Source organism: Monodelphis domestica, chromosome 2 (assembly GCF_027887165.1).
Source record: "Monodelphis domestica isolate mMonDom1 chromosome 2, mMonDom1.pri, whole genome shotgun sequence".
Lineage (NCBI taxonomy): Eukaryota > Metazoa > Chordata > Mammalia > Didelphimorphia > Didelphidae > Monodelphis > Monodelphis domestica.
In genome coordinates this window covers 112,230,508-112,291,455 of record NC_077228.1, presented here as the reverse complement: position 1 = coordinate 112,291,455, position 60,948 = coordinate 112,230,508, and the positions used below count along the sequence as shown (strand labels likewise).

At 38.4% G+C, this 60,948-nt stretch overlaps 1 long non-coding RNA gene across 1 annotated transcript; it reads left to right on the top strand.

Moving 5' to 3' along the window:
* Window positions 1-1,885: 1,885 nt before the first annotated feature.
* Window positions 1,886-36,076, top strand: LOC130457129 (uncharacterized). Its single transcript, XR_008916186.1, has 2 exons — window positions 1,886-2,112; window positions 35,786-36,076. It is a non-coding gene; the product is annotated as an uncharacterized LOC130457129 (long non-coding RNA).
* Window positions 36,077-60,948: the final 24,872 nt, after the last annotated feature.

Below are 60,948 nucleotides of genomic sequence, written 5' to 3'. Positions count from 1 at the left end.
GAAGGAGAGATGGGGCAATATGGGCCAAGCAAGTCAAACCATCACCACCACCTTGACCATCATCTCTAAACTATTTCATAGGAAATAGCCTATTGCCCTCAACCCTGAGGAAAGCGACATTTTAAATAATAACATTAAAGAAAATGCATTAACATCTGATTTAGGGGCAATTGGGTGGCTAAATAGATAGGGAGCCAGACCTAGAAACCAGAGGTCTTGGGTTCAAAGCTGGCTTCAGACACGTCTTGGCTGTGTGACCCTAGGCAAGTCACTTAACCCCCATTGACTAATACTTAGGTAGAGTTGATTCTAAGATAAAATGCAAGGGTTTAAAAAAATCTGTCTTTTTATTGCACTTTAAGAATTATGTGACTTTTCTAAAATCTTCCTTATGTGTTGTGAGTCCCATTAAAATGTAAACTCATTGAAAGCAGGGGCTCTCTTATTTTTCTATCTCTAGTCCCAGTGCTTTTCACAAAGTAAGTATTTAATAAATGCTTTATTCATTCATTATTTTTGAAACGTCTTTCACCTTAGAATCAATACTAAGAATTGGTTCCAAGGCAGAAGAATGGTAAGGTCTAGGTAATTGGAGCTAAGTGACTTGTCACACAGCTAGGAAGTGTCTTATTTCTTATTAGAATCCATGGCTTCCCTTCTCCAGGCCTGGCTCTCTTTCTACCAAGCCATCTAGTTGTCCCTATTCATTCATTCTTACAATAGTCCAGGCAAGTGAAGATTAGAGCTTGAACATGAGTAGAGAAAGGGGCCCAAATGTAAAAGCCATAGTAGAAGAATTGATGGGCTTTGTTAATTAAGATATGGAGAATGAAGGAGAGAAGAATCAAAGAAGATTCCAATGTTTTAAAACTGAGTTTGTGGATAGACGATGATCCCTTAAGTAGACATAGAAAAGATTGGAGAAGAGGCAGATTATAGGGAAAGATGATGAGTTGAATTTTGGATATTTTTGAAGTTCAAAATGGAAACACCTAGGTGGGGATATGAAATTAAATGGAGATCAGGGAAAAATTAAGGCTAGATATATAGGAGTAACCAGGTGACACCTTCTAGCTGTGGGACCCTGGGCAAGTCACTTCACTCCCAATTGTTTAGCCTTTACCACTCTTTTGCCTTGGAACCAATACTTAGAATTGATTTTAAGGCAAAAGGTAAAGATTAAAAAAAAGACTAGGCGAAAGGGGCAGAACCAGGAAAACATTATACACAGAGACTGATACATTGTGGTACAATCGAAGGTGATGGACTTCTCCATTAGTATCAATGCAATTTCCCTGAACAATCTGCAGGGATCTAAAAAAAAAATACTACCCACAAGCAGAGGATAAACTGTGGGAGTAAAAACACCAATGAAAAGCAACTGCTAGACTACAGGGTTGGAGGAGATAAGACTGAGGAGAGACTCTAAATAAACACTATAATGCAAATATCAACAACAGGGAAATGGGTTTGAGTCAAGAACACATGTGATAACCAGTGGAATCATGCGTTGGCTATGGGAGAGGGAAAGGGGGGGGGGAGGGGAGGAAAAGAAAATGATCTTTGTTTCCAGTGAATAATGTATGAAAATGACCAAATAAAATAATGTTGTTTAAATAAAAAAAATTCTTGACATTCAAAAAAAAAATAAAATATGGTGGTCCAGGCCACTGACTGATAAAAAAAAAAAAAAGACTAGGCATATAGATTTGATAGTCCATTGTACAGAAAAGGATCCAAGGGGTGTAGTTAAGCAAAAGAGACAATAGAGAATAGTAAACACAATACAAATCCTTGTGGGAACACCCACATTAGGAAGAGGAAGATCCCAACCAACAAAGGAAGTCTCTTTTCCTTTCAAGCAATCTTATGAGAAGGAGAACAAGCAGCTGAAACCAATTTCATCATACACACTTACTGCTGCTCTTCTACCTTGGAAATGATGCTCAGTATTGAATCTAAGAAGCTAAGAGGGAAGGAAGGAAAGGAGGAAGAAGAGGAGAAAGCAAAAGAGAAGCTGGTGTCATGATAATCAAGAGAATAATTGATAGGGGGAAGACAGCATTATCAAAAGTTGCAGAGATGTCAAGCAGGTCAAGGACTGAGAAAAAGGTATGAGATTTTTATTTAAGAGATCAATAGCAATCTTTTTTTAAAATTTCATTTTTATTGTCATGCAAAACATTTCCATGTTGGTCACTGTTGTAAGAGCACACTCATACATACCAAACCCCCCAAATTAAACCATAAGTACACTGATGTGAAAGACTGCTCCAACAGTTCTTTCTCTGGAGGTAGAGAGCATTCCCTGTCATAAGTCTTCCAGGTTTGTTCCAGATCACTGCTTTGCTGAGAGCAGACAAGTTTTCGCAGATAATCATCATCCAATATTGCTGTTATTGTGTATAATGTTCTCCCTGTTCTGCTTATTTCAAATCACCAGTTCCTGCAGATCTTTCCAGCTTTTTCTGAAATCATCCTGCTTATCATTTCTTATAGCACAATAGTATTCCATCACCAACATATAGCACAATTTGTCTAGCCATTCCCCACTTGTTGGACATCCCCTCAATTTCCAGTTCTTTGCCACCACAAAAAGAGCTGCTATAAATATTTTTGTACAAGTAGGCCCTTTCCCCCTTTTTGTGATCTCTTTGGGATACAGATCTGGCAGTGGTGTTACAAGATCAAAGGGTTTGTACAGTTTTATTGCCCTTTGGGTATATTACTAATAATTTTTGACAGAACTATTTCAGTGGAATAGTGGCATGAGAAGCCAAATTGCAAGGGATTGAGGAGTGAATGAGGAAGTTAATGAAAGGAGACATCTTCTAATAGTTTATTAGTGAAATGGAGGAGAAATATAGAATGATAAATTAAGGTTCAAAGGAAAGTGGTTTTTTTCATTCATTTTTTGTTTTAGTTTTTTTTTTAAGGGTAGGAGAGACTTGTCTATAGGCAGTAGGAAAAGGAACCTAAACAAGAGACTTAGAAGGAGAGTGAGTGAATAAAAGAAAAGATACTTATCAAGTGTTTATTCTGAGCCTAGTACTGTGCTAAATGCTGGGGTTACAAATACAAATGAGAGAGAAGGAATATTCAATGGGACAACTTTCTGAAGGTTACAGGAAAGCATAGGATCAAAGGCACAAGTAGAGGGGTTAGCCTCAGAAAGAAGTGCCATTTTATCCTCTGAGACTGGACAAAAAGAGAGAGAGAGAATGAGTAGATATGTAGAAGGTTTCAAGATATGGAATAAGAAGTTAGTTTATGAAGGGTGATACCTATTTTCTCATTAAATAGATGTCTTCATCTAACTAAGAGAAAGTATGTTGGAGGTGTCTTTGTGGACTGAGAAGAGAGGAGATTGTTTTGAAGACCTACCTTTTGGAGTAACAGCCAATCATGGAAAAATAAATGGATTGTTATCAATTAATGAAGATAAAATTAAGAATAGGCAATATGGATTTGTAGGATGTCTAATTGCCCTGATTTTATGATTTTTTTTCTAGTGGCATTTAGCAACTTGGAACTAGAAATGGAGAAGACTGATGTTGGGAGTGAAGGTATCACCCTGGGTGGAACACTGGCAGACATGGTTGACAGAAGGTCAAAGAAACTAGTGATTCAAGGGTAGAGAACAATACCTTGTTGAACTGGTTAACTATAGGACCCAGACTATGGAAGAAGGAAAGTGAGGATGAAACAAGGGTGATGGACTTGGAGTGATGAAGGAACTAGTGATGACTAAGTCTTAGTCAGGATGAAGAACAAATTTAGAAGTGGGACAGTGGAAGTGGTGGAAGGACAAAGAAGACTGATCAGAGAGTTCAAGGCCATGAAGATGGAGCAAACTGGGGTGATGGTGCATTGTCACTTGTGACCCCCCCCCCCACCCCCTGAAAGTGGCTGAGGTCGAGTGGAGATAGAGGTCATTGTCATTGAGGAAGCTGTTGAGCATGGAGGCTGGAGTGTTCAAAGGAATAACTTCAAGGAAAGTCCTCAAATGTGAGGCTAGAGACTTTGGGCATAGAAAGAATTAAGCTGGGTATCACATTCTCTGAGAAAGGAAGGGCATTGGTCAAGGAGACTAATAGATGACAATCCCAAAGATCTTGACAAAATGATATAAATGAAATGAACTTTAAGGGAGGAGAGACTGTTGAATGATGGTAGTAAGGGACAGTTCAATGAATGGCACTGAGAAACAAGGAGTGTGTTCATCTTTTCTTCTAGCCTTAAGAGAAAGGATAGCCAGTCCTGCAAGGAGTGAGGAGAACTCTAGGGATAGTCAGGTTTTTTTACTGACTAGGAGACAGAAAGAATGTTGGAAGAAGAGACTGGAGATGAAAAGGAATTTGTTACTAATAAGCAGGGATACAGAGGCAGAGTGGAAAGGGAAGGTAGAGAAGGATAGGACTAGGTAGAGTTAAAGTTCATCTGGAGGGGAATGAAAGTTCAGGAGGAGTTAGCACAGTTAAAGGACTTGATCTTGGCATATGGAGACTGAATTGGGGGATTAGGGAAACAGGAGGCAGGAATTTGCTAGGAATGGGCAAATTCCCCAAAAAAGAAGAGGCTTAGAGATGAAATTGGTCCCAGAATTAGAATTCTGTAGATGACCAAAACTAAGGGTTGAAAGTTCAATTGTAAAAGAGAACTTTTAAAAAAATTCTTACCATCCATCTTAGAATCAATACTATGTATTGGTTCTTAGACAGAGGAGTGGTTAGGGTTAGGCAGTAGGGTTTAAATGATTTGTCCAGAATTACATAGTTGGAGGGGTCAAAGCTCAGATTTGAACCCAGAATCTCCTTTTTCAGGTTTTCCTGACTACAAGTCCAGCACTTCTAACCATTTTTTCTGCCAAAAATCTAATTAAAAAAAAAAAACAATAACAAAAAAACAAAGATTCTTGTAAATATTTAACCCTTGATTTCCTTTTTGTCCTTTTGATGATTAATCTTTGTTTTTTCAATCCTAATAACTTTTAAAAACAATAATCCATAAATATGAGAGAATTTCATTAATTACTCAGATTTTTATTTTTTAAATTAATTATTTATTTAAAATATTTTTCCATGGTTACATGATTCATGATTTCTACCCCCCTCTTCCCTCCCCCACAGCTGGCAAGCAATTCCACTGGGTTATACATGTATCATGTTCAAAACCGATTTACATATTATTCATATTTGCAATAGAGTGATCTGTTAACACCAAAACCCCAATCATATCCCCATTGAACCATGTGATTGATCATATATTTTTCTTCTGAATTTCTGTTCCCACAGTTGTTTCTCTGGATGTGGGTAGGTTCTTCCTCATAAGTCTCTCAGAATTGTTCAGGATCACTGCATTGCCACTAATGGAGAAGTCCATTACATTCGATTATACCACAGCGTATCAGTCTCTGTGTACAATGTTCTCCTGCTTCTGCTCCTTTCATTCTTTATCAATTCCTGGAGTTTGTTCGACTCTACCAGCAGCCATGCAATGATCCAGGACAATTCTGAGGATTTATGAGAAAGAACCTATCCATATCCAGAGAAAGAACTGTGGGAGTTAAAACAGAGAAGAAAAACAACTGCTTGATCACATGTGTTGATAAGGATATGATTGGGGATGTAGACTCTGATCACCTTAGTGCAAATATTAATGGTTGGAATTGGATCTTGATCAATGACACAAGTAAAACCCAGTGGAATTGCTCATTGGTCATGGAAGGGGGTGGGAGGAGAGGAGGAAAGAAGGAACATGAATCATGTAACCATGGAAAAATATTCTAAATTAACTAATTAAATAAAAATTTCTCAAGATAAAGAAAGAAATCCTCCATTTCATTGTTCCTTTGAGCACAATAGTATTCCATCACCATCAGATACCACAACTTGTTCAGCCATTCCCCAATTGAAGGGCATCCCCTCATTTTCCTATTTTTTGCCATCACAAAGAATCCAGCTATGAATATTTTTATGCAAGTCTTTTTCCTTATTAGCTCTTTGGGGGTATAAACCCAGCAGTGGTATGACTGGATCGAAGAACAGGTGATCTTTTAAAGTCCTTTGGTCATAGTTCCAAATTGCCCTCCAGAATGGTTGGATTAATTCACGACTTCACCAGCAGTGTCCCAATTCACATTTTTCTTAATAATAGTGCTTATTTTCTTTTTTTTTAATCTTTCTTTTCTTTGTAATGTTTGCTAATTAACTGTTCTCCTCATTTCTATTGTTTTTGAGGAGGGAGTGAGTTTTTCAGTAATTTTTCAGTCATGTCTGATTCTTCAGTACCACATCTGAAGTCTTCGTAACAAAAATACTGGAGTGGTTTGACATTTTTTTAGCTCATTTTGTAGATGAAGAAACTAAGGCAAATAGGGTTAAGTGACTTTCTCAGAGTCACATAGTAAGTTTCCAATATCATATTTGAACTCAGGAAGATGAGAGTTTAGTCCCTCTATCTCCTGTGTGACCTAGATAAGGACAGGAAAGCCCATTTTTTTTTCCATTGGCAATTGATTGAATTTTGCAGTATATGCTATTTTGGGTTGCAATTTAAATTCCTTTGCTTTTTGGAATAGTCTATTCCATTCTTTTTTTTAAACATCATGTTGTGAAATAATCTTGAGTCATCCAAATTGACATTCCTTCATAGTCTATGTCCTTTAATATAACTGCTTGCAAAGTACTTTTTATTTGGAATTGAAATTCTGAAATTGAACTACTATATACCTTTGAATTTCAAGCAAATTTTTTTCTAGCCAAAATTTTTTCTCTCCAAAGAAAGGGGAGAAAGCAGAGACCAGAGCCTCAGCAGCAGCCTCCTTACTCTAGGCAGGCCAAAAAAACAAAACAAAACAAAACAAAACAACCACATCCCAGCATGGGATCCACCCATTTATGTATAAACCTATGCCAGGATGAAAGAAAAGGGAACCCTGGGAGGAATAGGGAATGCTGGGAGATGTCTCCATGGGTCAACTTTTTAAAAACTCACATATGACCTGTGAATTTATTCAGACACCCCTTTGTTTTCTGTATTTCAAAGTCCCGGTTTTCTTGAATTTTTCCCTACAGTGTGATATTCAAGTTTTTAATTTTTGTGTGTGTTCCTCTGGGACATTTATGATCTTATTTCTCAACATCTCCAATACCAATGGTTTTGATTTATCTAGAATTTTTCAGCCTTTTTGTCTTGTATTGTGCTGTATGTGTATATTTGTGTATTTGTATGTGTGTGAGTATGTGTGCATGTGTTTGTGTATGTAGAGACCCTGCTGGCTCCCAGTTGAGAGTCAATTTTGTGATAACAAACCTGACCCCAGCTAGAATTATTGTAATGGAATACTATTGTGCTATAAGAGATGACAGGCAAGCTGATTTCAGGAAAAAAAAAATGGAAAGACTTACATGAACTGATACAAAGTGAAGAAAGCAGAAACAGAAGAACATTGTATACACTAATGAGAATATTGTATGACGAACAATTGTGAATGACCTAGCTATTCTCAGCATTTCGGGGATCCAAGACAATCCCAAAGACTCATGATGAAGAATGTAGTCCACCTCCAGAGAAAGAACTGAAGGTGTCTGAATGCAGACTAAAACCTACTATATTTCACTTTCTTTCTCCTTTTTTTTTTTTGAAATCTCTTCCAAAAATCATTGCTATGGGAGAAAATGTGGTATGTGATTCTACATGCAAAATCTGAATCAGGTTGCTTATTGTGTCAAAGAGAGGGAAGGGTAGGAGGGAGAGAGAGAGAATCCTCATGGCTGGACAACACTGATGCTTTTTTTCCCCTCCTGTAAAGTGTGTGTGTGTTCCCATGGATAATTGGGAAATTGGGGGAGGGGGTTGGGCAGGACCCTCCACAATCAAATCCTGAGACACAAGCCTTAAAGTTGCTTACACAGTCTATCTCCTGTTTAGATGGGCTGAGGTAAGGACCACAAGGTGAGCTTTAAATATTTAAACTCCCTAATGCTTTTTCCTGAGGCTTTTTACCATGGGTAGTCTTTCTTCTTATCTTACAGATTCAGCTCTGATTACTCTAGTCAGCACATATTTCCTTCTTTTGAGGTTTTTAAGAGGGAGAGATTTGTCAAAAACAAATACCTGGCCATCATACCAGTCATTTCATTGCCAATATGTACATAATGCTTTTAAGTTTGGGAAAGCACTTTATAAACATATCTCCTTTGATTCTCAAGACAACCCTGGGGAGCATGTGTTATGATTATTTGGCAGATAAGGACAAGATTAAGTGACTTGCCCAGAGTCACACAGTTAGTTAGTGAGAGAGACAGGATCTGATTTCCATTCTTCCTGATACTAAGTCCAATTCTCATCATTATCATCCCATTGCCCCTGTAAAGAAGAGTGTGTCAAGAAGGAAGAGGTATTATTAAATGTAATGAAGTGGTCAAGGAGGATGAGTGCTGAGAGAAGGCCAACTAGGCTTGGTAATTTGGAGTAACTTTCTCTCTGGGAAACCTTATCCCTACTATGCTTAAGGAGAACTATTTCTCTAGCACAATGGGGACAGAAGCTACATTGTAAAACACTTATTTAAGAGTTTAGACCCAACAACACTTCTTTTAGATCTAATTCCCAAAATCAGGGAAAAGGGAAAAGAACATATATGTTCCAAAATATTTACAACACCCTTCTTTGTTGTGACAAAGAACTGGAAATTAAGGGGATGCCCATCAATTGAAGAATGGTTAGACAAGTTGTGACATAGGATGGTGATGGAATACTGCTACATCAGAGGTGATAAACAGATTAATTTTTTTAAAAACATAGAAAGACCTATATGAAATTATGAAAATCAAAACAAATGGAGCATAAATACAGATAAAGAATAACTTAATATTTGAAGAATAACTCATTAATGCTAACCTTCAGGGAAAGAACTGATAAATAGAAATGCAAAATATATTTTATATATATAGTCAACTGATACCTTCCCTAGTTCAGAGAGGAGAGGGAGGGAAGGAGGAAGGGAAATACTGAGAAATTTTTTATGTAACCAACAAATAATTTAATTTTTAAGAAAGAGTTTAGTGGTTATGAGCAGTTAGCTCACTAATGTTTATTTAGCACCTTGCTCTGTGGCAGGCACCTTAAGGATTCAAGGAAAGGCAAAATGAAACAAAAGCAAAATCATTCCTGCACTTTAGAAACTACAAGGCCATGAGGAGATGCCTATCAATGGGAATGTCTGAACAAATTGTGGTATCTGATTGTGATGAAATATTACTACATGCAGTTATTAGGCTTAAATCATGATTGATTGAGTAAAAATCAATTATCTTAATTAACTCACAGTAGAAAGACCTTCATTACCTGATGCAAAGTGAAATAAGCAGAACCAGAAGAACTTTGTACACAGTACCAATGGACCAATGGTCCAAATGGTCCTGGATTTCGTTTTTATTTCCTTAAAGGAAATACAGGGGACAATAGGTAGCACAACAGATAGAGTGCCAGGTGTGGAATCTGGAGGACCTAGATTAAAATCTGGCCTCAGACAATTCCTAGTTGGGTGACCCTGGGCAAGTCAGTTAACCCCAATTGCCTAGCCCTTATTGCTCTTCTGCCTTGGAACCCATACTTAGTATTAATTTTAAGATAGAAGATAATGGTTTTTTTTTTAAAGGAAATGCAGGTCCTTCTCTCTGTGCCCCAGAAATTGCTTTTCTTCATATATGTGTTCTTCTCTGTATCTCTAAAATTGTCTTTGTCTTATGTGTCTCTGTGTCTATCTTCTATTTCTGTATTCTTCCCTATTTGCTATTGTTTGCATATCCAACTAGCCCTCTTGAGCTAAGTTTTACTACTTACATTTTTCTCTTTTCCTCAACCCATTTTCTTGGCTTCTATGGATACCAAGTAGCATCCTTTAACATTTTTCTGGAAGACTATCGTTGCTTTAATATCAAGCTCCTGCCTTAAAGTTCTTCCTCCCTCCCTCCCTCCCTCCCTCTCTCTTTCTCTTTCTCTCTTTCTCTCTTTCTCTCTTTCTTTCTTTTTCCTTCCTTCTTTCTTTCTTTCTTTCTTTCTTTTTTCTTTCTTTCTTTCTTTCTTTCTTTTTCCTTCTTTCTTTCTTTTTCCTTCTTTCTTTCTCTCTTCCTTCCTCCCTCTCTCCCTCTCTCTTCCTTCCTCCCTCTCTCCCTCTCTTTCCTTCTTCCTTCCTTCCTTCCTTCCTTCCTTCCTTCCTTCCTTCCTTCCTTCCTTCCTTCCTTCCTTCCTTCCTTCCTTCCTTCCTTCCTTCCTTCCTTCCTTCCTTCCTTCCTTCCCTTACCTCTTAGGATCAATGCTACATATTGATTCCAAAGCAGAAGAAGAATAAGGATTAGGCATTTGGGTTAAATGACTTGCCCAGGGCCACACAACTAGGATGTTGTCTTGAGGCCAAATTTGAACCCAGGACCTTCCCTCTCCAGGCCTGGCTCTCCATCTACTGAGCTACTTAGCTGTTTGATACTAAATTAACTCTGCCTCATTTCCTCTGATACTTTTGTTTGCTTTCTATGAATACAGGAACTAATCCCTAAAGTTCTTCCACTTGTAGATAGAGATAAACTGGACCTCCTGTCTAGAGTGGGAAATGAATGACTCATTAGTAGACATTGGTAGACTGAAGAGTTAGGTGAGATAACTTCCTTGGCTCTTTGGTTTTGGGTTTTCCCTCCTCTAAACTAGCTTTCTTGGCTCATATAGGAACTAGAGTCAGAGGGGAACCTAAGAGATTTTCTATCTCACTTCCTCCTTTTATAGGGGAAGATGTTTGATCTCTTGCTCAATCTATCTTCTTGATTGTCCTCATCCTGCTTCTGAGATGCTGTCAAATCTTTTGGCTGAGTCCTTTGCCTTGTGTCTAGATTTCACTCCTTACTTCACCCAGGAATAATCTGTTAGTGAACCCAAGACTTCACTGGTTGCAACTACTTGTCTTGTATTTTTGGTCTTCCTAAACCTATACTGGAATTGAGGCACTATGATTTTTTCTTTTGCAATGTCCTTTCCGCTCCACTTCCACTTCTAGCAAGATGGTTAGGCAGTACAGTGGATTGGCGTGCTGGTTCTGGAGTCAGGAAGATCTAAATTTAAATCCTGTCTCAGACACTAGCAACAAACCCAAAGATCCCAGCTTTTGGGATAAGATCTCACTATTTGACAAAAACTGCTGGGAAAATTAGAAAATAGTATGACAAGAATTAGGTTTAGATCAGTATCTCATATCCTATACCAAGAGAAGTTCAAAATGGGTCTATGATTTAAACATAAAGAGCAATATTATAAGTAAATTGGGTGAATGTGGAATAGTACACCTGTCAGATCTACGGGGAAGGAAAGAATTTAGGACCAAGCAAAAAACAGAGAACATTAGAAATTGTAAAATGAATAATTTTTATTATTGATATTCATATTGATTAAAAGGGTTTTTGTACATTTCTGTACACACAAAACCAATGCAACCAAATTTAGAAGGGAAGCAACAAACTGGGAAAAAATTTTGTAACAAAATTCTCTGACAAAGATGTAATTTCTCAAATATACAAAGAAATTTATAAGAAATCAAATCATTCCCCAATTCATAAATGGTCAAGTGATATGAATAGGCAGTTTTCAGATGAAGAAATCAAAACTATGAGATGCTTTGTAGCTGTGTGACCCTGAGAAGTCCCTTAACCTCAGGCTGTCTATTTCCTCATCTGTAAAATGAGACAATAATATTAGTATCTGCCTCTATGTGATTGTTGTGAGGATCAAATTAGATAACATTAGCAAAGTCCTTTAAGAATTAGATAAATAATGTAAAATAGAAAAATAAATACTGGGAAGCAATTATCTGAGCCAAACTGGCATTTTATTAAAGGAGTTATAAATTACAAAATGTCAAGGATCAGGCTTGTCCCAGCTCAGACAAAGAACCAGAGCTCATTTATCAGCTGGTTTATGTAGACTCAGATTACACCAAGCTCTTCACCCCCACAAAAATGGGATGATTTTCTGACGATTTCTTCTCAGAATGGGCAACCAAAGTTTACATCTTTTAGAAGGTCTCCTTCAAGAAGGTCAGATCTTTTTCTAATTTCTATTCTATTCATTCATTCCACATATGGTAAAAATAAACATGGCCAAGGTCACTGTAGCTTCAAAGCCAACTGAAATATCATATCTGGGTATATTCTAGGATGCTGGAGACATGCGCAAAACTCCTCTCAGCGAGGATGTTTTTGCAAGGCACTTGAGATTTTCTTTGTTATTTTATTCACAATATGATTATCACTTACTGATTCTCATGCATAATTATTCAATCAATTAATAATTGGGGTTATTCTTTACAATCACTAAAATTACCTAATGGGATTATAGGCAGAGAATAGAGAATTATAAAGAGGCATGAAACAGTGAATGGAAACTGAAGTTGCTTAAATAGATCATCTTTTACTATACTAGCTATTATTTTTGTCACACTAATCCAGGCACTTATCACTTTATGCCCAGACTAATACAATAATCTCTTGACTGGCATTCTAGCCTCTAGTTTCTTTCTTTTCTATCATCCTCTTTATTGCTTCCATGGTAACCTTGCTTATACATCACTTTCACTGTTATTCCCTTTTAAAGAACTTCCAAAAGTCATCTATCATTTTATATATTAAAATCAAGTTTAAACTCCTTGCCCTTGCTTTCAAGATCCCCCCCACAATTTGCCCCCCCCCACCTTAGTCATAACAGCTAGCATTTATATCGTGCTTTGAGATGTGCAGAGCACTTTATATATGTTATATATATATAGGCCATCTCCTTCTATTATTATCATTCCCACTTTATGGATGAGGAAACTGAGGTAGGAAGAGAGCAAGTGACTTAACCAGTCATATAACTTGACCGAGGCTGAACTTTAACTCAAGTTTTATGGACCCCAAGTCCAATAATCTAACCTCTATGCCACAAAACCTTCAAATTTTATCACTACAATCTAATACACTTCCCTTTTCCCCTGTTGGGCTGTTCAAACTTTTCAATATCCACCCCATTGCTCATTCTTGCCTCTAATATTTACTTGTATTGCTATTCTACTGGGAGATGTCTTCTGTTTTCCTCTCCTAATTTCCTCTTCTAATCCTTCAAGGCTCAAATCAAGTCCCCAAATGCTACACTTAGCTCTTTGAATTCTTTGAATTCCTATGTCAATTTATTGTCTTATTCACGCCAACACTTGATTTATACAGAGAGATTTTTCTTGTCATAAAATTATTTTATATGTTTGCATCTTTAACTAGACTATAAGGTTTAGAGGGCAGTAACTATGTCTTAATTTTCTTTATATCTTCTATAGTACCCAACATGCAGCACAGTGCTGGGAACACAGTGAGTACTCACTCAGTAAACACATGCAGAGCTGGAATGGTCTTCAGAGGCCATCTAATTCAATCTCTTCTGTAGATAAGAGAACAGAAAGCATAGAGAGGGGCAGTAATTTGGCAACAGTTACATGGACAATAAAGGGCAGTTCTGAAATTCTAGTCCAGGTCTTCTGACTTCAAATTCCCTACTTTCCATTATGTTCCTGAACAAAGTCAGCCTTGAATTGAAATTGAGCTGGAGAGACCATGATGTATAAAACAATTCAAAGTTATCATCAGATTATTAGAGAAATCTACTAGCAATGCAAAGATCCAGAACAATACTGAGGGACTTACGATAAAGAACAGTATCCACATCCAGAGAAAGAACTGTGGGAGTAGAAACACAGAAGAAAAACAACTGCTCGATCACATGGTTCGATGGGGATATGATTGGGGATGTAGACTCTAAATGATCACCCTAGTGCAAATATCAATAATATGGAAAAACCCCAGTGGAATTGCGTGTCAGTTATGAGAGAGGATTGAGGGGAGGGGAGAGAAAGAACATGAATCTTGTAACCATGGAAAAATATTCTAAATTAACTAATTAAATAAAATTTAAAAAAAGATTATTAGAAGGAAATTTATATATCATCTATTACAACTCCCTCATTTTACAGATAAGGGAAACAGAGGCTGAGAATAGGTAAGGGATTTGTCCAAGTACACATGGATGGTAAGTAAGGGATTTTATTCTAGGTCTTTTGATTCTTTCTAAATTCCATGCTTTTACTTCTTTGTCATGGCCTGAACATCTGACAAATTAGGGCCAAAGCATGACTTCTAGGAAGGTTATCCTGAGAGACTGGGGATGAGATTCTTACTTTCTGGGGTCACATTAGGGCCTCACACAATCCATTCTCATACAGTTGTTAAATCTGGATTTGGGTGGAGTTGGGAAAAGAAAAAAAAAAAACCTCAACCACCACCCTTCTTGTGTGACTGTCTAAGCCCCAAACTGGTCTAAACTTGTCAGGTCAGAGCATAGCAATAATTCCAACCTGGCCTAGCTCTGAGAGCAGTCAGCCCAGCCCACATTCCTGGGGTGGCAGTCACTCTGAGCATTGTTCTTGGGAGGGAAGGGGAAAAAAAAGAGAAAGAAAAAATGAGAGAGCAGTCTTTCTCTGCCTCATCACTCTATATTGCCAGCCACTTAGTGTCCTTTCTTGTATGACCATTTGTCATTATGCCCTTCTTTTTTCTGACTCTCAATAGGATTTGCCAGTGTATTAGAGGCATGAGCTAAGGACTAGAATGAGCAGTTCTGGGAATGGAGGTGAGGAAAGGTGACAGGCAACATGGAATCATCAGCATTGGAATTCCAAGTCTATCCATTTTAGACTCAGATGGCCAAGCTTGGTGATGTACCCAGATTTCCATCAACCAAGCAGAGGCCAAAGGATGTTTATTCTGGAGAAACAAACACTTTGGAAAGCCATGACAACAGCCTCCAAATATCTGAAGGGCTATCATGTGGAAAAGGGAAGAGATTTGCTTTTCTTGGCATCACAGGGCAGAACTAGGACCAGTGGATGGAAAATGCAAAGAGGCAGATTTAAGTTCTGTTCAAAGACAAATTTCCTAACAATCACAGCTGAAATGGGCTACCTCTAATGGTAGTTGGGTCCTCCATCACCAAAGGCTGGTTGACCTCTGTAATAGATAATATTGGAGTGGGTATATTTTGCCTACCCTCCTCCCTCTATACCTCCCTTCCTCCCTCTTTCCAGCCTCCCTTCCTCCCCTCTTCTTCCCTTCAGCTTTCCCTTCCCCTGTTCTTTTTTTGGTTTCTAAATCAGTCAGGGTGAGTTAATGATGTTTCAAATGATATAGCCTTTATCTTCTTTTATCTCAAGTAAGGGGTTTATTTGGGGAGGACAGGAAAGGGTAGAGAATGGAGGTAAGAGGGTTGGAGGTTTACCTATTATCTACAGTGAGCCTTAGGTTGGAGGATATTGAGAGAAATGGCAATTCAGTCACTACCATGAAATAGAGCAAGTCAGAGAGATATATGGACTATTGTCCTTCTTCTTCTGCCTTCAAATCAGCCAGGCCACCTCCAGCTTGATTATCCCAAGTCCCAGAGATAAACCCAGCTTCTTCCTTCAAAATCACCACCATCAGCCAAGAAGCCCAGAAATCCAGTCAGCAATTGGCTCTTGCCTTCAGCTGTTTCCTGGTTACATTCCAAATGGAATCTTCCTTTGATTGACAGCTGATTAACCTCCAGCCATTGCTTCTTGTCTTGCTGCATGTTTTCCCTCTGGTTTTTGCATGCTTTCCCAATTTCTCTTTCATACCTCAAGTAAGGGGCTGCATGGCATAGTGGTTAGAATTCTGAACTTTGAGTTAGGAAGACCTGCATTTGACTCCTGCTTTAAGAACCTCCTAGTTGTGTGAACCTAAACAGGTCACTTCTGTAGCCTCAGTTTCCTCATCTGTAAAATGAGGTTAGATTTGATCATCCCTAAGATATCTTCCAGCTTGAAGTCTAGAATCCTGTGGCTTTATGTTTAGGGGAAATCCTGTTCAGAAGTGAGGGTGGCCTACTTGGCCCCTAACATCTCTTCCAGTTCTAAGACACTATAACTTTGTGATGCCTTAATTCTGATCTTTATAAGTAAAGCATTGCCCAAAGTATAGCTGATGTAGCAAGTGTGTGGCAGAGATAAAGGAACATGGGAAAAGACTAATCATTCTAAGAATCTTGAAAAATCAGTAGTTTGATATGGGAAGCTATCAGTCAGAGTATGGTAGAACATTGAGTTTTAATTAGCTTTTAACATAGACCTAGACTTTCAGACATATCAAGTCTATTGAGAAGAAATCAGTCCCCAAGACAGGAGGAAACATATAGGGGCCACCAAGAACCCTCAGAGATTCTTTTTTTTTAAAGCCCTTACCTTTCAGGGAAGCTGGGTGGCTCAGTGGATTGAGAACCAGCTGAGAGACAATAGGTCCTGGGTTCAAATCTGACCTCAGATACTTCCCAGCTGTATGACCCTGGGCAAGTCACTTGACCTCCATTGCCTAGCCCTTAATACTCTTCTGCCTTAGAACCAATACACAGTATTGATTCTAAGATGGAAAATGTATACTTAGGTTTTTGAACCCTTGGAATTCATCCCCCAGAAATTCTTCAGTATTTCCCAGAATTCCTCTCCTCTCTCTACCAAGTTGGGTGGTCATGTTTGTATATAGTTCAGGGGGCTCCTCCCTCTCTCTCTTTTCCACATGGGAGGCTGGTGAGCTCTATCTGTTTCTCTAGCCTTTTATTTTCCTTTTGCTTCAAGTTAAATATTAATACATCTTATTAAATGTAATACTTGGAGTATCGGATATTAATTTTTAAAATTTACAAAGCTAAGGGTTTGAAAAAAAAAAGCCCTTCCATCTTAGAAATAATACTCTGTATTGGTTCCAAGGCAGAAGAGCAATAAGGGCTTGGTAATGAGGGTTAAGTGACTTGCCCAGGATCATACAGCTGATAAGTGACTGAGGTCAAATTTGAACCCAGGACCTCCTGACTCTCAGCTTGGTTCTCACTCCACTGAGCCATTTAACTATCTTTACTTTTCCCTCATCACACAACTCATCTTGGCCTAGATGCTGAGGATAAAACCTAATTTTGGAAAAGTCAGGACCATTTGGAGGGAAGCTATGTGGCACAGTGGATGCTGGTCCTGAAGGCAAGGGCATGATGTAGGTTAAGGCTGAGCAGTAAAAAAAAAAATCTAATTTCTTGATTTCATATTGTAAAAGTTATACACACTCACACACACACAATCTTTTAATTGCCAAATCTGGCAGATTTTTCTGGATCAAAAACAAATTCTGCTACTGGATATTTAATGCCCTTTGAAATCTGACTCCAACCCACCTTCAAGCCTTACTTCAGATTACTTTCTTTTGTATGCTCTATTGCTTCTCCAAATTGATCTCATTGTTGTTCTTCATGCTAAACACCATTCTGTTGTTTATTTGATTAGGTATGGGGTGTGCCCAATCTATTTCTCTGTTTTTGTAATCAGTTCCAAATGATTTTAATAATTACTACTCTGTAACGTAGATTGAGACTGTAACTGATCAGCCCCCTTCTTTGCCAGTTTTTTCATTATCATCCTTGAGATTCTTGACCTTTTGTTTCTTCCAGAAGAAATTATATTTAAAGACACTCTATAAGCATCATTAAAACAAAATGACATAAAATTGTAGAAATAAAAGATAGTTAATTTGACTTGTCAATTCTAATTCACTAAATTTTCTACACAGAATTAAATTTTGAATGCAAGTAGAACAGAATTATATGGCAATCAATTTGTCTGGATTCTATTATTGTCAATTTTGTAAAGGGATTAGGAATATATCAAGTTCTATATTTTCCAACTAACAACTACTTTAAAAACTCACTTGGTTTTTTATTTCAAGGTGTTTTCATTTTTAAAAATTATTGACTTTTTTCTAATTCTGGATGCTTTGTCTCAAAATACTTAAAAAGCTTTGCTGGCTCCATACTTTTATTATACAAAACATTTTGTGGTCCAGGCAAATAGTCTCTGATCTTGACTAAATAATGAGCCAATTGGTATTTTACTGCTGATAATACCTAATCTTTTCTTCTTTTCTGGCAGATGATCAAGAAGTCGATTCATTATCCTTTTTGTGAACACATCAAGCAAGGACCCTGCCATTTTCCCTTATACATTTAAATATAACATATACACATGCACATGTATATATAAATACGCATACACATATACATATACATTTTTCATCCTGACTGTATAATGCATCACTTGGTGGATTGTTGCTCATAGCACTTGCAAGAGCCCCTTGTGGGTTGGGGTACTCTCTTGGTAATTTTCCTGGGAAAATCTCTTAAACAAAGTTTAGGAAAAGATACTCAGTGTACAAAGTAGATACTAAGTAAAGAATAGTTCATTTCTCTGTGACAAAAAAAATGCTTATAACAAAAAAGACTCAGAAGTGTGCAGTAACAAATAATTAAAATAGAAAACAATGCTGCATTGTAATTATTACAAGAAATGAAAACAGCTTTGGGATCAAGGAGGATATTTCACTTTCTTTGACCTGCTTGCCAGAGAAACTCAGAAGGTTCAGATCTCCTAGTTAGCCAGGAAATGACAGTGGCTTTCTTAATCTTTTCATCGGTAGCCACCTCCTGGCAAGACTTTTTCTTCTCTGAGAAGTGGTGGAGTCTCAGGTAAGCCCTCTGTCTTGGCAGCAGGCCCTGGCTCAAGAACTCCTGACCTCTGAAACTTCTGAGTTATTGCCATTGTTGGAAATTTCCATTTCTTGGGTTCACTGTTTGGTGACCTGGGTTCAGTGAAAGAAATATTCCAGAAGATTCAGCAGGAGACTTGAGGTCTAGTCTCAATACCACCTGGGCAAACACCTGTTTGTGTTGCTGATATTACTTGTTCCCCATCTCTCTTTCTTCTTCCCTTAATTTTTTTACATTTTTATTGTCCTGCAAAACACGCTTCCCTGTTGGTCATTGTTGTAAGAGCACACTCATATAAAATCAAAACCCCTAAATAAAACCCTAAATACACTGATGTGAAAGATAGTCTTCTTTGATCCGTAGCCATCCTATTGCAACAGTTCTTTCTCTGGGGATGGATACCATTTCCCTCCATAAGTCTTTCAGGGTTGTCCCAGATCACTGCATTGCTGAGAGTAGCCAAGTTTTCACAGTTGATCATCATCCAACATTGCCGTTACTGTGTACCATGTTCTCCTGGTTCTGTGCATTCTGCTATGCATCAGTTCATGCAGATCTTTCGAGATTTTTCGGAAGTCATCTTGCTCATCATGTGTTATAGCCATAGAGCTGTTCTTGCTGCTATGTACATGTAATTGCCATCATTGTTGGTGAGGGGAAGAAGAGAGAGAAATACTCTTTCCCCACCTTGTTGAAATCCTAGGGAGAGGCTTTCTGAATCCTAAATGATGTATTCAAAACAGAGGGCCACCAGAGTTTTTCTACAGCTCTTAAAGTCTACTGAAGAATGGGTTCTTCCTGGATCAATTGTCAGTCATCTTTGACTCCAACCCTTCTAGTCATGGAAGTACAGGACCAATCAGGAGCCAATGGTTGTATATATTCCTTAAAAAGGAACCAGAACACATCTCAGTGGAAGGGGCCAGAGGATGTGCCCAACTCCTTGGGAAGTGCTTCCTTCTAATCACTGATATACTTAACTATATTCCTTACTGAAGAATTCTGTGTTTTATATCTTGCTAAAGGACAGCTAGGTGGCACAGTGGATAGAGTGCCTAGTTAGGAAGACTTGTCTTCATGAGTTCAAATCTGGCCTCAGATACTCACTAGCTGTGTGACCCTGTGCAAGGTCTTTAATACTGTTTGCTTCTGTTTCCTCGTCTGTAAAATGAGTTGGAGAAGGAAATGGCAAACCACTCCAGTACCTATGCTAAGAAAACTCCAAAATGGGGTACATGATAGACATAATTAGGCTGTGACACATTGGCAATAGTATGTCATATGTCTTTCTTTTACCTTGCCAAATTGTTTTATATCATACTTATTATTAAAATTTTTTTAATTAAATGTTTATTTTTAAACTATTTTTTCCAGGGGGCAGCTGGGTAGATCAGTGGATTAAGAGCCAGGCCTAGAGACTGGAGGTCTTAGGTTCAAATCTGACCTTAGACACTTCCTAGCTGTGTGACCCTGGGCAAGTCACTTAGCCCTTATTGCCTACTCTTTGCCACATAATATTGATTCTAAGGCAGAAGGTAAGGGTTTTAAATATATATATGATATATATATATGTATATATAATATTTTCCCATGTTTACATATTTCATTTTCTTTCCCTCCCCTTTTCTCTCCCCCCTCCCAGATCTAAAAAGCACTTCCACTGGGTTATTATCGTAATTTTTAAGGGTCCTATTCCCCCTGATATACCACAGAGTTCTTGAAGGGAGAACTGGATTCTTTCCCACTTTTGTAAAACGAGCACTTAGTACATGCCTGGCATATTTCATAATTTTAAATAATTAAATGGAATAGAATTTCTTCTATGAATTTCCAAAGCATTTAAAGTCTATCCCTTCATCCTGGCACTTCCCTTATCCTGTCTTGCTTTATTACTTAACTTTTCCATGCAAATATATAATGGTTTGCCCAATTAGAGGGAGACCCCATGAAAGTGGGAAACATTTCTTCCATTCCTATAGTGGTCCACTCTAAATCAAATACGTTGAGCAATGAAATAAATAAATAGAGGTATAGATAAGAAAAGATTCTATCTGGGGCAAAGAAAGACTCTTTTAAATATCTGGGGAATTAGAAGGGAAGTTCATACCAGAAAAAGAGAGCTTTTTGAAGAGTCAGTCGAGGGGCTTGGACCAAGCAAAAGATTGAATTTGATCTATTTAAATATTCAGTGAATAAACCAGTAGGAAATTGTCCTAGTTTTCTGAAACCAAAAAGCTTTATATATAGTAAGGAATTAGGAAAATGTTCTCCAAATTGGATTTGTTGAATCTTTTCAAAGGTTTTAAATGGTGTAAACTTCTGACAATGTGGCACCATGGGAAGGGTACTATACTTGACGTCTCAAATGGACTCATTTGGACTCAAATGTCAACTGTGACACTTCTTAGCCAGGAAATCACTTCACCTAAGCATATGTTTCTTCCCAGCAAAATGAGAATAACAACATTTGTGTAATAGAGGGAATTTCTCTCAATGAAGTACCCACAGAATGAAGTCACACTTGATGTTGTTTTTAGTGTATAAACAGGATGTAGCTATGCCTTGATCCCTTCATGAAGAACAAAAGCTTCTCTGATTAGGTCAAGAAGGGCATGGCAAGATTGGCTGAGCAAGTAGTTAGGCACAACAAACCTTCCTTTTAAAAAAGAATAAAGAAAGAAAAAAATTCTCCTTTTGCTGATTACATCTTTATGTTTTTGGATTTTTTTCTTACATTGTGTATAAAAAGGGAAGAAATAGGAAAACAGGTACTTTATTGAATGATTTTTAAGAACTAAAATATATTTTATTTTAAAGAAAATAATGGACCTTTAACTTTACACAGCTAAAGTAGTGATTATATATTTGCTGATTCAGAGGGACTTATGAGAAAGAACGCTATCCACATCCAGAGAAAGAACTGTGGGAGTAGAAATGCAGAAGAAAAGCATATGATTGATCACATGGCTCGATAGGTACATGACTGGGGATGTTGACTTTAAATGATCACTCTATTGCAAATATTAATAATATGGAAATAGGTTTTGAACAATGATACATGTAAAACCCAGTGGAATTGCTTGTTGGCTCCAGGAAGGGAGAGGGAAGAGGGGAGGGAAAGAACATAAATCATGTAACCATGGGAAAAAAATTCTAAATTAATTAATTAAATAAATTTCAAAGAAAAAGTAAAAACATTTGGCAAAAAAATATGTATATATTTGCTGAGCTGACTTGACTCTTAAGAAAATCAAGAATTTTATTTTTTTAATTCAAAGTCTTCTTAATAAAGTATTTTTACTCCATATTTTTTTAAACAATGACTGGGCCCCAGACAAGATTCAGTGTTTGGTAGTTAGAGGCAATTGTGAAGGAGATCAGAAGAGATATTATCTTCTCTATCCCTATATGCCTCATTTATCAGAGATATTGGACCGGTAGGAGACACTGTATACACGAGAGAGCAGAGATTCACACTATAGATGCAGATATGAAGAAAGAGTCATCTCAGAAAGTAAATAACATCAGGTAGTGAAATTCCTTGGAAATTTAGAGTGGGGCTATAGGGAGGAGCAGACCATGAAAACCCAACATTGGGACTCTGAGGATACAGGAGCTTTTCAGGACCTGCAGTACTAGAAGATGCAACTTATCCTTATCACACATGTATCCTATTTGTGTGCCTCACTACTATTATGCTCTAAGTCTGAGTCCACTTCTCCCACAGGTTATGTGTGAATTGTGGGAGAATATGTCCAGGTTTAGGGGAAGAATTTTTTATAACTACTATTCTTATTATAAGTTCCTTTGCTAAAATCTATTTGTATTTATTGGCTGATGGTTAATGGGCATCACACTGATGGGGACACATGAGCCATAATGTGAGGAGTGCCTCCCCACAGGAAGGATACGTCTTTGAACATGAGGTATCAGTTGTTCTTTTGAGGACCACAAGGGCAATTTAGAAGAGTAACTCAGTGGGGATACTATACTTTGATTTCTTGCCTTATAGAGTTTTGAGAAAGCACAAAACTTTAAAGCACAATAGAAATATGAGTTGCTATTATTATTTTAACATCCTTCTTAAGGTCTTTAGAATTTCTGAACTACTGGTGATTTAGGGGGAAAGCACTAGAGTCAGAGTTAGAGTATGACACCTATAATCACCATCACCCCCCAGCTCTGCTTAGTGAAGCCTCTCACTAAGTAACATTTGCTCAGACTGGTTTTCTTGTTCAGATGATAATCAGTTTAGAGGTAGAAGAAATCTTAGAAATCATCTAGTTCAAGGCCCTCATTTTACAGGTAAGGAAACTAAGATTCAGAAAAGATAACTGATTTAGCTGAGATATATTTAATTATATACAGTAGTGAACAGGATTTGAACAAAATGGGGAGGCTGCTCTAATGAAAAGAATGATGGATTGAAGCGTGTGTGTGTGTGTGTGTGTGTGTGTGTGTGTGTGTGTGTGTGTGTGTGTGTGTGAATGTGTGTGTGTGTTCAGCTAGCTAGGTAGTTCAATGGATAGAGAGTCAGGTCTGGAGAAGGGAGGTTCTGGGTTCTAATCTGACCTTAGCAGATACTAGAGATAGATCAGTGTCTCATATCCTATACCAAGATAAGGTCAAAATGGGTATATGATTTAAATATAAAATGATACCAAAAGTAAATTAGGGGAACATAACATAGAATAATTTACCTGGTAGATCTATGGAGAAGGGAAGAATTTGTGGACAAACAAGGGATACAGAGCATTGTAAGATGCAAAATGAATAATTTTGATTATGTTAAAATTTTAAAAGCTCTTGTACAAAATCAAAGTTATCAAGATTAGAAGAGAAACAATGAACTGGGGAAATTTTTTATAGCAAATTTCTCTGATAAAGGTCTCATTTCTCAAATTTATATAGAGAACAAAGTCAAATTTACAAGAACACAAGTCATTTCACAATTGACAAAAGGTCAAAGGGTATGAACAAGCTATTTTCAGTTGAAGAAATCAAAAGTATCCATCCACAATATATGAAAAAATTCATTCTTGATTAGCGAAATGCAAATTAAAATAACTCTGAGATGCCATCTCACATATATCAGATTGGCCAAAATGACAGTAAAGGAAAATAATAAATGTTGGAAGAGATATGATAAAATTGGGACACTGGTGCATTGCTGGTGGAGTTGTGAACAAATCCAACCAATCTGGAGGGCAATTTGCCCAAAGAGTTATAAAACTGTGCATACCCTTTGATCCTATAATGCCACTTCTGGCTCTATATATCAAAGAGATCATAAAAAAGGAGAAAGGACCTACTTGTACAAAAATATTTATAGCAACTCTTTTTGGATGGTAAAGAATTAGAAATTCAGGGGATGTCCATCAATTGGGGAATGGCTGAACAAATGACAGCATATGCCGGTGATGGGACACTATTATGCTATAAGGAACAATGAACAGGATGATTTCAGAAAAAGCTGGAAAGATCTACATAAACTGATGCAGAGTGAAATAAGCAGAGCCAGGAGAACATTGTACAATGTAACAGCAATATTGTACAATGATCAACTGTGAAAGACTTGGCTACTCTCAATAATACAATGAATCAGGACAATTCTGAAGGACTTATGACAAAGAATGAGATCCACCTCCAGAGAAAGAACTGGTGGAGTCAGAATGCAGCTCGAAGCATACTATCTTTCACATTAGTTCATTTATGGTTTTATTTTGGGGGTTTTGGTTTTATATGAATATTCTCTTACAATGACCAATATGGAAGTCAGTTTAATATGATAGTATATGTATAATCCAGATCAGATTGTTTACTACCTCTGAGAGGAGAGAGATAATTTAGATCTTATAATTTCAGAAATATGTTGAAAATCATTATTATATGTAATTGGGAAAATAAAATATCTTTGGAGAAAAAAAAATCTGGCCTTACATACTTCCTAGCTGTGTGACCCTGAGCAAGTCACTTGACCTCAATTGCCTAGCTCTTTACCACTCTTTTGGATTGGAACCAATACTTAGTATCAACTCTAAAACAGAAGTAAGAGTTTTTAAAAAGAAAGAATAATGGGGGGAAAGCTGGGTAGCTCAGTGGATTGAGAGCCAGGCCTAGAGATGGGAAGTCCTGGGTTCAAATCTGACCTCAGACACTTCTCAGCTGTGTGACCCTGGGCAAGTCACTTGACCCACATTGCCTAGCCCTTACCACTCTTCTGCCTTAGAACCAGTGCACAGTATTTACTCCAAAATGGAAGGTAAGGGTTTATTTAAAAGGAAAAAAAAGGTAAGTTGAAGGTGTGAGAAAGAAGATATGGAAGAAAAAACAGAATCTGGGTTCAAATCTGACCTCAGACACTTCCCAGCTGTGTGACCCTGGGCAAGTCACTTAACCCTCATTGCCTAGCCCTTGCCACTCTTCTACCTTGGAGCTAATACACAGTATTGATTCTAAGACTGAAGGTAAGGGAAGAAAGAAAGAAAGAAAGAAAGAAAGAAAGAAAGAAAGAAAGAAAGAAAGAAAGAAAGAAAGAAAGAAAGAAAGAAAGAAAGAAAGAAAGAAAGAAAGAAAGAAAGAAAGAAAGAAAGAAAGAAAGAAAGAAAGAAAGAAAGAAAGAAAGAAAGAAAGAAAGAAAGAAAGAAAGAAGGAAAGAAAGAAAGAAAGAATGAATGAATGATGGATTGGGCATCAGGGGACCTGAGTTCCAATCTTGCCTTTGTTTATTATCTGTGTGACTTTTTGCAAGTCATCAAACCTTCTTGGGCCTCAGTTCTTCATCTGGGAAATGAGAAGGTTGGATTAAGTGATCTTTAAGGTCCCTTCTAATTCTAAATCTATACTCCTATGATCAAGAACAGCCTGACTGAATGTGTCTGTTGAGACGCTTCGAGCGGAAATGGAGAGAAAAGGGAATGGGAATGGGAGTGGGGGCTGGACTACAGTCTGCCCAAGCATCTGTGTGGGAGAGGCAAAGCCAGAAGCCAGAAGCAGGGGTCACGACTCTTCCCTCCCCTCCCCACCATGGAGAGGGCTTTCACATTCCACTGGCTGAGGAGACTCATCTCTGTGGAACAGCAGGGGATGTGGGAATGTGGGAATGCGTAGTAAATGCGAGGGTGGGGTTGGCATCTGGGCTGGGCTGGGCTCGCAGCTGGAGTCAGCTATTCTTAGAATGCATACCTGCTAGTTGGCGAGCATTGCCTGTTACGTGGAGAACTCTGCTAGGCTCAGGCAGGGGATGCATGAAAGAGGGAAACTATCCCCGCCGTCAAATAGCCAGTGTCAGAGGTGGGACTTTCCTGACTCCAGGCTTAGCCCTTTGTCTTCTACTTTTTCAAATAGAGGCTCAAAGATTGGAGGGGATGGAGAGGGAACGATTGATGGGAAAGGAGCGGAATAATTCTGAGGGGTCTTCCTGAAGGAGGTGAGGATGAAATTAATCCAGTTGGGGCAGCTCAGCAGCCCAGTGGTAAAGCTCTGGACCTTGGAGTCAGGAGGATCTGGGTTCAAATTTGATCTCAGACACTTTCTAGCTGTATGACCCAGGGCAAGACACTTAACTCCAATTGCCTCGCCCATGGGGCTCTTCTATCTTTAGAACTGATATTAAGATAGAAGGTAAGGGTTAAAAAAAATAAAAGAAAGTAAATCCAATCCAATGAATGAAGTCAACGTTTACTAAGTGTTGGTCACTGTGCTAAAGCAATGGGGATACATAGACAAACAAAGACTCTCTGCCTTCAAGAAACTCAATCTAATGGGGGAGACAACATGCAGACAATTATATACAAACAAATTACATACAGGACAAATTGGAGATAATCATAGAAAAAAAGGCACTAGCTTTAGGAAAGACTGGGAAAGTCTTTGTCAGACGATGGGGCCTAAGCTGAGACTTGATGGAAGCCAAGAAGTAGAGATGAGAAGGGAGAGAATTTCAGATGTGGGGGACAGCCAGTAAAAATGCACAAGCAGGAGATGGAATGTCTTATTCAAGGGATATCAAGGAAGCCAGTGGCACTGGATCTGAGAGTTCCTGGAGAGTAGTAGTTAGACTAAGATGGAGAGGAGCCAGTTTATGAAGGATTTAGGATTTTAAAAGCCAAATACTGGATTTTATATTTTATCCTGATGGTAATAGGGAGCCATAAGAGTTTGTTGAATAGGGGGGAGTATTTTTTTAGGAGGATCACTTTGAATGGAGGATGGACTGGAGAAGGTATTTATTAAGTACCTGCTATGTGCAAGGTGTTGATCTCTGGATACAAAAATAAAGCTATTTTTCAGTAGATCTCATCGACTTCAATTCTCTCATTTGTCAGAAGAAACAGAAAGAAGAAGTGATTTGCTCAAAATTAAACCACCAATTAACTGCAGAATCAGATCTCCTGAAGGCCATTCCAATGTTCTTTCCACATTAACGGAATTAAAATGTCACATTTAAATAGCACTTTCTTATTATAGAACATTTATTATATATCTTTTGATCCTTGCCAGTAACAGTATTTTTGCTTTAAAGACTATCTGCCCTTTGATCCAGCCATAGCACTGCTGGGTTTGTACCCCAAAGAGATAATAAGGAAAAAGACTCGTACAAGAATATTCATAGCTGCACTCTTTGTGGTGGCCAAAAATTGAAAAATGAGGGGATGCCCTTCAATTGGGGAATGGCTGGACAAATTGTGGTATATGTTGGTGATGGAATACTTTTGTGCTCAATGGAATAATAAAGTGAAGGAATTCCATGGGAACTGGAACAACCTCCAGAAAGTGATGCAGAGTGGAAAGAGCAGGACCAGGAAAACATTGTACACAGAGAGTGAAACACTGTGGCACAATCGAACGTAATGGACTTCTCCATTAGTGTCAATACAATGTTCCTGAACAATCTGCAGGGACCTAGGAGAAAAAACACCACCCACAAGCAGAGGACAAATTGTGGGAGTAAAAACACCGAGGAAAAGCAACTGCTGGACTAAAGGGGTTAAGAGGACATGACTGAGGAGAGATGCTAAATGAACACCCTAATGCAAAGACCAACAACATGGAAATGGGTTCGGATCAAGGACACATGTGATATCCAGTGGAATTGAGCGTCGGCTATGGGAGGGGTGGCAGGAAGGGGGAAGGAAAAGAAAATGATCTTTGTTTCCAAGGAATAATGTTTGAAAATGAACAAATAAAATAATGTTTAAAAAATTAGATGAATATAAAAAAGAATTTGTTGGAGGGAATGAGGAATGATGGGAACACTAATACTCTGTTGGTGGAACTAAACAGATCTACCCATTTTGGAAAGTAATTTGGAATTATCCCTAAAGAGTTACAAAATTGTGTATAGATCTTTTGACCCAACAATGCCACTATTAGCTTTATTTCCTAAGGTGATCAAGGAAATTGGGAAAGAAATTATGTTCAAAAATATTTTTGGCAGCTCTCTTTGTGGTGGCAAAAAAACTATAAATTGAAGGGATGTCCATCAGTTGGGTAATGGCTAAACAAGTTGTGGCAAATGGTTGTGACAGAATATTACTTTGTGGTAACAAATGATGAACAGGTTAATTTTCAAAAAAACATGGAAAGACCAAGAAATTATGAAGAGTGAAATGAACAGAACCAAAAGAACATTATGTACAACAGAAATATTGCTTGAAGAATGTGTGTGTTTACCTATAGAGAAAGAACCAATAAAGAGAAAGAAGTAAGACATAGTTTTATAAATACAATATGCTTTTTGTCAAAAAAAGAAAGAAAGAAAGAAAGAAAGAACAGTGGCCTTGACACCGGAAGACCTAGGTCAGTATCCCATCACTGGTCAAAGGCAAATGATTTCATTTCTCTCAGGGTCAATTTTCCTCATGCCTAAAAACTTTTTTCCTTTTCTTCCTCACAGATGAAAGTGCTCTTCATACTTGTGAGGTATTGTTAACTGCTAGTAAAGAGAGGAAAGGAGAACTTGACAGATATAGAGTGAGGGACACTGGATTAGGAGTTAGGACACAAAGTCCCCATCCTTATCTGACCTTAAGGAAGTCCCTCCCTCTCATAGAGTCTCTGTTTCCTCTCTGTAGCATAAGAGAATTGTCCTAGATGATTTTTCCAGCTGAAAATTCTGTGAAATCTCCGGACAGAGATCTGAACCCAGTTCCACAGCCCTTTCCACTTCCTTGCCTCTCAGTGATAGAGAAGAGGGGAACTGGCATTCAGGTAAGGAGAATGCCATAAACTGGGGCAGAGAAGCAGGAATGATCAGGTTACCTGGGGAGGGGGGTGTGTGTAATCAGACTGGCTCAGCCAGAACAAAGGGATTGTACCAGGGACTGCTAAAAGAGGGGGGGAAAGGTGAGTTGTAGTAGACCATGGTAGGGAAATGGGAGGGTTAGGACAGGTTCCTTCTAGTTAGAGTTAATAATATTTTTAAAGTAGGGAATTTGTGCTCTGTTGGAGGAGCAGGGTGAATACAGTCTGGCAGTGTAAGGGGAGGGGGTGGAGGCAGAATTAATAACAGGAATACCTGGAATATCTCTGCTGTTCAGCCTCATAAGTGGAAGGGACCCTTTCACATCTGGTCATACTATACTTCTCTATGAGCTCTAATTTCCATTTGACCCTAGCTGCTGGTATGAATCCTTTTATTCATCTCTCAAAGATTCCTGCTCACACTCTCTCTAGAGAATGTCTCATTGTCTATTCTCAACTCCCTTACTCTATGCCCACCAATTCTCATTCAGGAAATGACTTTGCTTTTTTACTTTAATAAGGAGATTATGGTCATTGGCGAACCCTCCCCCCTTTTCATTGTCTTTAACCCACTGTTCCTTCTTTCTTTCTCCAGTCCCAGAGGAAGGAGTATCCCTCTCAATGATATATGACTTCAATTGTACCTACTTGACAGATTTGTGTGAAGATCAAATGAAATAACATATCTAAAATATTTTATAAACCTTAAAGTGCTATTTCTAGTCATTACCATTCTTATATCTCAGAAATCCTTATTGATAATATAGCCCATTTAACCCTATTTTTCCATTGCCCTTCTGGTCACCTATAAATTTGATTCTCCTGAAATAATAAAATTTCATGATTTATAATCACATAGTATCTGTAAGAGTAAGTTGTTAACATGGTGGTCTTTTGCAGCAATGTGAAGCTTAGGGTCACAGTTTTCTAAATGTGAGTCAATGTGCACTCTTTGTGGTGGCCAAAAACTGGAAAATGAGGGGATGCCCTTCAATTGGGGAATGGCTGAACAAATTGTGGTTTATGATGGTGACGGAATACTGTTGTGCAATAAGGGAGGATAAACTGCATGATTTCCATATGAGCTGGAAAGACCTCCATGAACTGATGTGGAGAGAAATGAGCAGAACCAGGAGAACTTTGTACACAGAAACTGAAACATTATGGGATGATCATATGTAATCGACTTTGCTACTTAATAGCAATGCAATGATCAAGAACAATCCCAAGTGACTCATGAGAGAGAATGCTATCCATGTGGAGAGAAAGAACTGTTGGGATAGAAACACAGGAAGAAAACATTTGATTTATCATTTGTTTATATGGGTAATCGGGTGTGGGGGGGTTGGTTTTTAAAACATTATTACAAAAATGATTAATATAGAAATGGGTATTGAGTGGAATTGCTTGTCAGCTCTGGGAGAGGGAAGAGAAAGAACATGTATCATGTAACCATGGAAAAATACTTCTATTAAAAAAAGAAACAAACAAACACGAGGCAATGTAGTATAGCAAATATAATGCCGGTCTTGAACTCAGAAAGATTGAGGCTCAGTTTCCACCCATTGACACATACTGACTCTATGACCTTGAACTCATTACTTTATCTGTCAGTGTTAAAGGGAATTTTTGGTTTTATCTACTAATGGTCTTTCACTTTCCCACCAATCTCTCTGTAGGTTTTTTCCTCCTTAATTGTTTTCCTCTGTTTTGAGACTTAATTACTACCTATAGTCAGTCTGCCATCTTCAATGACACTTTGCAAATGAGTTGGTATTTACAAATTAAAAGGCACTTGCTGCTTGGAAGAAAAGCTATGGTAAATCTGGACAGCACATTAAAAAGAAGAAATGTCACCTTACTGACAAAGGTCTATATAATCAAAGCTATGGTTTTCCCAGTAGTAATGTATGACTGAGATTTGAACTATAAGAAAAGCTGAGCACTACAGAATGAGTATTTTTGAATTATGATGCTGGAGAAGACTTTTGAGAGTTCTTGGATAGCAAGAAGATCAAATCAATCCATCCATAAAGAAACTAACTCCTGTCATTCATTGGAAGGACAAATACTGAAGATGAAACTAAAATACTATAGCCACATAATGAGAAGATAGAACTCATTTGAAAAGACTGATGCCAGGAAAGAATAAAGGCAAAACGAAAAGGGGAATGGCAGAAGATAATGTGGATAGTGTCATGGAAGCTGGAAGCGAGGAGCATGAGCTTGAACAGATTTCAAGAGATAGCAGAAGACAGAAGGGCCTGTCATGCTATGGTCCACTGAGTCATGAAGAGCTGGGCACAACTGAATAATTGAACAGCAGAAACAAATTGCTCATGACTATTCATATCTTTGCTCATTAATGAGAAAGTTAATAGTTGCTACGCTCTCTTGGCCCCTTTGGTGTGGCAACTATTTTGAATCAGTTTGCTTTCTTTAAAAAAAAATTCTTACCTTCCATCTTAGAATCAAGACTATATATTGAAGGCAGAAATGCAGTAAGGGATGTAAGGAAGATATTGCAGATGGATTTGCAAGAAAAACAAGATTGGAATTTTGGTGAACGTCGAGTCAACCAGATCAAGACAAGATTCCAATAGAATCTGGACAGGGGGCAATTAGGAGCCCAGCTGCTTGGACCTGGGTCTTTTCTCTCTGATTGTTAAGGGAGAAAGGTGAAACTAATTCTCTTGGTCATTGATTGTTCCCCTGACTGAATACTGAGAGGGCTTTTGAAACCTAGCTCAGAAGGAACTTAGTCAAACCTTTTTTCCTGTCAATATCCCACTTCAGAGAAATTAACTTTGTTTCCTGACTTAAATGCCTTGTGAAAATCTTCAATCAACAGGAAATCATAGGAGATTAGGGAAACCTATTTCCCTCTTTCCCTCTCCTTCTCCTGACCTCTTCTCCTTCAAAGAATAAACCCCTGTAGTTAAAAGATCTAAATTGTGGTATTGATTATTGGGGAAACCTTTGAAGCTTACCATTCTTGAGAAGAATCTTTAGATTCAGTTGGGGAAGGGACAGGAAGTAGTGTGGGGGAGGAGTGTAAGGTCCAGCCTTGTCCCTTAGCTGGCTTCCTGCTGTCCCTGTCCTTACTACTAACAAATATCCTAGTATTGCCCTCTATTACAGGGGGCTAGGCAATAGAGGTTAAGTGACTTGACCAGGGTCACACAGTATAAGGATGATATTAGAAATTAAGTCTTATTATATTAGTTTAGAGATAAGAAGTAGAGAAGCTTGCTTGAGAAACAATTGAAGTTTCAAACAGAGCTGAGACAGAATCAGTTTCAAGTCTAATGGTTTTTCTGTGACAGTTTCTCTGGGTGTGGCTGTTGCTCTAAGGGAGTTGGGGGTTAGACCCTCTCTCTCTGAGGGCTTGAAGGAGGTAACATTTTTTTCTCTCCTTACTGTCTGAGGAAGAAGGAAAGGAGAGAAAGACCTGAAGGAGCTAAGTGTTTTCCTTTCCCAATTTAGGAAACACTAGTAACTATTTATTGCTGTTTTTATAGATTGTATCTGAGAAGACCAAAGAAAGACCTAGTCTTCAGTTTGGAGAGTCTTGAGTCTGCTAAAGCTCAGAGTACTAACTTGGGTCTTGCTGAGACTCTGCCAGCTAGCCTTTGTTATTTTTGTAACTTGGAGATGAAGTTAAGAATTATAAGGATAATAGTGTTAGTTTTTTTAGAATATTAAAAATTTGGGTTAGTCAGATCAGGAAGGATTAGTGTAGCCTGTAGAAATGAGAAGTGATTCCTTTCAGAACCAGGGAGTTTTATTTGGGCAGAGTTAGAACCCCCTAGAATTAGAAATCCTTTTTATCCTTATATTTTCAATAAATATTTTCTTTTTTTTATAACAAGTCTCCTTAATATCCTTGCTCCTGGCCCTGAAGAGAAGTTCATTTATGAGCTTCACTTCACTCATATAAACTGAAGATACTTTGTAAGCACAGCAAGAAGAGTAGCTAAATCAGCTGATAAATCATCAATAAATCCATTGCTTTTTTATTTTTACAGTTTGCCTTTTATTTTTACAATAGGTAGGAAGTATGTTAAACCAGAATTGGATCAGTTTTCTTTCCTAAGAAAATCTTTTATTTATTTATTTGTTTGTTTTTTATTATAAAAACCCTTACCTTCGGTCTTGGAATCAATACTGTGTATTGGTTCCAAGGCAGAAGAGTGGTAAGGGCTAGGCAATGGGGGTTAAGTGACTTGCCCAGGGTCACACAGCTGGGAAGTGTCTGAGGCCAGATTTGAACCTAGGACCTCCCATCTCTAAGCCTGGCTCTCAATCCACTAAACTACCCAGCTGCCCCCTTCTTAAGAAATTCTGGTGGAATTATTTATTATCTTCAGTTTTCACATCTGTAAAACTGACAGCTTCAGTAAAGAGTGTAGAGGAGTTGCTACAATTATATATAATATATTTTCATCTTTGTCTTTTTTTTCCAAGTTAATTTTCACTTTTGCTTTGACTGCTGATAATCTGACTGTACAGATGCTCAATTCAGAAATTATTGCTACACCTATGCCCTGGTGTTTCCTGTCTATTAAGATACAGTCAGTTTCATTGGTTGGTAATGCTATTAAGTCCTTTCTGGATCCAATGGATTCCAACATTCCTCTTGAAGAAAGGGTTTATAACATGCTGGCATAAGGTTTCTGAGTAATCTACAAATCTTTGGCCTCTAATTTCTTTGTCCTGAATCATTTTTTCAAAAGTTTTCACCATCCTCTGCTACCCTTTTCCTATTTAACTCATTGAGTATCAAGGTGTATGTTAATTTAGTCTGGAGGATTCTGTCAAGTTCTTTGAAGTTTCTCTATTACCCTATTCTCTGTAGTAACGGATGGTTTATAAGCTCTGATGATCTTTTTTTTTTAACCCTTAACTTCTGTATTAAAATTGATACAGAGTGGTAAGCAGAAGACTGGTAAAGGCTAGGCAATTGGAGTTAAGTGGCTCACTCAGGGTCACAACTAGGAAGTGTCTGAGGCCAGATTTGAACCCCAAAAATCTCCTGTCTCCAGTCCTGGTTCTCTATCTGCTGAGCCACCTAGCTGCACCCCCCACCCCACCAATTATTAATTGTGGTCTATTTGTTTATAGTTCTCATTAATGTAGCAAATCAAGATAGCTAGTATTTAGATAGTGCTTTAAGACTGGCCAAGTATTTTATGAAGGCTATCTCATTTGATCCTTACAACAACCATGTAAGGCAGATGATTTTATTGTCCCCATGTTATAAATGGGGCAATATATATTAATTATATATATATATATATATATGCCAAGGACTGTGCTCAGTATTTTAGAAATATTTTCTCATTTGATGAAGAAGCAGAAACTGATGAGAGGTTAAATGAATTGGCCAGGGTTACCCAGCTAGCAAGTGTCTGAGGTAGGATTTGAACTTGGATATTCCTCACTCTAAGTTCAGCCCTCCATCCACTGAGCCACCATTAATACTAAGACACAAGAAGATGACCAAGTAACAATAGAAAAAGACTCCCTTTCCCAGAATGCTGTGGGGTGGAAGTTCATGAGAGAAAGGATCCAAGCAGGAGCTACTAGACAAAAAGGAAAGCTATCCAGAAGAAGGAATAAGGAAAGGCTCTTTCCAGGTGGACACAGGGAGGAGATTGCTATGCCTATACTAGAGCTAGGAGAGACAGGGACCAGGCAGTAATGATAAAGTGCCTGAGACAAGCTAGAGCTATAGAGGACAGGGCTGGAATGATGGTATCCTAGGTGACAATGAATAGGTGAAAAAGATGGTAGATGGACAAGACCAGTTAATTCACTCATCAGGATGCTGGAACTTTCCCTTAGTTTTTCATAGTGGGTGATACTAGTTTCTGGGGGCCTGAGATCAAATCATTCAGGAGGGGGAAGGAGATAAGAAGCACCCCTTCTCAGATCAGCTAGGTGTCTCATTGGATAGAGCCAGGCTTGAATATGAGAGGTCTTGGGTTCAAATATGGCCTCAGATACTTCCTAGCGCTGTTATCCTGAGCAAGTCACTTGACCTTCATTGCCTATCCCTTGATGCTTTTCTACCTTGGAACCAATATTCAGTGTTTATTCTAAGATAGAAAGTAAGATTAAAAAAAAAAAGAAATGCCACTTGTTTGGAGGCAAGCCATAATTCCTATTGCTTCACTAAAGGCATTGAGATACTCATCCTTTTGTATTCATTACTACCTGAATAAGTATTTTATGAGGGTCTGATCAATTGAGCACACACAAAATGTTCTCCCTAATTCCAATCCACGTGGGAGTCTGGTGTGTAATAGAGGGGTCCTTCCCCCTACTTCCGAGCACATGAAGTTATCATCTGACCATTTCTTTTCAGCATCTTCCAAGTGTTGTCAGAAAGGTTTTAACTTAGCGACTTGGTGTGGGAAGGAGGGTACCCACAAAAGGTTTGAGCTGATGATCTTTCTCTCTTCCCTAGGCTTTTTGGAGCAAGAGAGAAAGGAAGGAGACAAACATTTTTGAGCCCTTACTATGTGCCAGCCACTGGGCTAAAGCGCTTCACAAATATTATCACATTTGATTCTCACAGCAATCATGGGAAGTAGGTGCTGTTATGATCTCCATTATACAGATGAGAAAACTGAGGAATGCAGAAGTTAAATGTCTTGCCCAGGGTTACACAGTTACTAAATATCTGAGGTTAAATTTATGAAAGATTCAGGTATTCCTGAGTCCAGGTCAGGCACTGTACCATCTAATCACTGAGAGCTGCTGGGTAAGGGAAAGGCCACAGGCTTTATCTTCCAACTGGTTGCCATGTGGTCATAAACAAATAACGCCTCTGTTCCTGTTGTTTCTTCTTTCCTTATCTTAGGTAAATGAGTATGCTGAGATGGGAGGAACAAGATGACCAGGGAGACCAAGAGACCTATCAAAGCTATGTGAAGTTTCACTAACAACGAGGGTCCCCAGAACCAGTGGGAGCAGCATTTGAGTCCAATGAGGAACCACTGCAGCCATCAAGTGACTATCAAAGCCCAGGCCAGCTGGAGACTGACCTGTCAGCTGAGAAACTGCATCCTCCATGACACAGAATGCTGTCCACCTCCAGAGAAAGAACTATTGGAGTCAGAATGCTGATCAAAGAATACAATTTTTCAGTTTAGATTATTTGATTTTTTTATTTGGAGAGGGATTGATTTTTTATGCATGTTCTCTTATGAAAATGACCGATATGGAAATGGGTTTTGCCTGATAATATGAGCCAGATCAGTTGCTTACCATCTCCTAGAGGGGGAGAGAAGGGAAGGAGGAAGAAAATTTGGATCTTATAATTCCAGAAAGCTTAGGTAGAAATTTATTATTATTATGGAGACCTCTGAGTGGCTTAGTGGATTGAGAGCCAAACCTAGAGACAGGAGGTCCTAGGTTCAAATCTGACCTCAGACACATCCTAGCTGTGTGGTCGTGGGCAAGGCACTGAACCCCCATTGCCTAGTCCTTACCATTCTTATGCCTTGGTTCCAATACACAGTACAGATTCTAAGACAGAAGGTAAGGATAGAAAGGAAGGAAGAAAGAGAGAAAGAGAGAGAGAGAGAGAGGAAGGAAGGAAGAAAGCAAGCAAGGAAAGAAGAAAGAAAGAAGAAGAAAATTGTTTAAAAAAGAAAAATATACTAAATAATATTTTAGTGACATAAAAACATTAACTAAAATTATTTTCTAAAAAAGAATGTGAGCTACTTGAAAATAATAGATGGGGGGGGGTAGAGTGCATTTCTCTGTACAATATCTATCACTTGGTTAGTGCCTAATAAATTCTTATTACCTGACCTGGTTTGACATATGTATAAACACTATTTACCAATAAAACTTAAGCTTCCTGAGGGGGGAAAAAGGAAACTGCATGCCGCAAGGAGGTAGTCCAGCTGAGCAAAGGAGGGTCTCACTCATCAGGAACTCTACACCCTTTAGAAAAGTTGATGGGGACTCCCAGAAAGGAGAAAAGGATTCCCCAGGCTGAGACACAAGGTACCTCTTGAGACCCATATGTTCCTTATATGTGTGTCTGAATATCTTTGTGATTCAAGTTGAACCTGCTCTTCCCAGGGACCCGGTATTCACAGAAAGAAGAGTGCATTCTTGATTTGGGGGATGCTTTTTTAACTTCTGTACTTGCTATACTTTCTCAATAAATGTCCTGTTATAAAATCAAATTGATTCATATCAACTGGTTAATTCATATTTGGGGAAGCACACTAGATGGGGCTTGTGAACGATAGAATGAGAAATTCCCAGGCCTTTGGAGTTACCCCTAGATCCTCAAGGAGAGAAGCAGTCAATTGTCCTTTGGGAACCTAAATTATCAGTGCCACTGGGGATTTGGACCCTGAATGTAGAACACTGATCAGAACTCTTAGTTTTTTTGCAGGACTAGAATCTACTGAAGGGAGAGGAAAATGATTCACATCTGATTTTTTTTTTTCTGAAGGGAGAATCTAGGTGTGGATCATAGCTATGGTTTTATTATTGATAAGCCTTCAAGATTGAACCTGTGTCTGTGTAAATTAATAGAACTGGTTTCTTGCAGTTCTGAGCCACAAGTTAAATATTTATAGCAATTATGTCAACATGTATGGTTCAGTTCCTCCTGCGGTGTGTCAACTAGTTGCTTGTTGATCAAAGTACTCTCATTAGGAAGACCAAAAATTAAATGTGCATTTCCAATTGTGAGAGTTTTAGTTCCCTTTTCTTCATTTTTCACATTCTGCTGTCACTGTGGAAGGACCAAGGGCCATTTTGTCTGTTTTATATGTTTCATAAGTCTAAAAAAATTCAACGACCCTCCCAAATCCAGTCTCTGTTGGCCAACTCTCTGGTGATGAACTTCTACACATTTACCTATGCTGTTGCTTAGCCTGTATTGGAATCCACCTAGCTTGGAGTATTCACATTTTGACCTAGCTCTCAAGTGCCTAGGCTTAGTTCTATATCATGACAGAAGAAAGCAGGATATATCAAAGTTTATTCATTTATCACATTATGATTGACATTTCTATCTGATGAAGCTAGGCAGAACTGTGGCTTAAGGAGTAGATTTGGAGTCAGGGATGGTCTGAGTACATATTCTACCCCAAACACCTACTATCTATGTAATCCTGGGTGAATCACTTAACTTCTTCAGCCTCAGTTTGATTATCTGTAAAATGAGGACAATAATAGCACCTAACTAATGAGGTCATTTTAATGAAACTCACTCCATTATATTATATGAATAGTGTGAACTTTAGATTACTCCACCCTACTTAGTCTAACAAAAACAGGAATGTCTACACTCATACTTAAGGATTAAGTATTTAGGAAGATGGCCTATAATAGACATGTGCTAGCAAATGACAAATCAGAAATAACTGAAAGACCCCTGGGCTGTCCGAAGTCAAGTTTAAGCTACCATTGGTACATGTGAGACACAGGAAAGTAATGTAAAAACCATCTATATATTTCACGTCACTTCCTCTCTCCAGTTTCTTGCCACAGAGAGGTGGCTCTGGCAGCAGCTTGCTGAGCCTTTTGGCATCTTGGCGTGGTGGCAGCTATTGTCTGGGGTTGGTGGTGAGTTTTCCTTGATACTATACTGGGAGAAGCTTAGTAGCCTAGCTCAGGTGAGGCATCTTCACTGAGTTCTCTCGGGAATTTAGGCTGATTCTCTTCTCCTTTACCTTCCAAACACTATCCTCTTAGAAAAGCCTCTAATCTTCAAAGACCTTGTGGTGGAGGTCTTTGAACTTCCCCTGGCACAGGTTAGGCGGGAGAAATCCTATACCCTCTTTCTCTTTCTTCTCCTTAATTCCTTCCCTCTATATTAATTAAAATCACCATAAATTTCCAAACTGACTTGGGTATTTTATTTGGGATTTTCTCTGGCAACCAAATTAATTTAGATTAGGTCACAACCCTAAAATTATCCTAACAATAGCACTTTGTAAATCCTAAAGCATTATATAAATATTAGATATTATAATATTTTTTTCTATGTAGACTCTTTAAAAGTAGGATCCATGTTTTTATTTATCTTCCTTTCCCTCCTAGCACCTAGCATAGTATATTTTATATACAGAGTAGGTTATTAATAAATTTTTGTGGAAATGCAGTTAATTTCCCTTCTGGTTCCTTTATTTTTTTAAGCCTTTACTTTCTCTCTTAATATCAATTCTAAGAGAATGGCAAAGGCTAGGCAAATGGGGTTAAGTGACTTGCTCAGGGTCACCTAGCTAGGAAGTATCTGAACCAGGTCCTCTTAACTCCAGCCTGGAGCTCTATCCACTGTGCTACCTCACTGCCCAAATCCCATTTGGTTTCGTTAGTACTGATTTCATGCCACTTTTTATTTATCCTTCTCTGTTGACTCCTTTCTTATAATCATGACCACATCTTTCTGTTCTAGACAAATCTTCCCTCAGTCCTGCTAACTCTTCAAATTTCCTGTTTCTATTTATTCTTCATGCCAAAATTCCTGAATTTATCATCTATATCGGGGTCCCCAAACTACAGCCTATGGGCCACATGTGGCCCCCTGAGGCCATTTATTCAGCCCCCCACCACACGTCTGGAAGGGGCACCTCTTTCACTGGTGGTCAGTGAGAGGAGCACAGGATGTATCCGCATCTGCATCGTAATACGAAAAACACACACGTCACTTCCCCCACATAGTACAATGGCCCCCATACTCCCCTAGATGCACAACATAATGGCTCCTATAATAGGGATTTTTTAGGAGTCATTATATTGTGCATCTAGGAGAGTATGGGGGCCATTATACTATGTAGTAATGTGGGGAGAGACTTTTGGGCAAAGGGAGGTTATAGGGGCCATTATGTTGTACATCTGGTGGAGTATGGTTACAATTGTACTATGTGGGGGAAGTGACGTGTGTGTTTTTCGTATTACAGTCTATAATTACAGATCCATAAATATGGGCTGCAAGAGGACACACACTAGTGTCATGCCTTCTTTTTTTCTGCTGTGGAATCTGATGACATGGGTTCTACCAAAATGGCCAGTGGTGAGGCTGAAATGATGTGGACTGGGAAAGCTGCATTGATGGACACAGATCAGATTGCATTGATAGGCAGTGCAGTCTGTATGGCTCTGTGTGGGCAAAATTATTGTTCATATATTATTTTTGTAGGGCTGTATATATATATGTATATATATATGCATATATATATGTATGTATTTTACTAATAGCAATTTGGAATCCCTAGGAAACAACGATGTCAAGAAAGAGAAAAATTGACTCGAAGTGTAGGATATTCAAAGACCAGTGGACTTATGATGACTTTTTCATGCAGTACAAGGAAAGAGCTGTGTGTGTGATATGCTAGAATATAGTGTCTGTGTTCAAAGAATACAATTTGCATCAACACTATCAAACTCAACATAAAGATAAATATGATTGTTTGGTCAGAGATGTGAGAAAAGATAAAATATTAAAACTGAAAAATACATTGACAACTCAGCAAAATACTTTTGTGAAGCAGAAGCATCTAAATATTTCATCACTGCAAGCAAATTTTCAAATTGCCAAGATAATACCATGCACTGGCAGACCATTCATGGAGGGAGAATTTGTTAAAGAATGCCTTCTTTCTGTTGCCAAAGAGGTGTGTTCAGAAAAGGCAGACTTATTTACTACAGTTAGTCTTTCAGGATCTACAAATACACAAAGGATTGAAGAAATGGGAGACAATTTGCATCAGCATTTGCAAAACTCCACAAGAAAACTTTCCTATTTTTCCTTGGCACTCAACGAGAGCAATGATGTTCGTGATTCTGCACAACTTCTAATTTTTATTCATGGGACAAATGACAATTTTGAAGTACCAGAAGAGCTTGATGCACTGCAAAGCATCAAAGGAACAACTACAGGAGAGGATATCTATGAAAAGGTTTTCCAAACTGTGAAGGATTTGGAGCTGAACTGGGCTAAACTAGCCAGTGTAACAACTGATGGTGTTCCTAGCATGGTGGGGTCTAAGAAAGGAGTAATTGCTCACATTAACCAAGAGATGGACAAACGTAACCATTCTCATCCAATACACTGCCTCATCTACCAACAAGCATTGCTATGTAGTAAATCACTGAAGTGGGACTCTATTATGAAAATTGTGGTATTTTGTATTAACTTCATTAGAGCTAATGCACTAAACCACAGATGATTTCAGGAATTTCTGTATGAGCTAAATGCTGCCTATGAAGATGTTCTGTACCACATAGAAGTCTGTTGGCTGAGTCGAGGGAGAGTTTTGAGATACTTCTATGACTTACTTCCACAGATTACAGCTTTCATGCTTTCAAAAAACAAAGAAGTAACAGAGCTCAGTGATGCTGAATGGAAATGGCACCTCATCTTTCTGACAGATATAACAGAGTTACGCAACAGTTTCAATGTGCAACTTCAAGGAAAAGGGAAGCTCATCTGTGATATGCAGTCACATGTGAAAGCATTCGAAGTAAAATTAGGCCTCCTTATCAAACAAGTGAAGGAGGAAAATTTCTGCCATCTCCCCTTAACTCAAAATTTGTTAGTGGAAAAACCCTTGATTGCATTCCCAAAAGAAACATGTGTGGATTCACTGGAAAAGTTGCAAAAGGAGTTCCAGTTCAGATTTAAAGAGCTTCATCTCCATCTCCATACAGGACATACAGCTTTTCTATAACCCATTTTCTATTGACATTGAAAATGTGGATACAATTTACCAAAGGGAACTGGCTGAACTGCAGAATTGTGACTCTGGAAGATGCATTCAAGTCAAGCAGGTTGCCTAATTTCTATGCATCTCTCCCCTCTGAGACATAGCCTAATATCAGGAACAATGCACTCAAAATGGCAACCATCTTTGGCAGCACTTATGCCTGTGAACAGACTTTTTCCAGAATGAAACATCTGAAATCTCCAACCAGATCTAGACTAACTGATGCACAACTTGCATCACTTGTTACAGGAGCAGTGACAAATATGGAACTGGACACTGACCATCTCATTAGCCAAAAGCAGGCCCATTGTTCCCATTGGAATACTGGTCAGTTTGTTGATTTAAATTTACTTGTTCGTTATTTTAAATATTGTATTTGTTCCCATTTTGTTTTTTTACTTTAAAATAAGATATGGGCAGTGTGCATAGGGATTTGTTCATAGTTTTGTTTTTTTTTAATAGTCTGGCCCTCCAATAGACTGAGTGACAGTGAACTGGCCCCCTGTGTAAAAAGTTTGGGGACCCCAGATCTATATTTAATGCCTCCATTTAGCCTCCTACCTTTAGCTCAGGAGTTCCTCATCTTTTTTGTGTCATGCTCCCCTCTGGCAGTCTGATAAAACTTATGGACCCCTCTCAGAACAATGTTTTTAAATGTGTTAAAAACAGGAAAGCATTGTACATAATAATGCTACTATTATCTATCCTAACCCCGTCCACCCTCTTCAAGACCTGCAGCTATGGGGGAGTGGCGACGCAACAGTGGAGGTGACCACTGGCAGTTGTAGTCATGATCCTGCACATAGGCGGCCCACGGATCAGTGGTCACTTGGCCCTGTGGGCAGCAGGGATGTTCGGCAGCATCCTGGGTGACTGAGCAGCCCTCTCTAGGACAGCACTGCTCACCCTAATCAAGGGAGGAGACTAGAAAAGGTGTCCCAAACATTGCCTGCCCTACAAACACCCGGTCAGCACACCGCGGCTGGCGGGTCATCCCTTTAAGCGGTCAAAACCAAAGAAAACATAATACAAAGAAACTCCTACTAGGAGCATGGAACATCAGGACATTACTTGATAGAGAGAATACCCCAAGACCTGAGAGAAGAACAGCTCTAATCGGTAAAGAACTGGCGCAATATAACATCGACATTGCAGCCTTAAGCGAAACACGCTTACCAGAAGAGGGATCACTCAGCGAATCCACCACTGGATACACCTTCTTCTGGAAAGGTAGAGCCACAAATGAAGACAGAATCCAGGGTGTTGGCCTGGCCATCAAGACCAGTTTGCTCAAACAGCTGCCAAACTTGCCTGTGGGCATCAGCGAGAGGCTCATGAAGATCCGTTTGCCTCTCAGCAAAGACCGGTATGCCACAATCATCAGCGCATATGCCCCAACACTGACCAGCACAGAGGAGACCATCGAGCAGTTCTACTCTGACCTGAGTGCCGTCCTGCACTCAGTGCCCACAAATGACAAGCTGATACTTCTGGGAGACTTCAACACCCGCATTGGCCAGGACCATGAAAGATGGAAAGGAGTGCTCGGCAAACATGACGTGGGCAAAATGAACAACAACGGCCTACTGCTACTCAGCAAATGCTCAGAGTTCAAACTCACCATCACGAACACTGTGTTCAGAATGGCGAACAAATATAAAACAACATGGATGCACCCACGATCAAAACAGTGGCATCTCATTGACTACATCATTGTACGCCGGCGAGACATCCAGGATGTAAAGATCACCAGAGCCATGAGAGGAGCTGAATGCTGGACAGACCACCGATTGGTTAGAGTGACTCTTCAAATGCGCATTGCGCCTCACCATCCAAAACGCGCCCAGACAGTTCATGCATTTTACAACTTGAGTCGTCTTAGAGATCCATCTTATTTGCAAACATTCCAGTCCTGCCTGGATGACAAGCTGTCTGCCAAGGGGCCACTCACTGGAAGCTCAACCGAGAAATGGAACCAGTTCAGAGACGCAGTGAAGGAAACATCAAAGGCAGTCCTAGGCCCCAAACAACGCAACCACCAGGACTGGTTCAAGGAGAACAACACTGCTATTGAAGACCTGTTGAGCAAAAAGAACAAAGCCTTTATGGAGTGGCAAAATAACCCAAACTCTGCTCCTAAAAAGGACAGATTCAAGTCTCTCCAAGCCACAGTGCAGCATGAGATCAGGAAGATGCAAGACCGATGGTGGAGAAAAAAGGCAGAAGAAATCCAGCATTTTGCTGATACGAAAAACTACAAACAATTTTTCAGTGCCCTCAAGACGGTCTATGGGCCATTAAAACCCACCACCACTCCCTTGCTATCTTCTGATGGTGACACTCTCATAAAAGATAAAAAAGGCATCAGCAACAGGTGGAAAGAACACTTCAGTCAGCTTCTCAACCGACCCTCTTCAGTCGACCAAAGTGCCCTTGACCAGATCCTCCAAAACCACACAATTGAACAACTTGATGTCCCTCCTTCAATAAAGGAAGTCCAAAAAGCCATTCAACAAATGAGTGCAGGCAAGGCACCTGGTAAAGACGGGATCCCAACCGAGGTGTACAAGGCCTTAAATGGAAAGGCGCTCCAGGCATTCCACATAGTGCTGACCAGCATATGGGAAAAGGAAGACATGCCCCCAGAACTCAGAGATGCCTCCATCATAGCCCTATACAAGAACAAAGGCTCACGAGCAGCCTATGACAACTACAGAGGCATCTCACTACTCTCCACTGCTGGAAAGATCCTTGCCCATGTTATACTCAACAGACTCCTGTCATCTATTTCAGAGCAGAACCTGCCTGAATCACAATGTGGCTTCCTACCAGATTGCAGCACCATCGACATGGTCTTCACGGTGAGGCAAATGGAGGAAAAATGCCTTGAGCAGAACCTGAGTCTCTACATTGTCTTCATAGACCTGACAAAGGCGTTCAACACAGTGAACAGGGACGCATTGTGGGTGATCCTCAGCAAGCTCGGTTGCCCAGCAAAATTCGTCAAACTGATCCAGCTCTTTCATGTCGACATGACAGGGGAAGTCCTATCTGGTGGAGAGACTTCCAATCGCTTCAACATCTCCAATGGCGTGAATCAAGGCTGTGTCCTCGCTCAGGTACTATTCAACCTATTTTTCACCCAAGTATTATGACATGCTGTGATGGATCTAGACCTGGGCATCTACATCAAATACCGACTGGATAGCTCACTATTCGACCTTCACCGCCTGACTGCAAAAACAAAGACAACAGAGAGACTCATCCTGGAAGCTCTCTTCGCAGATGACTGTGTTCTCATGGCCCACCAAGAAAATCATCTCCAAACCATTGTGAACAGGTTCTCCACCGCAACAAAACTGTTTGACCTGACTATCAGCTTCAGCAAAACAGAGGTGCTGTTCCAACCTGCACCAGGGAGGCCAACTAACCAGCCATGCATTACAATCGATGGCACATAGCTTTCTAATGTCAACACTTTCAAGTACCTGGGCAGCACCATCGCCAACGACGGGTCCCTAGACCACGAGATTAATGCCAGGATCCAAAAGGCCAGCCAGGCACTCGGGCGACTGCGCTCCAAAGTCCTCCAACACAGCGGTGTAAGCTCTGCAACGAAGCTCAAAGTGTATAACGCAGTGGTCCTCAGCTCGCTCCTGTACGGTTGCGAGACATGGACACTACTGAAAGCACATGAAGCAGTTGGAGCAATTCCACCAACGCTCTCTCAAGTCAATCATGAGGAATCGATGGCAGGACCGAATCACCAATCAGGAAGTCCTCGACAGAGCCAACTCCACCAGCATCGAAGTCATGGTCCTCAAAACCCAGCTACGATGGTCTAGACACGTCATCCATATGGACCCACAGCGAATACCAAGGCAGGTATTATATGGTGAACTGTCAGCTGGACTCAGGAAACAAGGTCGACCAAAGAAAAGATACAAGGATCAGCTAAAGTCAAACTTGAAGTGGGCTGGCATTACACCAAAGCAACTAGAACTCGCTGCCTCTGTCAGAAGCAGCTGGCGAACCCACATTCACCATGCCACCACCACCTTTGAAGATGAACAACATCCACATCTCGCCGCTATGCATGAACACCGACACCAAACCACACCCGCACCTCCCGTAACAACTGGCATTCCATGCCTCATGTGCCACAAACTTTGCGCCTCAGCCTTTGGACTCCAAAGCCACATGAGGGTACACCATAGATGAAACTGCACAAAGACAATAGTCATTCTCAGTCACCGAGAGACTACCACTACTACTACAGTGATGAACCATTGTGAAAGACTTAGCTACTCTGATCAATGAAATTATCCATGATAGTTTCAAAGAACTTGTGATGAAAAATGCCATCTACCTCCAGAGTTGGGTGAAGTGTAAGTCTGAGGGGACCTTGAAAAAAAATATACCCTCATTAGCCACTATCCAAAGAGACCAAGGAAACCTATCTTTAAAATGGAATATATTGAAAAAGAGAGAGAGAGAGAGAGACAGAGAGAGAGAGAGAGAGAGAGATCATCATGGACCTAAGACAATGTTCCCCAGATTTACAAAGAGATGTGTGGCCATGACTCAAGTCATTGGCCTGAGACCAAAATGACCCTTGATTTACAGAAAAACTCTTAGCTTACAGGAAAATGCAATAGACTTATTTTGCACATTCAAGCCTTCCTTCAAATTAATATTTTTAAGAAAATGGTCAATGGTTGGAGATAGGTCTTAATACAGAAATAAAGGATAGGAATGATTGATTAGCTTTATAGCGGATACAAAGAGAAGAGGAGTTCAGAGCTAGATCAGGGAGAGACTGAGGTTTTATGATAAATACAAGAGGATGATTCCAGGCATGGATTGGACCACCAATACAATGGGAGAGATTTCTAAGACAAAAGAGTTCTTAAGATTTGATCATTGGACATTTTTATTGCGTTTAACTTTATCAGATCGTTTGGATTGACCAGGAATTTTCTGCATTAGCCTTCTCAGCTTTGATTTTGCCTTTAATGTATTTACTTTTCAAGTCTCTATATTAAAATTTTTGATTGGAACTGGGGAAAAAAAAGATTTGATCATTGGGTACTTCAGGGTTTACTATTCAGTCTAAGACAAGGTCATTCTGGGACCTCCCTAAAGCAAGTTCCCAGACAAACTCCAAAGACTCAACCCAAAGCATTTGCAAGCTGTAAATCCTTTATCCTGCAAGGAGAAGCATGGGGTGGAAGGATCAGCTTTCTACTGGAGTGCTAGCGGTATTGATCTAGGAGATGTTAATAATTAATAATGAGAATAACACACTAATTTCTCACTCCACACAGAGTGAATTGATAGACTATTTGAGTGCAGATTGAAGCATGTTTCATTTCCTTTCTTTTTCTTTACAACATGGCTAATATGGAAATATACTTTGCATGACTTCATATCTATAACTGATATTTTTTCAAGATTCCCTTTTAAATATTCAACATGTATTTCTCTACAGAAGTCAGTAACACCAACAATAGCCAAGCTGTTTTTTTAAAGGTGCAAACCAGGCATGGGTAGCCTCAATCCCCATAAAAAATGTAATGATTTGAAACTCAAAATTTAAATAAGTGAATGTTAAATGTGATAATCTTGTTTTATGAAACCCCAATTTTACCTTTGTTCCATGGGAACTTGCTTTCAAGAAACTTCCAGACTGACCCTTGTTCTGGACTGAATAATAAGTCATTAAGTACCCATTAAGCACCAATTGAGCACCCTTAATAGGAGTGACAGAGATAGTCAAGTCTAAGTAATCTAATTTTATTTATTTGTTCATTTATTTATTCATCCATCCATCTATCTATCTATCTATCTATCTATCTATCTATCTATCTATCTATCTATCTATCTATCTATTAGTTTCTCTTATTGTATTTGGGCTCATGCCAGATACCTTAGCCTCAGGTTACAACCTCTTTCCCAAGTCCCTAAGTAAACAAGCAGTTGTTTCTTTTTGGTTTATATTCTCTAAGGCAGCAATGGTGAACCTTTCAGAAGGGTGGGTGATGTGAGAAATGTCCTCAGGCAAGGGAGAGGGGAGTAGTAAGCCCCACATCCTTCCAGATTTCTTGTAATGAACTCTGGTGGAACTTTATGTTGGAGCAATGGCACATGTGCCCACAGAGAAGGCTCTGAGTGCCCCCCTGGCACACATGCCATAGGTTCACCACCACAGCTCTAAGGTATAAATAGAATCCCAAGTTCTTTAGTTGGATAGAAAAATTCCCATTTTCTCTGATGTATTGTTCCCAGAGTCTCAGACCCTGGTTCTGTGTGGTGTGGTTTGTGTATGACTCTGTGTGGTCTCCCTTGTCCTAATTAAAAGTCAGTTCTTTTATAACTGCTTTGGTGATTCTGTTTTTCCAGATTGGCAAATGCATAAAACAGAATATATTGGATAACAAAGGAAACCAATTATATTGAAATAAATGTATATGTATATTTTTCCCATTCATGTTTAGAGACCCATTTGAATTCATCTAGTCAGCCATCCTTTTGGAGAGATATAAGGATATCAGATTAGGAACTCCAACTTCTTGCTAACAACTTGGCCTCTATCCCTTCTATTCTTTCTAAGGCCACAAATGGGCTCTTAAGCACCAAATCCAATTGTTTTCTTTGAGGCTTCAAAGTCTTGGACATCTCTGATGTATCTGACATCATTGGTGTGTAGAGCATGGACCTAGTATGCTGTCAAACCTAGGATGTTCTTTCCCTTTTCAGCAGCATACTTGGTTAATAGTTTAAGTATGTCATGCTTAATATTTTCAACCACTCTTGCTTTTTAAAACTGTCTAACTAGATAGTAATTCATTTTCAAATGGCACAAGAATTGTAGGACAGCTAGGTGGCACAGCAGATAGAGTGTGGGGTCTGGAGGCAAGAATACTTGACTTAAAATCTGGTCTCAGACACTTCCTATCTATGTGACTCTGGGCAAGTCACTTAATGCTGTTTGCCTCAGTTTCCTCATCTGTAAAATGATCTGGAGAAGGAAATAGCAAACCACTCCAGTATCTTTGCCAAGAAAACCCCAAATAGGGTCTTGAAGAGTCAGATATGACTGATCAATAACAATAATAACAAAGCAAATTTTCCCAGGACAATTACTATTTGAATTCCATCAAAAAATGAGAAGAATCTATTGACAATTATCATTACTAGCTAGCATTGTTATAGTACTAAAGGTTTGCAAAGTGCAGTAGATACTATTATTGTCCCCATTTTGAAAAAGGTTAAATGACTTGCCCAGGATTATATGGCCAGTAAATTTCTGAGACTAGATTTCAATTCCCATCTTCCTGTTTCCAGGTCCAGCGCTCTATCCACTGTGCCACCTAGCATTATTTCACATTTCTATAGCACTTAAAAAGATTTGTATAGTCCTTTCCTTATGATGATCCTATGAGTTCCTTCAAGGTAGGGACTGTGTTTTAGCATATTTATCCTACATAGCTCCTAGCTCTGAGTAGTTTGTATGTTCTGGTTGAAGGTGCTGCCCTGGATAGAGCACCAGATCTGGAACCAAGAAGGCTTGTATACCCGAGTTCAAATTTGGCCTTAGACACTTACTTGTTGTATGACCCTGGACAAGTCACTTAACTCTGCTTCAGTTTTCTATCTATAAAATGAGTCAAAGGAGGAAATGGTAACCCACTCTAGTATTTTGTCAAGAAAACTCCAAATAGGATCACAAAGAATCTGATACAACTGGAATGACTGAACAACAAAGTTTTTTCCTTTCACTGTTAGTTTCACTAATTATATATATTATACATATACTATATATATACATATATATATACTACTATTCAGCTATACACAGGTAAATAAACATAAAACATATATAATATGAAATATAGAAATATAATACATTTATATACAGCTGAATAGTAGTGCAGGGAGAGGTGGTAGTAGTAAGAGATCATTCTTCCCACTTTTCAAAATGGAACACGGATACATAGAAAGATTAAGCCATCTTTCTTCAGGTTACATTATCAAGTTCTGCTGATCAGAACCTAGAACCAGGAAGTTCTGTTTTATTTTATACTTGTTGGAAAAATAGACGGACTGATGTCACAGTGTTTTTGGAGCTCCTGGATTTCTGCTGGGCTCTTTCTGGTTGCAAATAGTCTGCAGGTAAAGTTGGGGAGCAGGAGACTTTGAGGATGCTGTCCATTTCTCAGGGTCCATTCCTCATCTATTTTTTATTACCAAGAGTCTCTCCTAGAGGAAGACCAGCAATGTCTCTGTCTCTGTCTCTTTGTCTGTCTTTCTGTCTCTGTCTCCCTCTGTCTGTCTGTTTCTCTCTCTCATCACAAGAGGGCAGTATAGCCCCATAATTAAAAAATACTGTTTTAAGTCACATGGTCCTCTCATTTGCTCCAAGGAAAGGTTTCCACCTCCTGTCAAACTGCAGGAACTCTAGATTTAGGATTCAATGAGCATTGCAGTACAATTCAGTGTCACCAAAGACCATATTATTTATGCCCTGCCATGAGGCAGGGTGGCACCAAGCCATCTTAAACACTCAGGTAAGAATTTATCCTGGAGATCAAGAGGGGATTATGGAACCAAGCAGTGCCCAGAAGAATGGGGCTCATCTCCCCTCCTTTTCCCTAGGATCACATGAGGCTCTGTGAAATAATAATGAGGGCTATTTGAATACTATTTGACACACTTGCATGGAGTACAATTCATTTTCCAGATTACACTTTTCATTTTGATCGTTTAAAAAATTCTTTTCTTCTTATTCACACAGCAGGATGATTAGAGGTGTCCAAAAGTGGGAGGGGGCATAGTGAGTTCTACTCTGCTGGGGTCTAGAGGACCAAAGGAAGGTAGATGATAATTTGTTAGAAGATGAACTAGAGAGATTTTTGTTTGGCTGCAAGTGGAATTAGAATGAGCGCTAGAGAAATTATAAGAGTATTCCACAGCACCTTGCCACTAAAAAAAGTCTTTCAGTGTACTGTCTTAGTAGAGTAGAGCTGCTATTGATAATACTGTTGTTGGGAATCAATAGGGAATATTTGTTGAAAAAAAAAAAGAATGTGCCAAGTGCATAGGATTTCAAGTTGACACCATTAGTATTTTTTCATTATTGTATTATGTGGCACAATGGACAGAAGACAGAGCTTGGTGTCAGGAAGATCTGAGTACAAATCCAGCCTGAAATATTTATTAGCTGTGTGACCTTGGGCAAGTTGTTTTACCCTGTTTGCCTCAGTTTCCTCATTTGTAAAATGAGCTAGAGATGAAAATGGCAAACCACTCCAGTACATTTTCCAAGAAAACCCCAAAAAGGATCATGAAGAGTCAGGCATGAAAAGTACTTAACCCATACTTAAAGTAAAGCTAAAACCCTTAAGCTGGGTCTATTTTTAGATCTAATACAAAAAGGTGCTAAGTACCTTTAAAGGATAAATTAATCACTAAAAGGTCAAGCAAGCTTAGCAAGAGGTGTGAGGTTTTAGTCTCAAAAGTTTTAGTCTACTCAGGTATGAATTAAGAATGGTCAGTCCTGCGAAAACGTCTACTGTGATTGGTAGATGTGAAAACTTAGGGGAGGTGACATAGGAGAAAATTCTCTTTAAAAGGAGGCCAGAAGGCCTATGAATGGAAATTCAGCCTTGGAAGCTGAAGTGGAACTCGGGAGCTGAACTGGAGGGTCTCTCTGAACACTAGAATCTTGCTTGGGAAAAATCTTGTGGTGAGTGGATTAAAGACTGACTGGTCTCTCTTAAGGCTTAAAGCTTAGACTGGCCTAGGCTGGCCTAGGCTTTTTCCTACTATTCCCTCTTACTCTGTCTCTCCCTTTCCTTAATTCCTTAATTTGTATTAATTAAAATCTCCATAAAACCCAACTGACTTGGGTATTTCATATTTGGGAATTTTTCTCATGGCAACCACTTTATTTTTAATATAAAACCAAGACACTAAAAATTATCTTTATAGTTTTGGCAATTCAAAGTCTTGAAACCATATTTTCATGGTCACAGTTTAAGGCAACCACTCTTTTGACTGTAACAAGCCCTCTTCTCTCTCCTGAGCTTTGGTCTTACATAACCAATTTCCAGCTGGACATTAGCAATTTCCCAAAAGCAAAGGAAACTCAAGATGTCTAAAACAACCACCACTGCTTCCACCACAACAACTACTTCTCTTCCTCCTTCTCTTTCTCTTTCTTCTTCTCCTCCTCAAATAAAGAAGACATGAGTTCAAATGTGATACTTGTGTGACTTTGGTTAAGTCATTTCACCTCAGTTTTCTCAACTGCAAACTAGGAATCATAATAGCATCTTCCTCACAAGATTGTTGTAAGAATCAAATGAGATAGTATTTGTCAAAGTGCTTGGCATGTATTAGATGCTTTCTAAATGTTTATTCTTTTCTTCCTTCATTCCATATATTTTGTCTGGAGGATACCAACATATTTGTGGGTATCACCTTCATCCATTGATTCAATTTGACCTGCAGATTGAAGGTACATTTCCTTCTAACAGTCACATATATGTTATTATGTGCAAGTCATGGAATGGTTTTATGCTTTTTGAAAAATGTTTTTAGGGAATATGTTTGTTCATGATGGCTGGAACAAATGTCAGCTTTTAGACATGTGTTTATCAAACCTAAAATTATGTACAATTACTATTATGAACAACAGAATAGTTACATCAAAGTAGGTGACTGAAACTAGCTTCCCTGTGAACTTGGAAAACAGCAGGGCCAGAGAAAATCCACAATTATCATTTCAAATGCTTCATAATGACAGCAAATACTTCACCAGCTACCCAACTGAGACATTATTCTGAACCCATTTTTCTTAACAGATGGCATCACTAGTCTACTACCAAAAGAGGATACCAGCAACCCCTCCAAATACAGGCCAATTATGTCTTCATATGTTTTATACAATATCATTAAAATATTCATAAATAGTTACAAGAAGATCTATATTGAGTGAGAAGTCGAGTGCCCAAAAATTCAGGGGTTAGATGGTAGGGTGTAAAGAGTAACTTAATTTGATAAATACTGAACAAACTGTAGGCGTTATAATATTTATATTGTTCTTTTTGATTACTAAAAAGCTTTTGACTTATTTCTGCACTTATGTATTATTTACATTCCACAAATATATGGAGAAGATGAAGCCCAATAAGAACACTCGAATATTTGATATTCCTATGGAAGTTTATTCTCAATTTAAAATCTTACTACCAACACAATACTGTAAAAAACGATTGACATAAAATGTGGCATCTTTTAGGGAAAGAGTTGAAGCCTCTCATGGTCCTACCTAGTCTTGAACTCATTTTTTAATCTTTTCTTTAAGTGTAGCTTCCAATTTAAAGAGAGTCATATCAAAACAATAGATTAATCACTTGATGTACTTGGGTAAAATTAAGTTATATGGTTCTGCCAAAAAACACATTATATAACTTCTTTGGTAGTGGCAGAATGGAATGTTCCTCCTATGATGTCAAAATATCACTTGGACTCTGTATAAGTTTATTATTCTTAATGTATTGCCAAAGAAAGATAGAGACTTGAATCTATAGGTCAAATTGAACCAAAGGATGGAGGTGTTATTTACAAATATTTGGTATCTTTCAGATAAAACATATGGGAGGAAGGGAGAAGAAAGCAATAATTTTGTTTGATCCAACTTTCTTTTCATTGTGTTAGCCTTTTTGAATCCATATATAATAATTTTCCACATTCTCTTTCCTTATAAGCTCTCTAATTTCTTTGTTTCTCAAGCCATAGTTATATATTTTTATTGACATTGAGTCACTATTTATTCTTTTGTTCAATTTTGACTTCCTCTTTGCTTTTAGTCACTAATAAGGAGAATCTAGAATTTCTGATAAACTTTTGTTTTCCAGATTCCTTTTCATATATTGCTTTTTTTTGTTTCAAAATTTAATGGGTGATACTACCTGTTGTTCATTTGTTTCAGTTGTGTCTGATTCTTTGTGTCCTCATTTGAGGTTTCCTTGGCAAAGATACTAGGGTTTTTTTCCCATTTCCTTCTCCAGCTTATTATATAGATGAGGAACTGAGGCAAACAGCGTTAAATGACTTGCCCAGGGTCACATTCCTTGATAGTTCTATCCTTTCTCCTAATTACCACATATGTATGTACAAGTCTTGAAATGTTTTTACAACTTCTGAAAAACATTGTAGGGGATTAGATTTGTTCAGGATAGTTGGAGTAAATTCCACTCTGTTCCGATACAGTTGGTCTGCTAGTTAAGATTCACACTATCAGACTCAAAAAGGGTTAGTCAACATAGTAGATGCTTAATAAATGTTTGTTCTCTTCCCCTATCCTCTGAGATATCAATGGGGATTTTTGGGGTCATTTTCCTTTTGTCAATAGACAGGATTTCTGGAATTTTATGAAGTGAAGATTCTCAATGATCTTAGAACATTCAACTTTTCCCTCTCCTGATTTTAGTACCTTCTTAATTCTAGCTTTTCTTTAATGCCACATGGGTTGAAGGATTTCTTATGCTCTTCCTCAGTTGGTCTGCAGTGTGATGTTGGAGCTAAAGGTACCACTGACAAAAAGCAGTATGACACTATTACCTAAAAGTGGTAAGATCTGTCCCCAGCTTTGTTAGGGGAAGGTAATAGCTCATAAATAAAGCATTCCTGTCTGATTTGCACTTAAGAATTGACTCACTTTAGTGGACAGCCCCATTTGCACTTTGAAGCATTTCCAGTAGGGGGGCCCATTGCATTTCTTATTTTTTTCTGGTGGATCTTAATTTTTAGTGGTACCAGATCATGAAGAAATAACACTTCCTCCCCAGCCCCATGCCGGGTGTACTAGAGACACATAATCACAATAGTTTCAGGTAGGATCAACCTATCACTATCATGCCTGGTCTATTTCTTAGATTATAGGAATAGTTGTCATTACTGATCAGGGTACTAAACCCAATTGGACACCATTTAATCAGCATTTTTGCCAGGCTTTGTGGGTACCTCAGTAGTATAAAGATACTATATATAGATATATATTATGAATAGAGCTATATACATGTTATCTCTCATTAGAATATGATCTCTCTGAAGGCAGAGCTTGTTTTTACTTTTCTTTGTATTTCCAGCAGTTACATAATGCCTGGAACATAATAAATACTTCCTACAGATTTGCTCTCTGTGTTCCTGACAAATCCCTGCTATACAACATCCTGTCTGTCTCTCCCTACTTTGCTGGTTTCTGCCTTCTCTGTGGCATGGACAATGGAGTGGGTTTGAGGTGTTATTCTTATTCTTTTTATATCTTTCAATAACACTCAGGTCATGGTCCAGGTATAAGTAGTTATTCTCTTATATGTATAAAATAAAAAAAAATAAACAGAAAAATATATGTATTTTTGTTTAACTTATTTAATATTACTACATATTTATATATAATATTTCTATAGGTTATCACATAAGTTATTGTTATTGTTGTTATTCTCATAATTATTATCTCTACTGCTACCCCCCCACCACCATCTATAATAGATATTGTCTCTGGGGCCTCAGTCACTAAACAGGAAAAAGATACACAAATATGATGGCAAGGGCACTAGCTTCAGAAGACCTGAGTTCTATCTTGGTCTTGATAGTTAATAGCTATGGGACTCCTGGAAAGTTCTTCCAAAGGGTTTGGGTCTCAGTCTTCTCTATAAAATAAAGTTCTGGGGCTAGATGGTTTCTGATGTTCTTCCAGCTCAAATATTCTCTGATTCTAAACAGTCCTCTCTTCTGCTCAGAGCAGCTTTGATCCTTCCTATTATCCATATTTTTCCAAGTCTTTCCCCTTTCTCCTAACTCGAGGGGGAACTGGGAAGCCAGGAATAGAATTGAAATTCAACTTCCATTTCTGCTTTCTTTTAACTGAAATGTTTACTGGGAGCTCAGGTTGAACTGAAAGATTGCCAGAGATGAAATTCTCACTGTCATTCTTCCCCCTGTCCTTTACCTCTCTATCATATACAAATGATCAAAATCATAGAATCTTGGAATTAGAAGACTTGATGGGTCTTCTACTTTAATCCATATGTGGGTAGTAATTCTTTCTTTAATATGAAGGATCCAGTTAGGAAACTGACAGGAACAGACATCTAGAGAGGTCAGTGAACCCCTATTTATTAATATTTCGGGAAGTCAAGAAGAAAGGAAGATTATCTGGTCCATCTTCCTGACTCTGGATAGGTCTGCTATTAATTAAAATACAGTATATAACATATAGAAATAAAAGCATGGGATTTAGGGGAAGTGGATAGGGTTTGGGGGCCTGCTCTCTCTCTAGACAACCAAACAGATTCTAAGAAAATCAGTGTATCACCTAGTCCTCATCCTACCTTGAGAAATTCCATATCTGCTCCCTCTACTTTCAATATACATGGTATGTTCACCTTCAACAGCACCTTTGACAAATGGTCAACTAGCCATCTAGTTTTGATGAAAGAAAGAAAGAAAGAAAGAAAGAAAGAAAGAAAGAAAGAAAGAAAGAAAGAAAGAAAGAAAGAAAGAAAGAAAGAAAGAAAGAAAGAAAGAAAGAAAGAAAGAAAGAAAGAAAGAAAGAAAGAAAGAAAGAAAGAAAGAAAGAAAGAAATTTTATTAAGAATTTTCTATAAGTCTGGAGTTTTGCTAAGCACTGAGGATATAAATACAATGAAATAAAGAGAGTTAAACCTCTATCCTCAATGACATTTTGTATTATAATGGAAGAGGCACTACATATAAGGGACACTGTAGAGAGGGTCCAGAAGAGGAAAGGTAATGGAATAGGTGAGGGGAAGGAGGTGGAGCCTGGAGACAACTGAGTTGAGATCAAAGTGAAAAGCATGGCTGATGTCCTTCCCAAAATGATGGTCCTGGAGAGAGAGAAATCAATAAAGGAGGACCCCAGACCAAGGTTTTCTCATGGTAATAATATGCTGTTATTATTATTGTTATCATAAACATGCAAACACACAAAAAACAAAGCAAGTGAAATGAACTATATCTTGATAGACAGGAAACTATTGGTTATTGGTAAAAAAAAAGTCATCAGAATCAGTCAACTAATCAATGAATACTGACTAAGTGCCTACTATGTGCTTGGTAATTGGGATAAAAGTACAAAAAATAAAAATCTACTCATAAGGCAGACTAAAAGGAGAAATAAATATTTATACAAATATATAACATAAAAAATAAGGCGAATAAATAGAAATATATACAAAGTAGTTAAGTACAAGGTCATCCGGGAGTTGGGGGGTCAGGACAGGCTTCATGCAGAAAATGATATTTAAGTGGATTATTAAAGAGAAGACTCTACAAGGCAGAAAGAGGTAAGGGGCAGCTAGGTAGCTCAATGGATTGAGAGCTAGTCCCAGAAATAGGAGGTCCTGGGCTCTAATTTGATCTCAGATAATTCCTAGATATATGATCTTGGGCTAGTCATTTAACTGCTATTACCTAGCTCTTAATATTCTTCTGTCTTGGAACCAATATTGGTATTTATTCATAGTTAAGGGTTTAAAAAAAGTAAAGAGGGAGTATGGTCTAGGCATGTGGGATGCCTGGTAAAAAGGCATAGAAACTAGAAATAGAGAGAGAAGGCCATTTTACCTGGCTTGCTGAATGCCAGAGGAACCTAGGAAGATAGGCTGAGGCCAGATTGTATAGGGCTTTACAAACTAACTAGAAAGATAGCATAAAGTCAGCAAAGGTCAAAATCAGTGCCAGATGAGAAGGTATGAAGATAAAAAGAATATACTGCTTGTAAAGTTTATATATAGTAGCTTCAACCTTACCTCTAAGTTTTGTTACTGGAAAATGGGAAATGGGAAAATGTAAAGAAATTGACCTTAATTATCACCATTTCTTTTTTTTTTTAAACCCTTACCTTCCATCTTGGAGTCAATACTGTGTATTAGCTCCAAGGTAGAAGAGTGGCAAGGGCTAGGCAATTGGGGTCAAGTGACTTGCCCAGGGTCACACAGCTAGGAAGTGGCTGAGGTCAGATTTGAACCTAGGACCTCCCATCTCTAGGCCTGGTTCTCAATCTACTCAGCTACCCAGCTGCCCCGCTGTCCCCTATTATCACCATTTCTTGCAAAAGCTTAACTAACATAAAGCAATCACCAAAAGGAAGAGACCAAAAAAGCCTAAAAACTACCTCATTCAGAAAGTACCTGATGTCCTTGCCAGGCAGCAGATATGGGCAGCTATACACAGTACCATTTTACATAAAAACTCATCTGTAATACACTATGGAGGAGAAAGACAAAGGCAGAGCAGTGAAGGCAAATTAAAAAAAGGAAACAGATTTGTTAGTGTTTCTGTAACAGTCTATTTTTATCATCAATGATAATGGAACCACCACATTTAGACTCAAACACCCAGTAGCCAGTGTCCTATATAAGGAAGTAGAAATGACAGTGTTAGAAGAGGAAATCTGGAAGAATGGCTAGATCAGAGCTATGATGAAAATTATGTGTTAAATACACTGAAGGATTAAAGAAGGGAAGATACAAAATGACCAGGGGAAAAACACATGTATACCATTATTATTGCTTTTTAAGTGATTAAGTAGACATTCATATGCCAAATTTCTCATCTTTATAAAATCATTATAAGAATGGACCTCACACACTTTAAAGACCTCTTTGATGAAAATGTGAAAATAAAATAAACTGATTTTCATAAATTTTGCTCATAAGCTACATTTTGATATGTGTGCAATTAACTAAAAGGTACATAGAATACAAGATCTTGATGAATTATTTTTTGATTTTTTAAAAAAGTATTTAATCCTATAGAGTAAGTTTCAGCACTAGAGACCCTTTTTGAATATAGAGCCGAAATATGTTAAGTTTTAAAAAGATTCCTGGGTGCAGCCATGTGGCTCAGTGGATAGAGAGCCAGGCCTGGAGACAGGAGGTCCTGGGTTCAAATGTGACCTCAAACACTTCTTAGCAAATCATTTAGCCCCAATTGCTTAGCCCTTACTATTCTGCCTTGGAAGCAACACTTACTATTGATTGTAAGGCAGAAGTTAAAGGTTTTTTAAAAAAAGGTCCCTGGATAAATGCAACTCAGAGATGACTCTTCAATCATCCTCTGATTGTTAATGCAAAATGAGACTTAAAATGGGAAGATGAATGCTTGTAATATATCTTTACCACTTTATCATGAATATTCTGTACAGGGTCCAAATGGAACCAATGGTTGTAATAATTAGTGAGATCCTCTAGAACTCCCACTTAAATGAGTAAGCATTTACTAAGCATCTATGATGTACCAAGCAATGAACTAATTTCTAAGATACAAAGAAAGGCAATTAGTGTGCTGGTTGTATCAAGTCCCACCAGGTTTTAAGGTTTCCTCAATAAAACTAACATTCTAAGGTGATTGAGCAGAAAAATCAATCCAGGAAAAAACCAAATGAATGAAATATATGTTTACAACTTCCAGCTGGTTGGTCAGTCCATAAAGCTTGCACATCACTAGTCAATCACACACACACACACACACACATATATAATAAGCATTGACGATGGGCATCAGATTAAGTCCAGAATTGTATAGGGGGAAGGGAATGATCTGGACCACATTCAAGAAATTGGACAATGCTTTCAACATTCCCAAGATGCTTCCTGCAAAAAAACAAGTTTTTTTTAAGCATTAGTATTTCATCAGTGATACTTTGTGGTTGAGAAGCCTAGAATACTAATCTCCAGTGAATGAATGAAGTCAAATAACTTGCCCAAGATCACAGAGATAAGTGGCAGAATCAAGATTTTAATGAAAGTCCTCTGACTTGAAATGTTTCATTCTTTCTACCATAATCCATCTTCCTGTGTGATCTTAGTTAGCCAAGTTGCTTAATTTCTCTGAGTCTGTTCTCTCATGTGTACAATGATCTTAAAGATCCCTTATATTTTTAAAGCCCATTCCTATTATATAAGGTCATTTAATGAGTTGGGATCTTTGAATGAAAGCATATGTGGAACATGGATTGGGCCTTCTGCTACATTCTAGCCCCTACTCTATGCACAGCTATGGTTATGATAACTGTGAATGGGTCATTGTGTTGCAGTTTTTTTTCCCCAGAGAAGGAATCAAGTACCATAAATGTTAAAGGAGACATTAACTTGGCTACAAAATTAGAGTTTTAGTAAACACAACTAAGACTGTTAGAAATGTGACAATTTGTGGCAAAGAGACAGAGCCAATATCTCTAATTGACTAGATCAAGGTGATAAAGGTAGCTATATATTTTCAAACTAAATAACAGAAATAAAAGTAACATTTTTGGTAATTTGCTTAACACAAAGTAGATCTTTAGAGTCTCACACTACAGGAATTCTACATGGCTCTTATCTAACTCAAAAAGTTTTATCAACAACTTGAATAAAGGCAGGTTATCAGATTTGCAGATGACCCAGAACTGAGAAGGATAACTAATTTACTGGGTGGTCGAATCAGTATTTCTTAAATCCTTAATAAGCAGAAATAATTATCCAAATTTAATAAGATGACATTTCTTAGGGCTAAGAATAATCTTCATTATTTTAAAAAATCAACTTCACAAGTATTGTACAGTTCTATAAGAAAGAATCATGTAGTCTCTAAGTCTAAGTAAGCTAACAATGCAGCTAGGTGGTGAGTAGAAAAAGTGTTAGGAAGTCAGGAAGACATGAGTTCAAATTCAGCTTCAGAGACAACTACATGACCCCGAGCAAGTCATTTAAATTACTCTTTGCCTCAGTTTTCTCAACTAAGGAAAAATAGGAATAATAACAGTATCAACCTTGTAGGGTTGCTGTGAGGATCATATAATATTTGTAAGCATCTAGCACATAAAGCTGTGATATAAATTGTGATATAAATTCCCTCCCTTCAGTCTCGAATAGTTTCCCTGCAGATTCCCCATAATTAGAGCTATTGAAGTGGAGTTTCATCTAAAGGCAGTGAAATACAGTGGAAAGTGCTGGCTGTAGAGGCAGAGGATCTGGGATCAAACCTTTGTTCTCCTTCTTTCGATCTGTATTACCTTGGCCAAGTCACCTAATATATCTGGGTTTAATCTTCTCGTTTTGTAAAATGAAAACTTTAGACTAGATAAACTCTGATGTTCTTTTCAGTTCTACATCTATGACCCAGGGAGCCTGTATTTTGTTCAGTTTTAAAAGGGCCATTGACAAACTGGGGTATTTACTTTTTTTTTTTTTAAAGACAGTCTCACCAT